Here is a 68,207-nt window from a genome sequence, read left to right on the forward strand (position 1 = left end):
TTTTTTTTCTAGTAATACAAAATCCTAAAATAAAAGCAATTTGCTAGTCTGAAAATCCCACCTTGCTCTAGCATACAATGCAGCTACTGTGTGGCCCTTCTGCATGTTAGGAAAACATCCCTCATGCTCAGATCATCAGGCAGCCTCAACTGTTACGACACATCCATATGAAACATTTCCCATTGAAGATGCCAAAACTTGGGATTGAATTTATTGCATGACCTTGCATAAGGAAGTGTATCACTGGGAACCGTAAGGCATCATGCAACTATCCACCAGCTAATCATTTATTACTCCTTGAAAGATGGTTATAGACTCTAAAGTTATAAAACCAGTTTCAAAAAAGTACATAAAAAATTCTTTCCTTTTTAACATAAGCATTAAATAATTTTGGTTTGTTTTTGTTTTTTTTCTTTCTTTCTTTCTCCCCCCTCCCCTCCCCCCCCCACCTCGTTTATAGTTTGTAAGCTGTTAAAAAGTGCATTCAAAACATACCATACTGGAAAGTTGCTCTGACCCGAAGTGGTGCCAGAGGCTTGTTAAATTAAAAGCTGCAAAGAATGCTGCAAGGGATTAGAAAGCTCACAGGTTGTGGTAAACTCACAAACTTGAACTGTTGTCAGTCCTCACACTTGCAATTTAGCATAGGTGATATCATTAGCTAAAAGTGGGTGGCTTTAATTGATTTGGTTTTATGTAACTAACCAGTCAAATGAATCCAAGTTACACACACTGAGCGATCAGGTCAGGAGCAGGCTGGATGTTCAGAGAGGGCACAGGTGGTCCTGGAGGGGGCTGGCATTAGTCAATGTACTGCGCCAGCCAGCGGAAGCCCTCTCCGTAGCCTTGCCTCTTGAGCACACTGCACATGAACACCTCCAGTGGCCTGGCGTTCAGCTCCTTCAGGGGGACACTGCCCTGCAGAAAGACACAACCATCCCAGGTGACAGCTTCCCTCTGAGCAGGCACAGCTCCTGGCCTGCAGCAGCAACAGTGTGCTCAGCAGCACCAGGGAACGACTGCTCCCCTGCACTCAGCACTGCTGAGCTCACACCCTCGGTCACTTCTGGACTTCTCACTACGAGGACACCGAAGTGCTGGGGCAGGTCCAGAGAAAGGCAATGAGGGTGGTCTGAAGGGTCTGGGGAAGAGGTTTTATAAGGAGTGGCTGAGGGACTCAGGGGTGTCTATCCTGGAGAAAAGGAGGCTGAGGGGAAACCTTCTGGCTCTCTGCAACTCCCTGCCAGGAGGCTGGACCCAGGTGGGTATTGGTCTCTTCTCCCAAGTAACTCTTCTCCCAAGCAACAGGACAGGAATAAATAGCCTCAAGTTGCACCAGAGGAGATTTAGGTTGGATATTAGTAAAAATGTCTTGCTTCAAGAGTGGTCAGACACTGGAACAGGCTGCCCAGGGAGGTGGTGGAATCCCCACCCCGGCAGTGTTCAAAAAGGTGTGGCCATGGCACCAAGAGCACATGCAGGGACAGTGTGTGAACTTGTACTTGGCTTTCAGTCACAGTTCTCTGCTCTGCTTCTAGTTTTGGAGTTCTCAGTGGAACTAAAGCCCCTGAAAACCTGCTTGCTGTTTAAAAACACCGCACAGGAAGGTGAGGTGTTGAAAACAATGGCATTGAATAGCCTGCAGAGCTGCAGCAGAGATGTGCCTCATGTGCACACACCCAGAGAGGCTCCATGATGCATTCTGTATAGGGTTACTATGTACAGAGTGCTCTACAAATTAAACACCATTGATTGTGTGTAGCTGGAGAGAACTGGAGTCAGAGAAATAAGGAAAACAAAAACCAAACACCAATAAAAAGGCAAACAGCAAGAGCAGAGCAGCAGCATTACCTTCCCTGTGGTCTGGCCATATAGCCCAAAGGTCTCTCGTAGCCTCTCTTCACTGATGGCTTCAGGCCTGTCGATCTTGTTACCCAGAATCAGGATAGGCACATTAGCTATGGTTTCATCTGTCATTAGTGACTGCAGAGGGAAGCAGAAAGGAGAGATTAAGGCACCACAAAGGGATGCAGACTGCTGCTACCCATGCCCAGGTGGCAGCAGAGCTCTACTGGATGTGGGAGTTTGAGCTTATTTCTTAGACGTGGAAACTTTCTAAAACCTTACATCAAGTTCTTCTTTTGACTCAAGTAACCTTTCGTGATCTGCACAGTCCACCAAGAACACAATGCCATTGATTGCAGGCAGGTAGTTCTTCCACACTCTGCGAGCTGCAGGGAAGAGGGGAATTAAAAAAAAACAACAGGGAAGGAGCCCAAAATTCAGAGCAATGCACATCAGTCACAAAACAGCACCAGGGGGCTAGGGCTCATTGCTCTGCTGCAGCTCCTGCCAAATCACATTTGGGATTTGTGGTGGAGATTCAGGTGGTGGAGCAGCACCTGTCTGCAGTGCTGTCAGAGCACAGCAGGCACTCACTGCAGCGTGGCTCTGCTGCTGATGTGACACAGCCTGCAGACACCCTGAGCTCCACTCAGCGGAGGGAGGCAATGCATCCTCTTACCTTGAGCGTGTCCACCCAGATCAAAGGTAGTGAAAGTCATGCCAGCAATTGTCAGCTCCTCTGAGGCTGGAAAGACAGAATTGTATTCTCTGTGAGGGTGATGCCCTGCACTGCAGCAGCCTAACTTGCTGCTCTACAGGTTTTGTTTTCTTTGCAGGGTTTTGTTACTCAGGAAGCAAAGCAGAACAATACATTCCCCCCAGTCAGTGACACCTTTGTTCAACCACAGATCATCACTAAGCAGTAAACCCACCTGTGAAGCACTCACACTGCTGAGAGAGCAGAGAGGATCTGCACATTACTTATCCCTCCACAAACAGCAGCCAGCTCTGGCCAGAACATGGCACTTCTTGTACAACACTGCTCAAGGTTTCTCCTCTTCACATCCCTTCCCAAAGTCTCCCTTCTTTACTGGGCTGCAATAATTCACATTTATAAGCTGTGTTGAGGGTTTTTTTTGCCTCCTGTGAGGCTACCAGGGTAACAATTACACAGCAACCCTTGAGCACACATTGACAGTACATCAGTGCTGATTATCCAGCTACCAGAAGCTGCCCCCAGATGCCACAGGACCCAGTTTCCCACAGGTTCTGTGATCTGAACTCTCAGGGCTGCTTGGCACCCACCTCATTTTCAAACATACCACACTCAGCTCTCTGACACAGATTCACAGAATGGGTTGGGTTGGAAGGGACCTCAAAGCTCATCCAGTTCCAAGCCCCTGCCATGGGAAGGGACACCTCCCACCAGCCCAGGTTGCTCAAGGCCTCATCTAACCTGGCCTTGAACACCTCCAGGGAGGGGACATCCACAGCCTCCCTGGGCAACCTGTTCTGGAGTCTCCCCATCCTCAGTGCCAGGACTTTCTTTTTTCCTATCTAGTACTGTTTTGAATCTCACTGAAGCTACCTATGGCCTGCAATCCCAAGCATTCCTTTGTTTCTCCCAGTTACACTGTGATCCTGATCCATGATCAGAAGCTGCTTTTCCTGCAACACTTCCAACCCTTCCCAGCTGCAGAACTTACTGGGGTGCAAGGTGGGGACGTGCTGTCCCAGTCTGTCGTCTTTGAGCATGTGCAGCAGGGTAGTTTTTCCAGCATTGTCCAGGCCAAGGAACACCAGCTTGCCTGACTTCTTGTACAGCCCTGGAACACAGCAGGACCTTGTGAACAATCATTAAGAGCAGGGAGAGGTCATTTCCAGCTCCAGAGATGAACAAAGGGTTACAGAGCAGCCAGGCTCCAGCAGCCAGCTTATCAGTGCCCTTTATCCACCTTCTCCTGCTGGTACAAACCACCTGCCTGCTGCACCACATCCCACCTGCAGCTTACAGGATGCTAAGGAGAAAGGGCAGAGGCACAAAATTGATGTCAGTGTGTCCCTCATGTGAATGCATTTACAGGATCTGAGGAAACCACAGAACAGGACTAGATTTTGCCAGTGCAGCTCTTTCTGCCCCAGCAAAAGAACAGTTCTGCTCACAGGCAGCGAGGAGGGTGTGCAGGCACAGGGCTAACAGCAGACTCTAACTCATGGGCTGTCCTGACCCTGAGCAGAAGGTGTTTTGTTCAGCTGCCTCTTAACGATTCATAGATCCAGACAGTGGCTTGGTAGGAAGGGACCTTAAGGATCATCCAGTTCCAACCCCTTGCCATGGGCAGGGACACCTCCCACCAGCCCAGGTTGCTCAAGGCCTTGTCCAGCCTGGCCTTGAACACCTCCAGGGAGGGGACATCCACAGCCTCCCTGGGCAGCCTGCTCCAGTGTCTCCCCGCCCTCACTGTCAAGAATTTTTTCCTAATCTCCAGTCCCAATCTGCCTTCCTCAAGCTTCAAGCTATCCCTCTCATCCTATCACTACAAGCCCTTGTCAAAAGTCCATCTGGACATTGCAATCCTGAGCAAGCTGCTGTGGGTGCCCCTGCTTTAGCAGGGAAGCTGGACTAGAGGATCTCCAGAGGTCCCTTCCAAGCCCAGCATGCTGAGACTCTAAGACATGGTACTTTGCAATATGCTGAAGTTATTTTATCACCTCACAAAGATGTTGTGAGGCACACAGCCAGAGTTCCCTGTTAAAGCCCAGACATCCCACTGCTCCATCCCTCCCCCTAGCTGCACCTGCTCCTGCTAGCACCACCAGCACTGCAGCTACACACCAGCAGCCTGTGCTGTGCCAGCCTGGTAGCCATCCAAAGGGTACCTGAACAGCTAGCCTGGGTCTCCCTGCACCGGGAGAGCAGTGGGCACTCAGTAACAGCAGCTTCTGGAGCTCTTAGTTTCTGGTTCTTATCTCCTGTGCTCTCCTCAGCCCTGAAGTACCTGCAGGGCTGTCTAGTGCTGCTGCTGCACAGGTGGCTGCTCAGCCAGCCTGCTGATGCTGCAGCACCACAGGGGCAGGTATGGCCCTGGCTGCCAACCTTTACACCGCTGCTGTTTGCTCATCTCTGCCTTTACCTTCCTCTCTGGACTCACGTTCCAGCAGGACACACTTTGTAACTTGCAGGAGTGAATATTTTTGCAGCTTACTTCATTAACCATCTTGATTACTGCAGCTTCTGTAGAGTGTCACAGGATCATGGAATGGTTTGGGTTGGAGTTCCAACCCCCTGCCATGGGCAGGGACACCTCCTGCTAGAGTAGATTGCTTGGAACACTTCCAGGGTTGAAACCTCCACAGCTTCCCTGGGCAACCTGTTCCAGTGCCTCAGCATCCTCACAGGGAAGAATTTCTTCCCAATGTCTAATCTAAATCCAGCTTCTTCCAGTTTGAAGCCGTCACCCCTTGTCCTGTCACTCCATACCTTTGTCAAAAGTCCCTCTCCAGCTCTCCTGTAGCCCTCTTCAAATACTGGAAGGCTGCTCTAAGGTCTTCCCAGAGCCTTCTCTTCTCCATGTTGAAGAACCCAAACTCTCTCAGCCCATCCTCAAGCAGAAGGGTTCCAGCCCTTGGATGACATTTGTGGCTTCCTCTACATTCACTCTAAGAGTCCTCACAACTCTTGCTTCCCAAACTCACCTTCTCCCATGCCCAAACACATTAGACCATAGGCTGGAAGAGAAAGCATTCATGGTTACAAGGAGAGCAGGGGCAGGCAAACACTTTTGGACATTACCTGCTGTCCCAGGTCACACTCACCTTGCAAGCTAAACAAAACTGTCCTACATGACAGCAAAGCAGTATTGTTCTTGCCACTCAGCCTGGCTATCCAGGAGCTTCTGCTCCCAAACCAGGGGCTGCTGCTTTCTCGGAAGCATTTCATACTTCCCAACTGTCTTTCCCAGAAACACAAGATGCAGAAACAGCAATGCTTCAGCTATTTGCTACGGCAAGGCCAGGGCTCACACACCAGGTTCTCTGTGTGCAAAGAGGTACTTCCTAAGGTGACCTCAGCCTGATGCCAGGGCGGCACAGGCAGCTCTGAGGAGTTTCCCCACGTTTTCAGCAGCTGTCCTCAACCCTACATGCACATGAGAACAGGGAGAGAAAGCCTTTCTTCTAGAGGAAGGACACTGACAGTCATTGTCTTCCCAACACCCAGCTCCAGTGTCTTTCACCAACATTAGACTTTGCATGCCCAGCAGTGAGCAAGCAGTCCCAGGGTACAATAGTCCCTGCTGGGTAAGGGAGATAAGAAAGATTAGTCAACTGGGTTAAAATTTCACTGCTTTAAACTTCAGGAGTAGGCCAAGGGTCTGACACTCAGCAAAAAAGTTTAAACTTTCAACTGATAAAAGGCAGGTGGCACAGCCTGCCCTGACTCCATCTCCAGTGCTTTTTATCCCCTTCAATAAACTCTTTTGAACTTGCAGATGACAGAGTAGGAGGCCTAGTCTACAACTCATGTTCCTTTTTAATGTATCCTAATGCTCCTTTTCCTCCTAACTGTTGCTTGGGATTTTATTCCCCTTTGTATTCTTTTATTTCCCCTCCTGTTTTGCACAATCCAGTATCTCCCCTTGGCTTGACACAGACTCCTGAGGCTCTTCAGCAGATGCCAGTGAAGCTTCACACTGCCTTCAGTGACATCAGTCACAGCATAACATGCAGCTGATCATGAGCAAGGGCTTCAATATTCAGCACTTATTTTTTTGTAGGCAGTTCCTTATATTTGAGTTCTCAAGTGATATCCTCACACACGAGAGAACTGAGCTGAAATAGCTGAGTTCAGTCCTTCACAGCAAACAAAAAATCAAGAGGAACTTCACAGAGGGCAACTAAATTACACCAGCACACAGCGTGGTTAGATACATCAAACCCTTCATGCACATGAAAGAAAACGGAACTTTTTCCAAAAGGTTAGCAGATGAATGTAAGATTGAATGGAGAACATGCTGTGGAAATGCTCAATATTGACAAGTGAAAGCTTTGTTTGAATACTGACCAACCCAAATACTGTTGTTTAAGCAGCGGCTAAGCTTGAAGATAACAGAGCTGAGCAGAGGTTTCATGCAAGAACGGCAGGAAGGAACAGAACCCAAACAATAAAACCAACTCACCTAAGAACTGCAACACGCTACTGAACCCACTGTATATCCAGTTAAATATGAAGGACATAGCTGAATCCTACAGCCTGAAACAAAGAGAAAACACATTTACAGCACCAACACTGGGAAATACGTACAGGTAACAACAGTAACCCAGAGTGAAGAATAACCCCCCACTGAGTTCTGGTTTCACAGCTCATTACAAATACCAGTGCAGAAATGGCAAACAGAACCCAGACCTTGTGATGCACCAGCAAAGCCTTCTCTTAGGAAGCACTACGTGGACAAAAGCAAAAAGTTTTATCCCGAGTAGGGATGGTGGAGGTGGGTGATGTTCCACTGACGACCTCAGCCTTGGAGAGGGCAACAGAAGGACATTAGTGCTCCAGCCACCCTTGGGAGCTGCTGGGATTTGAAGCAGAGGTGTTAAGAGGTGAAGAAGTTTTGCGAAGTTAAATCCAGAGAGGTTTGATACCAAAGAAACTCTGCACAGGGCCTGTCTGGCTTGCAATGGAAACAACTCCTCAGCACAAGGCACTGGAACGGCCATTCAAACACCTCCTGTCCTGTCTTGTCTGCACAGGCTGGCATGCATTAAGCCTTCACTGCAAAGCTGGTGTTCACCAAAGGCCTCTGGAACACCATGTTTCCCATCAAATTCCCTTAGATTCAGGAACAGAAGGTTGAGCTGAGAGCAGCCAGAATGACTGCAGCCAACATCCGAGTCATGTCACCCAGCCATGAGCCAGCTTCAGCTGGCCATCACAGGCAGCATGCCCCTTGCTGCCAGGATGAAGCTCTGCTGCTCCACAAACTCCCTGCTTTGTGATGTGGTTAACAAAAAATGAGGTTGTTCTGCTCATCCCTGGGAAAGAAGCAAGTGGACAAGGCTGATGAGTTCAGTTGTTCCTGCCACCAAAGGCAGGTCTGATGGTGAACGAGAAGCCATGGCAGAGGTATTGGGAGAGCTTTGGCACACCTTGAGTGCCCAGGGACAGAGGAGGAACCACCGCTACTGCCAAAGTGATGCTCTGAGGCCCTAGAGTGAAGCCATCGCTAGGTTCACTGCACAGCCACCAGCGACTCATTTTCTTGGCTTTCATCTTCATTTCCTCATGATCTAACGTGAGGATAATCACTCTGAAAGCACCAGGTGGACAATAAATTACTGTCTAGTGAAAACCTCTTGAAAGACTAAAGGGCACTACCCTTAGAAGCATTTAGCCAGCTGATTCCTGCTGAAGCACATCACTCCTGCTGACTGCTGGGGTCTGGCTACCTTCAAGGACCTGCCCTGCCAAGAGCAGCTGGCAGAGGCATCCACACTGCTTGGAGCTGTCCTGTCACCCATTTCCACACCAAAGCGGCACCTCGTGGAGTCACAGGATGACTTTACGGCAGCTCTGGCCCTGGAGCACAGCACAGAATGATCAGAACACAGGTCAGGATCAGCCCAAAATCCAGCACCCATCATGACAATGCCACTGGTGACAGCAAACACCTCCTGCACTACGCAGCAACAGGTACCTCAGTGACAGAAAAGGAAAGAACAACTCGGTTACGTTTGCCTGCACTGAAACAATCTGTTGAGATGACAAAGTGTGACAGCAGCCTTGGTTTCTCCATGACTAACCCTGAAACCCTTATCCACGTTACCCTGAACGGGTGATCAGCTGCAGCAGGAGCACAAATCAGCAGCACTTGCTACAACAGTTACACAACGGCGGTGCTGGGGCTGGCCCTTGCTCGCCTGAAAAGCAAAGGTCAAGAACGAGCAAACACGGCAGAAGACACACGTCAGCAGATTTATTTATTGCTTGAGCAAAATACCAGTGGAGGAAAGCCTCTGTGGGGCTTAGAGAAAAAAGATCGACTCAAGTAACCTGCAAATGAGGGCAAGCAGCACAAGAGAAGCACGGAGATGACTGAGGTGTGAGTAACTTCAGAGTTTAGCTGTAGTAACCTTTTCCATTTAGTGGATAAAACAACAAACATCTTTGCGCATTTTAGAAGAGACTCTAAGGGGCAAGAGTCAAAGGAGAAAAGCACAGGATGACCCTGCAAACAGGGCTGAAGTGCTGTTAACCACCGGGAGAAGTGGTATCAGACAGAGCTATTCGAATGCACCCACATCTGCGGGCAGCACTTAAAGGAAAGACTTTGAAAATGAGGAGAAAAATGTGCAGCTAATGGCAAAGGCACACTGGTAATGTTTGAACAGATATACTGAATCTGCTCTTATCACACAGGAAAAATTAACTTCATCTTTCACAGCAGCATCAAATCATAGCATTAAAAAATCTGTGCTGGCACCAAGGGTTCATGCTGCCAACACCTCCAGGTCACACACACGGAGAGCTGAGGCTGTCCAAGCCACTCAGACTCACATCCTCAGGCTCAGGTCAAAAACACCGAAGAAGCAGAAAAATGCAAACTCTCGCTATCACCATTCCCAATGCCTGGTGAAGACAAAAGCGCTACTATGAGGTTATGTCAGGGGTTCCCTTGGCAGTAAGCAGCTGCAGGCAGACACAAGCTCTTAGTGACAAACGGCATAGGACACAAGACTGACTGCTGGAGTTTTATTTTGTACTAGCTATTTCTTACAGACATTACCAACTTACTCGTGCCTCCTCACCAGAAACATGAAAGTTAATTTACTAGCATCACATCAACAACAGATGACTGTGACTTCAACACACCTTCGACAACCCTGGCCAACATCATTTCATCAGCAAAGTATCACCTGGTAACTCCCATGGAGTACTGTAAGTCATTCCACACCCCAAGGAGATGGGCTTGGTTACTGAAGAACACTTTTAACCATGGGAATGGGGAATTCCCACCCAGTGGGCTTGGAAACATATTGAGCCAGCCTCCTGAAAGGAATGTTCCTTACAGCAAGGCTTAACAAGCACTCACTTATTCCTTTTACATTCTAAAAGCCAAGATTTACTTTCTCCTACTCTCAACCTGCACTTTTGTAGTTAAAAAGTCATCGTTCCACTTCAGACCCAGCAAGAACAGCACTCACAAAGTCTGTGAGCCTTTAGATAACAGAGCACATCACACTTTCAAAGACAGCTTTAAGTCCCTTTATGGAACAATTAGAAACCAGTGCCACCTGCAGTGAACAACTCTTAAGTAGCTGGAAACACACTGTGCTGTGCCTGGGTGGGTACTGGGTGGCAGGAGAGAATCCTCTGTCCAACCCAACTGAACCAACCTCAGTCTGGAAATACAACTGGCAAGTGAGAGCTCAAAGTCTGCTAAGGGTGTACTCACAGTGTTTCAGGTAGGGTCTAAATACAATCACTTCAAGTTATTAGTTCACATATGATCCTTTCAACATCACAAAATGTTACCATGGGCAACAAAAAAAAAATCAAAAGCTAGAAGAAATTTGGTGAATAAACTGTTATCTACTGTCTACAGTACACTATATTCTACGTTATGAGACTATACTTGGATGTAGCACTTAAAAGCTAAGAAAAGGGGCAGAGTTTGATAGTGAGGTAGTGGCAGGGATTTCCCTCAGGATGCTTTAATCGGCTTTGTGATAGCAAGTCACCTCTGAGATTTCAGAAAGAGAAATCATCGCACCTGTCTGTGACTAATCAGGCTGAAAACCAAAGTGATCACACGTTCTTTGGCAGCTAAGTTAAATTTAGTTATATCACATCTTTGGGACACTCTCTGAATTTAGCAAAGATATTAAGGACATATGAAGCAGCAAACTGTTTATCTCTTCAGAGAGCACTGCAACAGGCACGCCTCCCTCACCAAAAGCAGCTGTCAGAGCACATTCCTAAGGTAAGGGCTACGACAGCAAATTGCTAAGTAACAAAACCCCTTGAAAGTCGTAATTTCTTAATCAATACTTTGAATAAACCTTGCCAGAGCAGTACAACGTGTCAGACAGCTGCTTGAGAAGGCTGCAGTGCACTGCAGGTTAACGTAGAACCGCGACAGAGCTCCCCTCAACAACCCAAGCCCACCTGTGAGGCAGGGCCGGGGCTTCAACGGAACTGCCAAACAACCGGGAACGGTTCAGATACCGGGTAGTGACACACGGCCGCTCCCGACTGAAGGGAAGACCAACTGCCTCCACTGCACCCCCCAGCCCCACCTCACGGTGCCTCACCCACAGATCCACGCAGGCCGCAGCCTCTCCGGGCGCACAGGGACCCCCGGCCAGGCCCAGCCACGAGCCAGAGACCATTCCTAGCACGACACGAGGGCTGCCCAAGCACCCTACAGTATTCACCCAGCACCTCCACCGCCCGCCAAGGGACCCCTACGCTCACCTGCCTCCGCCGAGCCCGAGGTGCAGACTCTCCGCTCCACCGACACGCACCTCCGCAGCTTCGCCCCACTCACACCCCCGCGCTGCTTCTTCTGGGTCCGGGCGCTCTGCACCGACACACACCTCGGTGCGACGCTGCGCTCCACCTGACCCTCGGCCGCGGGGCCCTCCCGGTACCGCCTCTCCCCTCCTCGGGCCCACCCGTCGCCCAGCCCCAGGCCCGGCCCGGCCCGGCCCGGCCCAGCCCAGCCCGGCCCCTGCCCCGGCCCGGCCCAGCCCAGCCCGGCCCCTGCCCCGGCCCAGCCCAGCCCGGCCCCTGCCCCGGCCCCTTTAAGGCGCCGGGCCCTGACCACTGCCGCAGCGCCGCTTGCGGAAGTGCCACGTGTCCGCCGTGCGCTTGCGCGCGCCTGGCACTTCCGGTGCGGGGCGGCCCTTCCCCTCCTTCCCGAGGTGGGCCGGGCGCCGCCAGACGGGCGGCACCGCTAAGCTGAGCCGAGTCTGCCGCCATGGCCCAGCCCGCCAGGCCTCCCGCCGCCTATCCCAGCCAGAACGGGGCTGGCCAGCAGCCCTACAGCAACGGTGAGTGTCGGCCCGGGTTGCCCTTGGTGGCTGTAGAGGGCCGCAGGGCCTGGCCGTGGGGAGGTGGCGACACCTGTCCCTCTGCGCTTCACCCGGCCCTGGGCCGCCCTACGCCCCTTCTCCCCGGTGCTGCGGGGGCAGCAGGGCTGGGCCTTGGCCCACGGCTCGGGAGAAGGGGCCGGTGCCCACGGGCAGAGTGGTGATGAGGAGGTATTCCGGATGACGGGAGTAAGGGAGTCCGTGGCCGCGAGTGATCCCGGGGTTTTCGCCGCTCGCCTTTTCAGAGCGGGTGGGGTCTGGGGACAAGTTGTGTCCGGCTCCCCCAGTGCCCTTACTGCATGCCGTGCACCCGGCGGCCGAGGGGAGTTAAGGATAAAAAAAGAAGCGGGTAGCGGTGACCGATTCCTGTCACCCAGTCCGTGCAAGGATATGGGTGCAGTTCCGGGCTGGGGGGCGGCTGGGGTGTGGAAGGTCCCAAGGGTCACCGTCCGTGGGGATCGAGCCGCTGGTGGGAGCGTGTCCTGCTGAAGCGGCGCTGGGCAGCCCGCAGAGCTGTTTATCAAGCAGGTAAACCTGCGTTCTTTTTTTTTTTTTTTCCCCCATGATAAGAGTTTCGGTTTATAAACTGACAAAAGCGCCTTTCAGAAAACCAGTGTTGGCGCTGCCGAGGGAAAGGCTGCGGCCTGAGCCGTGCTGGCTGTCACTGCAGCCCGGATCCTGCCAGTGACACAGCCGGGTCCGCAGCGGGAGCCAGTGACCCTTTGGAACGGAGCTGTAGATGTGGCACTGTGGTTATCGCTGGTGGGGGGAGGACCGGGCTGAGCGCAGGCTCTGGCGCCAGGTCATGAGGTTTATCTTGTCAGTCACCTGAGGTGATCTCGTTCCCTGTGCTGTGATCCAGGGAGGTCTGTAGGATTTCCTTCCCCTTGAAATGCCCCTATTGAGAAACAGAGCAGGGGTGAGGCTGCACATCTTTCAGCCACTGCTGTGGGCTGGGGAGACAGCAGCCCACAGCAAGCCTTGCCTGCTTACCTGTTTTCTCTACAAGTGTGGAAGTCTCTGCTGTTGGAAGTGTTCCCTGATCTCACATAAAGAACGGTAGAATTATTTTGGCTGGAAACAACCTTTAAGACCATCCAGCCCAACCATAAACCCAACACCACACAGCCATCAAAACCACGTCCCCAAGTGCCATGGCCACTCACTTCTTCAACACCTCCAGGGATGGTGACTCCACCACCACCCTGGGCAGCCTGTGCCAATGCCTGACCACTCTTGAAGTGAAGCACCTTTTCCTAATACCCAATCTAAACCTCCTCTGGCACAATCTGAGGCACAAATACAAACCTCATCCTCAGCACTCGGCTCCTTAATTAGATACTTCAGTGTTGTGGTGGTGCTGCTGCATCGTAAGCAGCTCAGCTCTAATGAGGTATTTTGATTTCTCTGCTTTATGGATGAGTAATTAAATGGTTGGACTTGTCTTCCCCCCCCTTCACAGTGAGTTTGTTGCTTTTTCTCAAAGTCATCTGCAAAGTGGCATTTTACAGGCAACCGTTAGAGGGTTGAGAAGGTGGGAAGTGACTGAGAGAGAAACCTCTGCCCTAGAGAGCTCCTGGTCTGGGCAAGGAACCTCAGCTAATGGAGCAGCGGAGTGGGTTGATTTACAGGCTGGCATGGCTTCATGTTTGCTGATTTCCCTGCCGTGGGATTAAGCACATAATGGGAGTTCTGGAGAGGCAGTTGGAGGAGGAGGAATTTCAGGCTGCCTGGCTGTCGGGTGAAAAATCAAGAACCGAAATTGAGCGTTATGCAAATGCAGGGCAATTAAGCAGCCCAGTTGGTGTGGTGTGCTCAAGGCCTGGGCTGCTGGCCTTTGGAATGCATCAGGGTACTGAGGTGTGCAGTGCTCTTGGCTTCACTGAAGATCTGTCGAGACAGTGCTGCCAGCCCGGATGCTCATGGGAAGAGTAAAGCACTTGAGAACAGTCTGGAGGGCTCCAAGAGCACTGCTGTGGTGCTCACTGTGGTCTGAAGCAGGCAGGCTGGCAGCAGAGTGCTGAACTGGTGGAGAGCAGGCAGCTCTCTACTTGTTGCTTTGCTGTTTGCAGGTGACTCCTAGGCTTGCCTGCCGATGAAAGCAGTAAACTGTGCCAGCAGCACCATGTGCTGGCCAGAGCGTTGTTTAGCAGGAGCACTGGGTTGCTTGGCAACAACCTTCCTCTACTTCTTGTGTGATTGTCACACCAGGACCAGCAGTTTGTGTTCACCTAACTCCACCTTGCTAACATGCTTTCCGGTCAATAGTGCAAACAAGGAGGAGAAACAGTTCCTCTGGTGCAGTTTTGCTCTATTACCACATGGCAGGACATAAAGGGAGGCTACCAGGAGGATGGAGACTCCTTTTGTACAAGGAGTGCCATGGAAAAGACAAAGGGTGATGGGGACAAGATACTGCTGGGGACATTCCCATGGCACTCCAGAAGAAAATGTTTTCCCATGAGCACAGCTGGACAAGGGAAGCAGTGGAGTCGCCTGCATTGGACAGTTGGAAGACTCATCCTGACAGGGTGCTGAACCAGCTCATTGCAACTGCCTCATCCCCTAGAAAGGCTGGGGGCAGGTGATCCTTGGGATTCCTTCCAAGCTGGCATTCTGGGACTCTCTTGTGATGTCTTTGCTGGCACTTTGAGATCACAGAGACTTTAGAAGCTCTTGGGTTTGGAAACCAGTGGGTCAGAGTCAGCTGAAGGGGTGCTGGTGATGACTGAGTCCATGGCAGTTAGGTTGGGATGCAGCTGTTCTGTGTCTTTACCCTTACATCTCAGAGGTTGGAGAGGTGGTGGCTGGTGGTAGTGATGTGCTAAATAACTGGCTTGGAGTAGGTGATGCTGAAATCCTGTGTGTCAGAGAATAGGACTTGAATCCTGGCCTCCCATGCTAATATTTTAACTCCTCGTTCTGTACAACCATTATGGCAACCTTCATATGCATTCTGGTGCCCTTCGTGATCTTAGGAGTGACTTTGTGTTCCTGCATAGGTGTCTCTTGCTGTAGGTGGGGGTCTTTCTTGGTGTCTAACTGATCTCTGCTGCCGTGCTGGTGATCTCGCTCTTCAGCCAAGGCTGACCTTCTAGAGAGTTCCTGGACTCGCAGAGAGCCAGCAGCAGTGCCTGGGGAAAGCTGGAGAGCTTGTGTACTTTCTTGAGAGGCCTCAGCAAAGAGGCCAGGTCAAAATGGGTGCCTGGCAGCAACCTAACAGCAAGTCCTGAAAAGGTTCTGTGGAGTGTGGAGCCTTGGAGAGGGTTTGTGCCCCTCCGTGCTGTTGCTTCAGTTTTGTTGGCAGGCTTGTCTTGGGCACAGTAACCCTGCGCAGGCCACGGAGGCTGTGCTCTGGCTGGAATGAAAGCCAAACTCTGGAACATGGTGCTGTAGGGAAACAGAGTTCCAAAGCAAAGTGTCATACAAAATACTGGGACTGGGTTTCACCTCACTCCCATTAATTAATTCTCACACTTCTCCTTCAGGGAGAGTGCAAGGGAGATATCTGAGTTCCTGCCTGGGCTCCAGGGTCGTGCTCAGAGGTGAATACTCCAGTTAGGAATTGCTGTGTGTTTGTTCTGTGGTTTTGGTATGGCTTAGAGTGCTGCTGTTATGTCTCTATGCTGGTGCAGTCAGGGGACCTGGCTCCACCATTCTTAGAGTGAGGCACTGAATGTGCAGCAGAGTTTGTAAATCAGGAGTGGCAGAGTGCAGGGTGGTTTCTGAAGGTGAGGCAGGACCCTTGGCACTTCACCTTGACAGGCTTCTTGTTTAGACACTGCTGAGTCTGGAGAGTCATTAATTGCTGGGATTTATGAGCAGTGCTGTAAGGCCAGTGGGGTATAAGTGGGTTTGCTAACTGCAGGATGAGCAGCAGGCTGAGATTGATGGGTGGAGCAGTGTGGTGTGTGCTTGGTGTGCACAAGGAACAGGCAGTGGGGATGAGATCACTGGCACTGCAGTGCTGCCTGGGCTGTGTGCTTAGCATGGATATGGAGATGTTCACTGAAGATGACCTCTTGGCAGTGGTGTCCAGGGACCGGACAAGGGACAACTGAAAACACAGAAAGTTCCACCCAAGCATAAGGGGAAACTCCTTTGGTGTGAGGGTGCTAAGCCCTGGAGCAGGCTTCCCAGAGAGGTTGTGGAGTTTCCTTCACTGGAGAGATTCCAATCCCCCCAGCCATAGTGGCCCTGGGCAAGCTGCTGTGGGTGCATCGGACTGGGTGGTCTGCAGAGATCCCTTCCAACCCCAGCATGCTGGGATTTTGTGACATAACAGCCAGCTGTCACCATAGCCTAGGGCTGTCCAAGGAGTGGGGAGCTGAAGCAGCCATGCAGTGTTTGTCCTGAGCATTTCAATATACTCTGCACTGAGCTTCAGTTCTTGTGGAAAAACCCCTGAGTGTAGAGTTATTTTAACTTGTGAATGGGAGCTTCCTCCCCCTTTGAGTGTGACTAGAGTGTTTCAGGAGGAAAGCAGCTGTCTTTGTTTTGATGCTAGCTGAAATGCTGTGTCTCCCTTCTGGTGGCAGCTGTTTGCAGTGCCTGCATGGTGAAGGTGCGTCCAGTGCCCAGGGCCTTGCGTGTGCTACTGCAGGTGGCAGTGTGCAAGCCTGAAGTGCTGCTGGGCTGGCAAGTTAGGGCCATTGGTTAACCTGGGCTCAAAAAAATCATCCAAATCTGGAAAATAGCACAGGGTTGCAAAAAGATTCTTCACTCTGGCTCCTGAGGAGGATCTGTTCTGCTTGCAGATGCTTGCCTGTGCCTGTGTTCAAGCTGTGTTTGGCTGGGGGAAAGCACAGCGTAACTGGCATACCACTGGAGAGTGGCTTGGTGGCTGGAAGGAGTCGTGGCTGGCTGTGACTTTCATTCCCTAGTGCCTTCTGCTCAGAAGGATTTCACTTGAAAATATAAGGTCTCCCTTCAGGATGTCCCTGTGGGGGCAGTGCTAGGAACCTGTGTCAGCAGCTGTCCAGGTGGAGCTCTGGGCACGCTGGGAGTCTCACCATGCTCTGTCTCTTCTGCTCCTGTGTGAAACAGACATCTGATGCTGCTCTTGGCAGCCTGGTTTCCTGCTTGGAGAGCTGATAACCTTATTTCAGTTGGTTTTTTTCCTGCGAATGAGTAGAACTTGGTTCAGCTGTGCCAAAAACTGCATGCCAAGCACCAGTGAGCCAGCCAGGTGAATTGTTTTATGGGACCCTTCATTACGTCCTGGTGAGCAGCTGCCTGCTGGCATGAGCAGCATGTGTACTAGAATTAACTGCAGATACTTGCAGAGATTAACTCTGCCACTTGAGAACCAGCACAGTGACCTCAGCTGAAGCTGGCTGTTGGTGTCTCTGTGGGAAGGTGAGGCTGAAGCTGGTGTCACTCACCCAGTTACTGCATGATGGATGCTTCTGCTTTCGGTCTGCTTGCTCCCACTGCTGCGTGGGGCAGCTCTGCTCTCTGGTCACCTTGCTTCCTGGGGCTCCTGAAGGCAGAAGTAGGCTTGTGTGTGGATTTTAGTTCAGGAGGCACTGGGTTGATCAGTGGTGGTGAGGCTGCTGTAGAACAAAACAGAGCGCTAAGTGCAGATAGCAAAATACTCCCCAGTTCATGCCTTCCCAGCAGCCACACGCTGTTCAAAAGCAAAGGGAAGAGAGTCCCAGGAACATCTTTTCTTTTCAGAAGAGCTACACAGTGCTGCCTTTCTAAAGGGTTTGTGTGGTTTTTCTCTTGCAGGTCCTGTTCCAAGCCAGCTGATGCATTCACCAGATGGCGAGGCACATATGCCTCCAGTTCCAGCACCCTATTCGCACCAGGTGCCGGTGAAGGTCCCTCCCCATCAGTCTTCTGGACAGTACAACTATGGTGGCTCTCAGAGTGTTTCTCAGTTAAACAATTATCAAGGACCTGGGCAGACTCTCACCAGACCACCAGTGGCACAACAGACAGGTCCTGCTCCACCGGTGCCGCTGCCTCCCTTGCAGAGTGCAGCTGCTGCATCCTCTGCTGGTGGCTTTGCTCCTGCAGCCAGCCCCGCAGTGCTTTCACACTGGCAGCACAGCCAGCCCACTGCCACGCAGGCACTGGGGGCTCAGGCAAGCCATGTGGCTCATGTGACTGGGACAGGGTCAGCTCAGCACCCCCCCTCCTTGCCAGTAAATGCAAACCCTGCAGGAAGCTATCCCTATGCTACTTCTCCAGGAGGCCCTCGCCTGCAGAACAGCTTTGTGAAGCCAGGTAACCACAACTCTGCCATGCTTTGCCAGTGCCCATTTCTCATGGTTCCTTTTTAGGTAAGCAATACAGAAATGACTCTGCAGCAGCATTGTGCTCGTGGAACAAGGCTGTCAAGGCAGAAAATGTACATCATGAATACAGGGCTGGTTTCTTTGGCTTAGGAATGGAAGTTCCAGGTGCTGCTCAGGTGTTTCAGTTGGCTGAGCAGATACTGACTGGGGTCTTGTTTTGGGAAGCTGTGTGTATGGCTAGCGGGGTTTCTGTCACCTTCACCCTTCCATGCAGTGGCTATTGGAGCAGTCAGGTGGGGGCTTTGGACCTGTCAGTTGAAAACTGTGGTGCTGTGCAGTGACTGTGGCCTTTGGCAGTTTAAAACTCGTCAGCTTCTCTGTAATCACTTGAGTCAGGTTGTGCTCTGAACAGCCTCACTCAGGGCCATGCAAACAACCTGAACACAACCTGAAAACTCATGGAAAGAGACCAGTTGAATGGAAAGCTTCCTTCCTGCAGATGTGTAATTTTAACTATCTAATACTAACTGTCAGCCTCTAGAGAACTCCGAAATTGTGGAATGGGTTGGATCAGAAGGGACTTTGAAGACCAACCAATTCCAAGCCCCTGCCATGGGCAGGGACACCTCCCACCAGCCCAGGTTGCTCAGGGCCTCATTCAACCTGGCCTTGAACACCTTCCTGGGCAACCTGTTCCGGAGTCTCCTCGCCCTTGCTGTCAAGAATTTCTTCCTCCTCTCCATCTAAACCATGAAACACAAAGAATTGCCACTCCCCTCCTGCTGCTGGCCTTCTGGTCCAGGCAGTGGTGAAAAGCTTTCCTGACATTCAGCAGCTCTGGCATAACCTGTGGTGGTCATGGAAACAAAGTCAAAGTGCTGGTGGTTGTTACAGAAGGTTCCCTAACTGAGCATGCTAATAGCAGTCAGGTACAGAGATGTTTGAAGTGTTAAAGCAAATATTGTTTCTCTTGAGGTGCTGTCAGGCTCAGGAGATGTTTTTGTTGAAGCAAGTTCTGTGTTCTCCATATACAAATTAATCTCTCTACAGGATCTGCACCTCCACCAGTGACTCAGCCCTTAACTCCACTCCACCCCCCTTCAAGGCCACCTTTGGGACCTCCACCAGTTGGTGGTCCACCTTTAATTAGGCCACCAGCCCAGGTAGCAGGAGCAGCTAGCCCACAGCCTCTGCTGAATTCAGCTGCAAGTCAAGAAGGTAAGGAGAGTTTTGTCTCTTTTATTGATTTTGAGCATTACAAGTGGCTCCAATATGCAAGCATGAAAGCCAAGCCCATAAACAGTGGATGGAGGAGCTGCTGCCTAGCAAGAGAGCACTGGGTTTGTGTGCTTAGACAGAGCTTGCAGGAAGCTGTCCTCCAGGAGCACTCTCAGTTTCAAGGTTTTTCTTATCTCAGCTGGAATTTGTATCCTGACTGGTATGTGGCCATGTCAGAATTGCTGGTGTTTGCAAGCAGCTCTAGGCTGAGTGTGTCAGTGGAGGAAATTTGGTGTTCCTGTGAATTACCAGTGGCAAAGTTCGTCAGGGGCCTCAGTACCTAAGTTCCAAGGTGCTTTGCAAACTGCAGCTGACATACAGATACTCCTCGGAGGAGGAGGAAGTGTCCCCTGACATTTTATTGCATGGCAAATGCCTAATCAAAGCACTTTAAAAGGCCATTCAATAAGAAGTGTAGAAACTTTTGTTTTCCTTTAAAAAAAAAAAAGGATTGGAGGGGGTTTATTAATGACTTTGAAGTCAGAGCAGCAGCAGCAATGTGTGTGAGGAGAGGCCAACATGTAAGATTAAATCCAGATTTGAGATTCAATTGCATTTGGTTGTGGGACAAAGTAGATCCAAACCATGCTAGCTGCAGTGTTCCCCCAGGGTTGCTTTGTGGGATCTCTTTGCAGTGCTCTCATTAAAACCTCTTGGTCACTTGTGTCCCTGCTGACTGGGATTGTCTTTCTGAACAGGTGATGCTCCTGCCAGCGATGGGGCTGTGCTACCAAACAGCTATGATGCAATAGAAGGTGGTGGCCTCATGGGTAAGGCTTTGGAATTTAAGGTATTTACTACTGAGTGACTTTCTGAAGGCAGGAGTTTGTACAGAAATGTACAAGCAGGTTGTACAGAGTCTGCCTTGAGAGCAGATACAAACTTCATGGCAGCAGACATGTCTGTTCTTGTCAGTGTGGGGAGGCAGCTGAGAGCATTTCCTAAAGCCCACTGCAATTGTCAGCTGGCTACACTTAGAAGCTCAACACCAACCAAAAGCCCTCCTGCTGTGTTAATGCATGGAGCAAGCTGCTGTTCTTCAGCAATGAATTTCAAGTGTTTGTCTCCTCTGCCTTTAGCAAGCCGCCATGCTTCTCCTGCACCCTCCAAGCTGAACAGGGCTGTTGGCTATTCTTACCCTGCCCTGCGTCCAGGCTACCAAAATGCTGCCAGCCCTGGAGCACCAGGAATGCAGTATCCAGATGGAGCAATACATTTCCCCCAGGTAAAGTGTGTCTGGGTTTTACCTCAGTACTACCCAGGGTGTGGATGGGGGAAGAAGAGGGGTAACTGGTGGGTGTTGTGCATCTCTGCTTGGTGTGCCCTTTGTTAAATGTGGGTTTCATGCAGATCTTTGGTGTTGTCTCTCAAATTCTATTGACTCCAGCCTGTCCTGGCCACTAATCACCTAACTGCATCTATGGGTGGCCTGAGCCTACAGCAAGAAGGACTAAGATCTGTGAATCTTCTTCAAGAGAGAAATATTCTTCCCACAACCCTCTTGAAGGCTCCTGTCCCAAACTTGCATGAAGAAATCCAGAGGCTCAACTGTAACCCTGAGTAAGATTATCCATTTGCTATAATTCATCCAAAAAAAAAAAAAAGAGTAGAAATTCCTACCTGGAAACATAACTCTTCATAAAGTTCCTTAGTTTTGTGGATAGAAAGCATTGGAAGCAGGCTTCACTGTGCTGCAATAAAGGCAGTAGGTGCTTTAAACTTGGAAGGGAGGAGAACTGCCTGGGTAGAAAGTGTGAGGAGCAATGTTGTTTGCAAGGCAGCTGTAGATAGGCACAATACAGAAGCTTTAGAGTGTAGCTGTCCATGAGTGTGATTGGGACAAGAGAGCAAGGTAAAGCAAAAAGGCTGAGTGAGCTCTGCTGATGGCACCAGCTCCAACAGTGGAGTCAGTGGAAGGTCAGACAAGAATCTGGCAGCTGGGTGTTGAAGTCATCTCTCTGAGGAGCCCAACCAGACCAGGTCCTCCTGCTTTGCAAGCCTTTTATGATAGGTGAAGGAATTCACAGCATCTTTGAAGCTGGGGAAACAATCATGCTGGACTGGACCTGGGAAAGTTCTGTGCACATCTGCTCTCACATCTCTCCTGAAGTCCCTGCGGTCACTCTGGGGCTGCTGATAGGTTTTTATGAGTAGTTTTAAGACAACTTCTTACACTTCACTGGTTCAGATTTGTACAGAAGGGGCTACCTCAAAACACAATGCCAAAATCACTCTTGGTATATAAGGGTTTGGTGCAGCTTTGAACATTGTGACACTCAGCTGTGCCTAAAGAGCAAGGGCACAAAATGAGAACTCAGATGTGTACTGTGGGTCAAGCTCTGCTAAACCAGAGCAGTTTGACAGAGTTGGAGGAGATCCTTTGTCTGGAAATGGAAATTCACCATCCCCAGCTCTAGCAACAATAAAAAGGATGCTGTGTACTACTGAAGTAATTTTCTTACCTGCAAGCCTCTGAAAATAACCTTTGTCCTCCATGTAGGTTGTTCCGCTGTACCCTGACTAACATTCCTCAAACTCAGGCCTTATTGAATAAAGCCAAACTTCCTTTGGGGCTCCTGCTTCATCCTTTCAAAGACTTATCGGTATGACAAATGTTCCAAACTTTCCATGCTCAAATACAACTCTGCCTGTATTCAAGTCCAGAGCTGGACACTGACTTGTAAAAGAAGGGCAAGTCCAGTGGCTGACCTTGGCCCTGAAAAGCCACCCTGGTAATTGACATTTCCCTGTTCTGTGCAGGTCATTAGAATTGTTATGATTTTTTTTTTTTTACCCCTCCCTGCCATTTTTAAACTTTCAAGCCTCACTTCTTAATCAGCAAAATCACCCAGATCTCAAAAACCTGGAAGCTTAGAGGCAGCACAGTACCTGGACTGTGCCAGAAGGCAACACATGGTGGTGTTAGGTCAGTGGTTGGTGATCTTGGAGGTACCAGCAAAACAGTTCTGTGATTCTTTAAAGCACTTCCATCATCTGAATTGCAGTATGGCTTAGACAGCTTTATCTTGTCACAGACCCCTTGCACTTACTGATTTCTTCCTCCAAACCTGGTACTACTTCTTAACTGAGAATTAACAAAGAGGTTTGGATGTCCTCAGGTAGCCAGGAGACTCTGATTTTAGCAGTGCCTCCTTTAACCTGGTATTTTTCACATTTAAAGTCACTTTTTCAAAGATGTGGGGTTGTTTTTCTGAATTTTGATCTGCATTGGGCACAGGACTTGGTCTTAAACCATCAGTGCAGTATTGAAAGCTTTGCAGCTAAATGTGTTGGAGCTCAGTTCTCACAGTCCTCTTATGAAAGAATGTAGGGGAGCTGTGAGGATGCAGTAAGACTTCTTCCTTCAGCAAGCAGCAGCAGAGGGTGTGGTAGATGAGGAGCTGTGATGCTGTGAACCAGGAATCTCTTCTCTTGCAGCAACTGCCCGTGGTGACGTCGAGCACCATCGTGCGATGCCGCTCCTGCCGGACATACATCAACCCCTTTGTCAGCTTCTTAGACCAGAGGAGGTGGAAATGCAACTTGTGCTACAGGGTGAACGATGGTAGGTCCTGCAGGTGCTCAGTGCTTTAAACTCTTGAGGCTAACCTCTCCCACCTTGCCCTCTGAGGCTGTGATAGTCATGTCTGTGTCAGCCTGAGGAACTGCTGCCAGTGCTGCTGGGGCTGAGGCATGGCAGATGTTTGCTGTGCTGTTTAATGAAGCCCAGGAGGTCTGAGGTGGACTCCCCAGGGGCCCTGACAGGTTACAAAAAGCTGCCCTGCCTAGCAGGGTTGTCCAAGAAGCATTGCCCAGCAGGCACAGAGGGGCTGATGTGTAAATGCAGCACAGCTCATCCTCCTGTGAAGTAACAACCTCCATTTGTCTGCACAGTGCCTGAGGACTTCATGTACAATCCTGTCACAAGAGTTCATGGGGAGCCTCATAAAAGACCTGAAGTCCAGAATGCTACCATTGAGTTTATGGCTCCATCTGAATACATGGTAAGGTTTTAATTACTTGGAGTTGTTCTCTCCCTTTTTGTTTCCAAGGAGAAGTCAGGACAGGCCCTGGCACAGGGGGTTGCTTTCCAGCTCAGCAGACCCTTGCTGTCCCAGGGAAGGTATCTGGGAGCTCTTGGGCAGAGCAGTTCAGATGGTTGATTTCTAACCACTGGAACGTGCAGCTGCTCACAGGCCTTCTGCCAGAAAGCTGCAGCTTGAATAGAGAAGAGACAGAAAGCATTCAGAAGCTTTAACTGTCACCTGTGTGCAGTTCTCACAAAGTTTGCAGTGGCAGTGGAAGGAGCCCAAGATGCTCCCTGGGTGTCATTTTCAGAGTCCATCCCCTCTTTGCCCAGCTCCGGCCGCCCCAGCCACCTGTGTACCTCTTTGTGTTCGACGTCTCACACAACGCTGTGGAGACAGGATACCTGAGCACAGTCTGCCAGGCCCTGCTGGACAACCTGGACTCGTGAGTACCTCACCTCCAGCAGCACCTTTCTCATTCTTCTGAAACTTATGGCACTTCCTGTCTGGAAGAGACCTCCTCCAGCAGGGACTAGCAGTGGCCAGTGCTGTATGAAATCCCACCTAAAGCTGTGGGGTTTTCTTTCCCACCACAGCTGTACTGGGGGTTTCTTCCTTAGGCTGCCTCCTCTCTTTGCTTCCCCAAGGAAGGAACATCCTCCTTAGGAGGAGTTCTGGAACTGTACTTTTGAAGTTTGGAGAAGAGCTTGCTGAAAGGAATGCTCACATCTGATGAGCTGTTCCTGAGATGCAGGCTGGTTGGATACATGCTCCTGGATGCATTGCACCTTGTTTCTTCCTTTTATTCCAGGGTTTGTTCCCATCTTAAAAACATGTCTGGAGTGTTTGCTAGGTGACTGCACCATGAGCTTGTGACTTGGTGGTTGGGTTTTATGTGTAGGTGATGGTGGTGGTTGTTTTTTAATTTTACTTTTTTGTTCTGTTTATTTTTTTACTCCCAAATGGCTCAAGATGCTGCAGTTCAGCTGTTAAATAGCTACTTGGTAAACCTGGGACAGGTACAGTGGATGTTTAAAAAGCAAAGCCTGCAGAAGTGCAATTTCATCTTGCTGAACACCTGTCTTGTTTGCAGGCTTCCTGGGAACACTAGAACGAAAATAGGCTTCATAACATTTGACAGCACAATCCATTTCTACAGCCTTCAGGAAGGCCTCTCTCAGCCCCAGATGCTGATAGTGTCAGATATTGAAGGTATGCAGAAATCCATTCTGTGCTCCCTCTCTGCTGACAGCTGCTGGCTTTGTGACAGAATCTGTGTGGTGGGGAATCTTGAGACCAGATCATTGGTCTCCAGTAATGGCTTTAGAAGTAGCATCTGTTAGTGTCTGTGGAGGTGCTGAGCAATGCTGTGGCTGCTCCTGCCTGAGAACATGAAGGCAGACTTGCTCCTGTGGGGGTTACCTTGTACAGTTACCCAGACCTATGATCCCAAATGCTGATGTCTGGCAAAGTGCTCTGGATGCTGTGGTGACTGCTGTCTAGGGCTTGTTCCTCTGCCTATAGCTTCAGGTGCCGTGAGGCAGGGCAGAAGGAGCACCAGGAAACCTTAGCTGTGTGTTTTCACTTAATCTTCATTATCCTCAGCCCTGCCAGGTTCTACCATGGCATGCTGGCCACAGCTGTGCGTAGGAGTTGAAACAAGGGCTCTGTTAGATGGGTTTGTGCTGATGCTGTATTTGTTCTGTAGCTATAATGGTGGGGAAATACAACTCAGAGGATCACTGAATGGGTTGGGTTGGAAGGGACATTAAAGATCATCCAGTTCCAGGCCCCTGCCATGGGCAGGGACACCTCCCACCAGCCCAGGTTGCTCAAGGCCTCATCCAGCCTGGCCTTGAACACCTCCAGGGAGGGAATATCTACAGCCTTCCTGGACAGCCTGTTCCAAAGTCTTACCACCCTCACTGTAAGGAATCTCAGTTGGGAGAAGTCTGATGTGTTTTCAAAAAATGAATACTTTTTTTCTTCCCATTCCAGATGTCTTTGTACCAATGCCAGAAAACTTACTAGTCAATTTAAATGAAAATAAAGAGGTAAGAATGACTTGAAGGGACTAGTGACATTCCCATAGCTTGGGATAATTTCTTAATGCTCTTTAACACCTGCAGGTTAAATGCCAGATCTGAGGTGGGGAAAAAAGGTATTTGAATTGCTCTGTGACTGTAAGCCTCTGCCAGCCTGGCCCAAGGCAGTGCTTGACTTTTGTTAGGGCTTTTTCTGTACTCCCTTGGCATACACAAGTTTGTGTATGTTCAGCAGTCAGCTCTGTAAAGAAGACTCTGCAGACTCCTACTCCTAACACTGCTGCTTTCTCAATTGCAGCTAATTCAAGATCTATTGAAGACCTTGCCACAGATGTTTACCAAGTCCCTGGAAACTCAGAGTGCTCTGGGGCCTGCCTTACAGGCTGCCTTTAAACTGATGTCCCCCACTGGAGGCAGAATCTCTGTCTTCCAGACACAGCTTCCATCGGTGGGAATGGGAGCGCTGAAGTCTCGGGAAGAGCCAAATCAAAGATCATCTGCAAAGGTCAGCGAAGCCCAGAGGCTGAGGGACTTCTCCTGTCCAGGGGAGTGATTCTGGATTGCCTCTTCTGGGTTGGTTTTGTGCTCCCCTTGCTGAGCTCTAGCCTTCCTGTGTTAACATAGAGCAGCAAACCCCTTGGGCACTAGAAGCACAGACTGAGGTCCTGCTTTGTATTTTAAGATCTGACTGTACTGAGTGGTGAGGAATCAATTATCAGTGTCCCTGAGAAGTAACAATGAATGAGTTCATCTGTTTGGGTCCCCTTGGCTTATTGTAACACTCCCTGTATTTACAGGACATACACCTGACACCATCCACTGACTTCTACAAGAAGCTAGCCTTGGACTGCTCAGGCCAGCAGATTGCAGTGGATTTATTCCTCCTCAGTGGACAATATTCTGACTTGGCTTCTCTAGGTAAGACATAGTAGGGCATTTGGGGCTGTGTAACCCTTGTGCTTCTGGCTGGCAGATGCACAGAACCTACATTAACATTCAGTGCATGAGCCTGATTGGAGTGAATCTAGTATGGCAAGGTGCAAATCTGTCTTTGGCGAGCAGTCACAGGGGCTCCTGATGTAACCTGACTGGTTTCATAGCCTCCCTTTGAGTCAGGGCTCCTGTAATCCTGCTATTAGTGCCTGAAATACTTAATTCCTCTATGCCTTTTAACCATCAGTGTAAACTTCATTAGCATTGTAATGAAGCATTTTAACTCTGCCTTCATTAGAGTAAGCTTCATTAGCATTGAAATTATATTTTTTTTCTTCCACTTGACCAAAACCCCAAGTGCCACAGTACCTGTAGTGTCTTGCCAATGGAAATGATTTCAGCCCTGAGTTCACAGAGGTGCTTGGGCATAGAGTGGTGTTCCACCTGCAGGCCTGGCAGTGTGGCAGAGCCATGTGAAGGTGTGAACAGGGAGTGTTGCTCTCAACTGGTGTTTGTAGAGCACACAGCAGCTGCCTGCGCCCTGCCAACCCTGCTGCTTTGTTGCAGGTTGCATATCCAGGTACTCTGCAGGCAGTGTCTATTACTACCAATCCTACCACCACAAACACAACCCTGTGCAGGTGGAGAAGCTGCAGAAGGAGCTGAAGCGATACCTCACGAGGAAGATTGGCTTTGAAGCTGTCATGAGGATAAGATGCACCAAAGGTCTGGATGTGGCTTCTTTGATTTTTGGGGGAGAGGGTGGAAGGGAAGTGAGCGTTTGCTGTGCCTTGGGAATGTTGTGGTTGGGATTTAGGCTGAGGTGAGTTGAAATGGTTAAAAAAGAAAGATTAGAGCAGTAAATTTCAGTGCCATTATCCTCCTTGAAGGGCTCAGGTTGGAAGGGACCTTAGAGATCAGCTATTCTGACCCCCCCCCCCCCCCTGCCCCACCATGGGCAGGGATGCCTCTCAACTAGATTTGGTTTCTCAAGGCCTCATCCAATCTGGTCTTGGACACCCCCAGGCAGGAGGTATCCACAGCCTCCCTGGGCAGCCTATTCCAAAGTCCCATCACCCTCATACTGAAAAACTTCCTAAGCTCCAGCCTAACCCTGCTCTCCCTCGGCTTATAATGGAGCTTGAATGTCAGTGAAGATGCTACAGATGCCACCTTTAAGCAGCCTGATTCCTGGAAAAGCTTGTACTTTATAGCCTAGATTCGGCTTCCCAATCCCTGCTTCCTGCTGGGCTCTGTGGATTATTTGTGTGGGATGGTGTCCTGAAGATCCTTTGATGCCTTGAGGAAGATCTCAGTGACACCAAGGCATTAGGCAGTGATGGCAGGTGTGGTGCCTGTGCTTCAGGACCTGACCTGGTGCCTATGCTGCAGGTCTCTCCATCCACACCTTCCACGGGAACTTCTTTGTGCGCTCCACAGACCTGCTGTCCCTGCCCAATGTGAACCCTGACGCAGGCTACGCCGTGCAGATGGCTGTGGAGGAGAGCCTCACAGACATGCAGGTGGTCTCCTTCCAGTCTGCTCTCCTCTACACCTCCAGCAAAGGTGAGGCAGGGCTCAGAGCAGTCTGTCTGTGCCCACAGATCAGCTGCAGTGCAGCTGGAGGAACCAGCTCCAGCTGGTTTCTAATACCAAGGTCACAGCTGTGATGTGTCACTCTGTGGTGTCAATGGTCTTGCTTCTTCCAGACCAAGAATTTTCTTGGGAAGCTTAGTTCTGGTCTCAAAATAGGGAGAGGAAACCCAAAGAGAAGTAGCCATTTTTAAAAGCCACTGGAAATGGGCTCATGAACTTGTCTGATGCATTAGATGAAATCTTAATTTATTTTGCTGAATTTCTTTCTCCTGGGTGACCAGTGGCAGCTCCTGAGTTGTGCCAGAAAAGCAAAGCTGTGTTTGCAGGCTGCAGTTTGCTTTTCCTACAGGTGAAAGGAGGATTCGTGTCCACACCATGTGCTTACCTGTTGTGACAACACTGAGTGATGTCTACCTGGGGGCAGATGTCCAGGCCATCACTGGGCTGCTGGCCAACATGGGTAAGCGGCATAGTGCTTGCGTGGGTGTGCATGGATGGTAGCCTTAAAGCTCGGAGCAGTAGCCCTCTGGGGAGCAGCAGAAGCAGGAAGGTTCTCTTGCACAGAGTCATGGAATTGTTTCAGCTGGAAGAGGCCTCTAAGATCATTGATTCTGACCACCAACCCAACACCCCCATGGCCATCAAACCATGTCCCCATGTGCCATGGCCACAGGTTTCTTGAACACCTCAAGGGATGGGGATTCCACCACCTCCTTGGGCAGCCTGTGCCAGTGCCTGACCACTCTTGCAGTCAAGAAATCTTCGTACTACCCAACCTCTCCAAGGGCTTTCTAAGTGCTTTGTAGGTTGCAAACCCAAGAGGTTGTTTTCAGTGCTCGGCTGAGGTGCAGGCTCTGCACAGCTGTGTCTGGGGCCCCATGTGAGCCTCTGGCTGGTTTGCTGAAGCACTGGGCTTGGCTCCCTCTGGGGCACAGTGGAAGCTGCTTGCTGGGATGCACGAAGCACGCATGATGTGAGGAGTTAACAGGGGCTGGCCCCGCTGCAAGGCGGGAAGGTCTCACTGGCTCTGTGCCCTGCAGCTGTGGACCGGTCGGTGTCGGCCACGCTGAGCGACGCCCGAGACGCCCTGGTGAACGCAGTCATCGACTCCCTGGCTGCCTACCGCAGCTCCGTGCTCAGCATCCAGCAGCCTGGCCTCATGGCCCCGCACTCATTGCGCCTCTTCCCCCTCTACGTCCTGGCGCTCCTGAAGCAGGTGAGCCTGCAGCGGAGGCCCTGCAGCAGGGTGGCTCTGGCTGTCGTCCCCCTGACGCAAAGCAGCCTGCTTTTGGTGTACAAAGCAGCGTCTGGCTTCTCTCCATTGCTTCTGGGGGGCTCCACCTTCAGGAGGGAATTGATGTAAGCTGTTTAGCAGATGCTGCCCTGTGCCACTGGAGTACTGAGCTGCTTCACTCCAGTATTTTACAGAATGCTTTGGGCTGGAAAGGACCCGGAAGATCATCCCATTCCAACCCCCTTGACCATGGGCAGGGATACCTCCTACTAGCCTCATCCAGCCTGGCTTTGAACATTTCCAGGCTTGGAGCCTCCACAGCTTCTCTGGTAACCTGTTCCAGTGCCTCACCACCCTCATGGGGAAGAACTTCCTCCTAATGCCTGAATTTATTCTTTTAAATAGCATTTTTGAGGCACATGTTAGAAGGGACCTATCTCCAGATGCTTCCATCTCAGCTGCAGTGCTCCCTAGGAAGGATTGATGGTGCAAGGCCACCCTTAATCCTAGAGGCCAGAGATGGGAATAAGGAGGTTTATGTGATTTGTGTGTGAAACACTGAGGAGAGCTATGGAAAAGCAAAATACCATGTTGTGAGGAATGCTTAGGCCTTAAGCTGAACTCAGCACTCTTTGCATCTCACCTGGCTGCCTTCCACTGCCTGCTTGCCTGCAGAAAGCCTTTCAGACCGGCACCAACGCACGGCTGGACGACCGCATCTTTGCCATGTGCCAGGTGAAGAACCAGCCCCTCGTGTACCTCATGCTGATGACACATCCCAGCCTCTACAGAGTTGACACCCTCACAGATAAGGTGAATGTCTGCACTGCTCTCTTCAAGCCCAGGGATCTGTAGGAACTTTGTTCAGAATGTCTCAGGTTTTCCACACCAAAGCTGCACAGCTGAAATGGGCAACGCCTTTTGAGATCCTCCAGTCCAGCCCTTCCCTAACTCTGCTGAGGCTGGGGCTAACCCATGGCCCTCAGCACCATACCTCTAGGGATTGGGGATTCAGCCACCTTCCTGGGGACCCTGTTCCAGTCTTTGAGAACCCTTCAGGGAAGAAGTTTCTTCTCTAATATCCAACCTAAACCTTCCCTGGGGCAACTCGAGGCCATTTCCTTGTTGTATTTCTTGCTCCTAGGGAGAAGAGACCAACTCCCACCTGGCTCCAGCCTCCTTTCAGGGAGCTGCAGAGAGCCAGAAGGTCTCCCCTCAGCTTCCTTTTTTCCAGACCAAACAACCCCAGCTCCCTCAGGTGCTCTCACCAGCCCTGTTCTCCAAACCCTTCAGACCTCTTCTCTGGACCTACTCCAGCACCTCAATGTCCTTGTAATAAGAGTCCCAAAGCTAAACCCAGTACTCAAGGTGTGGCTTCACCAGTCCATAACAAATCTGATACTCCAGTTGAGAAGCAATTAAGATTAAGATGAAGTGCACTCTTTCTACATAACACATGGGAAGATTTATTGGTAAATTGCAAAATGTGACTTGAAATGGAGGACAAAGGGCCCAGCTTCAGCATTCAGTGTGACACATCCTGTACTTGTTCAACCTTCTGCTCCTCTGCTTGTCTCAGGACATCAAGCTGTCAGCCACTGTTTTTCTGGGTTTTTTTAGGGGGCTTTTAACATCAATGACAGAACTATACCTCAGCCACCCCTCCTGCAGCTGTCAGTGGAGAAGCTGAGCAGGGATGGTGCTTACCTTATGGATGCTGGCTCTGTAAGTTGGGGGTGCTGTTGACCCACTTTGTGTGGGGACTGCTGGAGTGTGGTTTTGTGTTGGGTTCATGGTGCTGTCACTGGGTGTCTTTCAGGTAATGTTTCTGTGGATTGGGAAGAACTGTGGGCAGAGCTTTATCAGCCAAGTCCTTGGAGTCCCAAATTATGGCTCAATCCCACAGAACATGGTAAGTGCTTGCTCTGCTGTACCCAGCTGTACAGTGCCACCAGAATATCCTGAGAACTCAAATGGCGCTACTCACATGTTAGCCCTCCAGGGGTGACTCACTATAAAGCTAGAGCTGGGGAAAGGAACCATTTCTGTTGCTCATCTTGGAGTTTCTCCAGGCTAAAACCTCCTTGATCTTCCCATGAAAAGCAGAGTATGAAGCAGCTGGGGCCGGTGCAGCGCCTCAGCAGTGAGAGCAGACTGAACTCTTGTGCAGAGCAAGCAGAGTGGGTTGTGGGACATCCTTTGGCTCCCGCAGCAAGCCAGGCATCCATCACAGCTCCAGCATGGCTGTTCTGGCAGCACCTCAGTGCACTTGGCTGTTTGAAACCCTCTCAAAGCAGACTAGAACTAAGTACAAACCACTGCTTTGTACCTGCTGAGGACAGAGTTGGGCTGTTTGCAGTGTTCCTGGTTTTAGTGACCATACCTGTGCTAATGATACCTTCTGCCTTGCAGACACAGCTCCCAGAACTTGAAACTGCAGAGTCCATCAGAACAACAGCTTTCATTGCCTGGCTGAGGGAACAGAGACCTTTCTTCCCTATACTCTATGTAATAAAGTAAGTGGCTTTAGAGACCTCTTAACACAGATTTGGGTATCACACACTGAACTTCCTTAATGACAGCTTCCTCAGGGGTGCCTGCTGTGCCAAACATATTTGACAGCAGGGATGACTTGTGAGAAGCTGTCTGCAATTAGAATTTTCCACAGCCCACAGGAGATTAAAGGTCACAGATCAGTCTTTGGTTAGTGTCAGATAAGTTAAGTGAATGCTGATCAGTGCAGTTGTTAGGATTAAGCACCCCTGGTGACTGAGATCCTCTTCTGATGTCCTTAAGCTCTTGAAGTGTCTTCCCACTTGATGTGTAACTATGAATGCCTTGCACTGTGGGTCTTGTTGCATGCTGCTTCCACTCAAATCCTTGTATTTCCATTTTTAAGGGATGACAGTCCATTGAAATCAAGTTTTCTGCAAAATATGATTGAAGACAGAACAGAATCAGCCTTATCATACTATGAATTCCTCCTTCATATACAGCAGCAAGTGAACAAATGAAGCCCTGGCCTTTTGCTCACTTGTGGAAGGGAAGTGTTTGCAGTAAAGAACGCTTGTGCTTGTGATACCTTCATTAGATCTGTGGCCTGAGGCAGGGGATGAGAAGTTCTCACTGTGATTTCAACCAACTAAAGCAAATAAAGGACCACATCTGAGAATCAAATGTGCAACTACATAGTATTGTACCTTAACCAAGAAATCAAACTGTTGGAACTGGTTGAGCACCTTTAACTTGCTGCAGATCATGTTTTTACTGTAAGTACTTGCAGCATGAAGTCCCTTTCCAGAGGCAATACTGAAAAGGTGAAATACATTTTGTAAAATAAAGAGTTCTCTGTTGTTCAAAACTGTATATTTCTGTAACTCTTGGCATTTATTTTTAACTTTTTTTTTTTTTTGCTGCTAGATATAAAACCTCACAATACTGATCATGATTGCAAGGAAATTCTTTCTAAGTGTGCCCTGTGATGGCAGAGAGCAGCTCCATGTTCAGCTGCAGGTTGCAATGGAGCAGCTGCTCATTGTGAAATGAACAAATCCTTCAGGCCTAGCCCCAGTGCTTGGGCTGGGCTGTGGCTGAGGGCACTGCAGGTAAGGTGCCCCAGGCAGGCCGGCTGAGTGTTACAGCTTTTGCTGTCAGTATTCTCATTGCAACACAGCAGGGAGGAGGTGGCCCTGCAGAGGCTCCTGGGTGGGTGACAGGCTTTGTTTTTCTCAGTGAAAGGAACAGGTTAATATCAGTGAATGGTGTGGGAGAGAAAGCCAGGGAAGGTTTATCTCAGATGTTTGGGGTTGTGTCTAGCAGGCTTCAGACTCTTGTTTACATGAACTGAACATGAGGCCCCTAACATCCACTGTGTTTCTGAAGTGAATTCATGTGGCAGCACTTCAGACCTCATGTCTGGAGGCAGCCCTGACTCTGCTGCAGTTAAAATTGGAAAAGAAAGGACTTTTTTCAAAGACAAAACTGCTCCTTCTATGTTTGAAAATTGGGTGATGGTTTGAGACATGCTTGAAGCTTTCAGAATCAATTTTGGTTTTACTGCAACTGTGTAATGAGCCTTAGGTCCCGAGCCAGTGTGCACTCAATACAAGCTTTAAATATCCTCTCAGATCCCTGACAGAGCTACAGGTGGCAGATGAAGTGAAAATTCCTAGACGTGTGTATGCTTCCCATCCCTGGCACCATTGCAGGCCAGGCTCTCTGGTGCTCTGAGCAACCTGCTCTAGGTGCAGCTGTCCCTACTGACTGCCCAGGGGAGTTGGACTGGCTGAGCTTCAAAGGTCCCTTCCCACCCAAAGCATTTTTGTGACAAGCATTTAAATCATTTTGTAGAAGTGTTTTGGTCATTGTTCTGCTTTGGAAATTAAGCTATCAATGTAAAGAGTATTTAAATTGCTCCATCCCTGTGCCCATGCAAGTGCTTCCCATGGAAAACTCTTGGTCTTGTGGAGCCTGCTTCCTGGGGCAAGCATTTTGAGCAGATAAAACACTGGTGTCAGGTATCTTGATGTTGGGGTAGTTAAAGGATACAACTCAAAGGGCATGACAGGGTCCTCATTTGCTACCCTTTCAGACTGTGGCTGTAGGGGGTTGCAGGAGCTGCCTTGCTCCAGAGGAGGAGTTTCTCTGAGGATGTTGCTCTTGCTGCTTCAGCACAAGCAGCTGGAGTTCAGAACAATGTCCAAAATAGCATGAGAAGTCTCTTACAGAAGCAGCTGCCACTTCCCTGTCTGCTGTGTCCTGGGCAGACAGCAGTGTGGTAGTTCCTGGAACAGCTTTGCAGAGAATTGCACTTTCTGCTCAGAGTGGAGGGAGGTTTGAAGTTTGCTTCCAGGGGAAAGGGGACTCTTGAATGGGAGCTGTACACATGCTCAGATTATGACTTAGAACTTGTGTTTGGGGTCTACTGTCACTCAGGTGCTGAAAATCATCCTCATACCTAGCAGCCCACCCAAAGCCTCTTGCTTACTCTGGCTGTGTTTTGCTGCTCTGTCCATTAGTGTTCATCTAAAACAGAACTGTGGGAGGTGGTTTCACTGCTTTATGTGCTCCAGGATAGTAGCTGAAGATCTCAGGCTCTGTGGAGATTAACAGCTGTGAATTAGAGTCCCCAGGGTTTGCAGAGCAAAGCATTACACAAGAATCAGATGAACCCTTTGGAGTTCACTGGGGAAGAAGTTCTCCACTGGATGTTGGTAGTTTGTTCCCTCTTGGAGGGGAAGGGCCTTCTGATGCCCCTTGGATTGCTGCTGTGAGGGCAATACAGGAGAGCTCAACACAGAAGCTGCCTACACTGTGTCACTTTTAGCTACAACTGCCAAAGCAAGGCACTGAAAAAAGGTGAACTGCACAACCAGGCAGGAGTGGCTCTGGTACTAGGTCTCTGTCCCTTCAGATGTTCTGTATTTTTCTAGTTAAAGACTTTTTGGGGGGCTAAGCTATTTCTGCATTTGGCACATTAGTGGTCAGCCAACATTGTTACCATCTGCTTTGCTTTGCTTTCATTATCATTTTTAATTGACTATATTTGAGCCCAAGCCCTCACAGACTGTGTTGCAATAACTAGAAGGATTCACTTTCCCTCAGCATTAATTTCCTAACAGAACTCAATCCAAGCTGCAGAGTGGCTATTCAGTAAGGGACCATGAAATGTGATTTTTTTTTTTTTTTTTAAGGTTCTGTTTGCTCTTCCAGATAAGATCCTTACAGTAAATTTGATTTTGTAAAGTAGTGTATGATATTGTAATATGAAATCTTTGGTTTTCTGAACTCAAACCATTTGATCTTCAGGATGAAGTTACAAATCTTGCCCCTCCTGAATCTGAGGCAGGATTTCCTTGGCGTCCTTTTTACAGTTTGTAACTTTTGCTGTTTTATTCCTGTAAAGAGTCATTTGTAACACATGCAAAGGCTTATTTTATCTGTGCTAATTTATCAGATTTGGCTACTCAATAAAATCAATTGAAAGAACTGAAGCAAGTCCCTCAGTCCTTCCCTGCAAAACCAGAACCATGTCTTTGATTCATGGAGGGAAATACATGGCAGGGAGAAGTTCTCCTTTTAGCCAGAACAGTTCTTAGGTGATACAGCCTGAGAAAATTTGTGCTAAGCAGCTCCAGCTGACTCAGACTTCTGTCACTGGTGTTTTCTGTCCCTCCAGAGTATCTCTGGCAGTCATTTTTGTTACTCCTGCCCTGGGCTTTGCTCTTCCAGTGAGCTCACAGCAGTGCTGCACCTCCTGTGTGCCACCTGCTAGGTGCTCTCCAGAGCCAGCTGCCACTGGCAGGGATTCAGCCTTCAGCAGTGTTCCCAGGATGGTGATCAGGTTTATTGTAGCTGATCCTGTGTCTTCATTCCACATCCTGTTCCTTCAATGCCTTTCTCTAAAAGTCATTTCCACCCTAGGCCAGGCACGTTTCTTATGAGCTGCCACCACTGCTGCTCCTGGTTCATCACACCCAAGTTACTCCATAAGCTCATCACTTTGACCTCTGGGTTTAGAGGGTTTAATAGAGAATTTATTATTCTCTGAGCCACTTCACAGAAGCAGGAATTGTACTTGTCAGCATAAAGAGTTTGTCCTGCTGCTGCTTGATTTCACCTCTTTGGCTGTGGCAGCAGGCAGCCATCCTACGCCTGAAGATTTGTTTACTTGTCTTTGAACTCCACATTCGGGATCTTGAAGCCAAGTCCTGCTTCTAAACAAAGTTCCTATGGCACAGTCTGTGAGTTAAGGAGTGCGAGTGGCTCATTGTTGAGAATGTTAAAGGTAATTAATTGGAAGTGTTGATAGAAAGTATCCACATTGCTGTCTTCAGGTGGTGTGGCCTTCAGGTGTTTTTGCTGTGTTAGCTGTGTCAATGTTTAGCTACAGGAAGAACACTGTGGTCCAGTTTTACCTCTTTATTTCACATAAGAAATGTAATGCAATTTTTATTGCACAGAAATAGGAATATCCCCTCAATTTTATCTGGCTAGAGAGAACCAAAGATACTCCCTATTTTATAGTGTTACAGTAATTCTGGATCCATTAGAGCACCCTGTTCCCCTGGGATTTGTCTTTGATACACAGTCATCCCTGCAGCTGCTTACTATTTGAACAGCAGTGCCCGGACAGTACACTGGGAATACCATTTGGGAAGCTGACCTGAACTGCCCAGCAGTCCCCTAGGAGGCACTTCCCTATGTTGTGTATCCCTTTCATCCACACATTAAAACATAAACATGTTTGCTGGCACCCCAGTGATCAGCACATTCTGCTCCCTCAGTTGGAGCGTGCCCAGAAATGACAAAGGAACTTCCCCAATGCAGCAACATGGCAGCACTCAAAGGTGTTCCAGCTAAAAACCTCAAAGCTTGGCCCTGTGCTCTCCCTCAGCATGGATCCGTCCTGCCCGAGGAGCACAGCAGGGCTTGTGCCTTATCCTTCAAACATTGCTGGAAATCAAACAGCTTTGTCAGCTGAGCTTTGTGAGTACCTCTGATGTGCTGCTGCTTTGGAAGGGTGACCCTTTGACCTTGTTTTTGCAGCTACAGCGTTGGGTAAATACTGCATTATGGTTACAAATGTGAACGTTCTTGCATTCTAATGCTTATGTTTCCACATGGAACACTGTTTTCCTCTCTCTGTAGAATAAGTGAAGTGTTACCACAGACTCACAGACTAATTTGGGTTGGAAAGGAATTTAAAGACCATCCAGTTCCAACCCCCTGCCATAGGCAGGGACAGCTCCTTCAAGACCAGGTTGCTGAAGGCCCTATCCAGCCTGGCTTTCAACACTGCCAGGCCTGGAGCCTCCACAACTTCCCGGAGCAGCCTGTTCCAGTGTCTCGCCAGCCTCGCGGGGAAGAATTTCTAGTACCAGCCTGAACTCATTTCCATAGTGCCCTGGTAAGCAGGTTTCCCTCACCGAGCGCAGGGTGGATTTGCCAGGTTGACCGAATCTGGAATTTCAGGCAAACTAACGCAGGAGCTGGTCCCAGGCGGAGCATGCGGTCACGTCGCTGCTGGTTGGCTTTTCCTGCAGCCATACCAAGCCCCTTACCCTGAAGCTGTAGGGCAGCTCTGCCCGCGGCCATCGCCCCTCTTTCCCTTCCCGTGCCTCCGCTGCGCCATCATCGCTGTGATGCCACCTCCTGCCTCAAAGCGGCGGCGCTTGCTTCAGCCGGCGGGCGGCGGCCGGCGCGGGCGCCTGCGCGCCGAGGTGGGGCGGCCCTCTTGTGCGGCGGTGAGGTAGCGCCGCGGCCCTTTCTGTCGGGGATGGAGGACGGCGACGGCGTGGGAGCGAACGCTGCGCCCTCGGGGCTCCCCGCCGGGCTCTCGGCCTCTCAGCGCCGAGCCGAGCTGCGGCGGAGGAAGCTGCTGATGAACTCGGAGGAGCGAATCAATCGCATCATGGGCTTCCACCGCCCCGCGGCGGGCAAGGGTGAGGCCCGTGCTGGGTGGCGGCGGGGCTGCCGCAGCGGTGTAAGGACTCCCGGCTGCGGGGCTGGCTGTGGCTTCCTGCTGTTGTAGCCGCTCCCCATAATCTCCTCATAGGCCATGAGTAGCCGTGGGTCGGCCCCTGAGTGCGGGCTTTCTCTTCAGTGATGCGCTAAGTAAGGCGCGACCTTCCGTGGGCCTCGGGAGACCTGCGGGTAAAATCCTTCTGTCATCAGGAAGGTGTCGAGGCGGGGTGCTGGGCCCGTTCCTGTCCTCACCGCCAGGTCACAGGCTGTAATTGCGCTTCGGTAGTTTCTCGAGAAGCAGTGAGCCTCCCCCACGGTTTAATTCAGTGACTGCTCGCTGTCAAAGCTGTGTTTTTCTGTCAGCGTTTTCTTACAGCTGCACAGTAAGCAGTCGTTGGATGTTAGTGCTCGACACGCAGAGTTTTTGTGCGCATTCGTGGGAGGGTCCATTATATTTCTGTACTGTGAGGAGGCTGACTGAGATTTGTTTGCAAGGATGCCCATAAGCTGTGAATCATTCTGCTTTAATGCTGACATATTGGCTCTTCTTCAATGGTAGGACCAGACCTGCTCTGCATGTTTCTTGATCTGGTTTGTGTTCCTGGTATCACCTCTTGCCATAAGATGGGGTCCTCAGGTTTAGTACAGCAGGTTTAACACTGCTTTGCCTCTGATGGGAGAGAACAAGACAGAGAACACTTCTATTGCCAGCTCACTTGTCACTCTGTGATGCTTCTGTGTGGTTTGCTGTAAATCTTTGTCTTTTTTTATGTTGGTTCATGTATTTTGAACATGTTTCCTCCTGTACATGCAGTGGAGTTGCTTAAGGAAGTCCAATGTTCTCACCTCTGTTGTTGCCTGACAGCTTCACCTGACCCATGCTGCACAACTTGCTGCCCTGTGTCTGTGCCCTGCAGTGCAAAGGATGTGGTTCATGGAGGGTTCTTTGTAGGCTGGTGGAAGGGAGCCTGGAGTGTGCTGAATCCAGCTGTGTTAAAACATAATTTAGGTGAAGCTGATGAGTGTTTTAGCCTGGTCCGCGCTGTGCCTTTTCCCTTTCTGTTATCATCGTTTGTGGTGTAACTTCAGTCTGGGTGCAAACCTTTCCTCTGATACAGAAGCAGGGTGTGTACAGCTGAACTCCTTGCTTTTTCAAAGGGATAGGCTGTATCCAGGGATGTCAGATGAGAACCCTTTCAGGGAAGAAGTTTCTTGTAATATTCAACCTAAACCTTCCCTGGTGCAACTTGAGGCTGCTTGTTACTAGGGAGAAGAGACCAACCCCCACTTGACTCCAGCCTCCTTTCAGGGAGTTGCAGAGAACAATGAGGTCTTCCCTCAGCCTCCCTTTCTCCAGACTAAACAATCCCAGGTCCCTCAGCTGCTCTTCCCCAGCCCTATTCTCCAGACCCTTCCCCAACTTCGTTGTCCCTTTCTGTATCACTCTGGCTCCTCAGTGTCTTTCCTGTAGTGAGGGCCCCAAAACTGAACCCAGTACTCATTGTGTGGCCTCACCAGTGCTGACTGCCGGGGACAGACATCAGCCCAGGACCCCAGCCCAGTATGTTGTTCCCCATCCTGGGTATGCACAACTCTGGATTTTCCTCTCTGCTCTAGGTGATGAAAGTCACACGGAATCCAAGCTGCAGCTGGAACAGGAGAAATCAAACTCCCTTCCCATCCCTTCCGTTTCCAAGCGAATTGTGCTTGGGGATTCTGTCTGCCCCGGGGCAGGGCCAGCCGAGCATGCAGGCAGCATGCTAGACCTCAGAGGGGAGAAGGACTTGTTCAGTAAAGCTCCGGAGCTGGGCAGTGAGGGGCCAGGTGAGCTCCGGCACCGCGGCAGAGGGGACCTGCCGCCTGAAGCGGCCCCGCGGCCCCCTAGCCACGGGTTGGAGCAGTACTTGTCCAGGTTCGATGAGGCCCTGAAGCTGAGGAACCAGCTGATGCACGAGAAGCCGAGCCAGGAGAACGGGAATGCTGCAGAGGAGTTCGACTCGTTCCGAGTTTTCCGGCTGGTGGGATGCGCCCTGCTGGCCATCGCCGTCAGGGCGTTCGTCTGTAAGTACCTGGTGAGTTCAGGGACGCACACAGGCCGTGTGCTGACAGGGAAGGACCTTTGTCTAGGCCTGAAGTCTGTCAGAAGCAACTGAGGTTGGGCTTCAGGCACCCCTGACGCTTCCAGCAGCTGTATAAAGCCTGAACAAAATCTCTGTAGACTCTTGGAGGTGGATCTGTGCTGCTCAGCACACCTGCTTTTCTTTGATGATTTGGAAAGCATTGTGTTGGCTTTGCTCGCTCTTACTTTAACCAAGCTAATTTTTCACATTTTCTGTTCCCTCAGTCAATATTTGCACCATTTCTTACTCTACAACTTGCTTACATGGGGCTCTCCAAGTACTTTCCAAAGGTAAATGTTTTTTGTTTTCTTTTTTCCCCAAATCAGATAAATTTGAAATGTTCTAAACTTGAAACTTGTGCTTAGTCTGTGCTGGTTTAGGCCCAATGCACGTGGAGTAGCCATCCCTTGGCTTAAGCTGCAGATACCAAATGTTGATGGTTCATACTAGTTTTTAGTCTGCCCGGATTTAGTCCAAACTTAAGTTGCTGTGATAATGTGAACTGGCAGCTTGCTTAGCTTGTAGCCTGGTGGAAGGCATCTGCCCAGGAGAGCTCTTTCATGTCTTTGGGAAGCTTTTGCTTTCCCTCTAGATCTTGCCCTTTTGTGGTTGCTGTTTGTTCTGTCAGCAGCTGTTCTGCATGAGATACCTGGATGCAATTTGGGAGGGTGTTTAAACAATGAGATGACCTTGGGGTTTCAAGGGCTCTGCATCCTATTGCTAGTCTCAGTCTGAATGGCAGCTTGAAATGAGGCATTTATTTCTGTGGGAAACTTGCTGCTTATTAGCCAAATTTGCCCTGTCACTTGCTGTGGAGATTTACACCAGCTAATTGTGGTGAAGGGTTTGTTTGGCTGGCGATTGTGTCAGTGCAAAGCAGATCTGAGGGATGCTCCTTTCACGGATGAAAGGGGAAGTTTACATTTTAAAAGGAATAATAGATCACCTGTAGCAAAGCAGAATAAATCAGCAGTTGTTTTGTAGCTACCATGGAAGACAAAACTTCATGGTAGTAATTTTAAACTGAGGTGTCACAGTGCAGAGCAGTAGAATTAGCCTTAGACTGGCACTAGGTCTTTTTGATCTTGTTTTTGCTGCCTTTAAAATCAGCTCTCCAGAGCTGGTTCATCTCCATGAATTGCTGGTGCTGTGGTTACACCCAGAGGAGAGCAATCACCTTGCCAGCCTTCAGTTTTCTCTTGTGAAATCTAGAAGGGTTCTTGACAGCTTAATTTAGGTTGGATTAAATCAAGATATCCAGCAAGTATCGTCAAATGACCAACATTTTCAGCCATTATCACCTTTTCCTGTGTCTCTGACTCAGGATTTCTCATCTTAAGCACAGAATGGCTTTGAAAAGGGCTTTTGGGCACTTCAGAAGATAAAATTGCCAGATGGAGTCATACTAAAAAGAGGAAGAAACAGTTGATTTTCCATTCTAGAGCAAAACTAACCTTTTTGCTATGCAGTGTGATGAGGTGAATCCTGTGCCATCACTGGACATGCCTGGCTTGGCTTTTTAAACCCAGTCTGCCCCTGTCTGGGTCTCTTCCTACTCCCACTGCACAGCCCCACTTTGTAGCCTGCTATAAGAGCCAGTGTGAAGTAGCCACAGTGTCTGTGATGAATTTGATCTGCTGCTAGCCAGCCTCTCACTCAGCTCCCCTAGATCCTTCACAGCTTGAATCTATAGCTGGGAGGAGTGTTGTGGATCCTGGAGCATGCCTGGGATCAGTCCAAAGCTACTGCTCCTGCCAATGTGTCCAGAATGTGCCTGGCTATGCGTGTGTGACATGGGCACCTGTGTGACCTGTAAAGCAGGACTGGATTATACCAAAGGGTGAACCTAATGCTGCTGTTTGGGTTTTCTCCCTCAGTGTGAGAAGAAGGTGAAAACCACAGTGCTGACTGCTGCTCTGCTGCTGTCTGGAATCCCTGCAGAGGTGATCAGTCGCTCCATGGACACCTACAGCAAAATGGGAGATGTTTTCACAGATCTCTGTGTTTACTTCTTCACTTTTATCTTTTGCCATGAACTGGTTCTGGTTTTTGGTTCTCAAGCACCCTGATGGCTGTAGAGCTCAATGCAGTAGTTACACTAAAGCTTTCTGGACCATATTCCTTTAATGTCTGGCTGTGCAGACGGGTTAAACCTTTGTTAAAATCCTTTGCCTGATCGAATGCTTGAGAGGAGCCTTGAATCGAGGCATGTTGGGAAAGGGTGAGCAGGGTCCCAGGCTCAGTTGTGTTGGTTCTGTTTATTTAAATGCTGTGTCTATCTATTACAAATGTGAAGACTAAGATGTGTCAGTGGATGACTTGTTTGGTTTAGTTAGGTGATGCTGTCTCAGCCTCCTTCATAAACATTCTCCAAGCTGTTCTCTTCAGTGAGAGCAAAGAGAATTCCTTTCAGCAGCACCAGCTGTGTCTCTGGCCATAGCTCCAGTGTGACTGTAGCTGACAGGAACTGCTCATTCTGTGGTGTTCCCCTTTCTTAAGAAAGCTCTCAATAAAAGAAATCCCTTTATCCTGTTATGCAGATTCAGAATGTGAAACCAAGCTGCTGCTTCAGGAGAAGGCTGGTGAAACATGGCACTCTGTTCTGCATTACTTGTTGTGCTTGTGATTGATTCCACTCCATGATTATAGTGCAAAGCAGCTACGCAGAACTCAGCAAACAAGCCCTGTGGCTTCTGAATGTCATTGATTAGGAAGTAGGAAGAAACAACATGGTTAATCTCACTTGCTGGGGAGTTTCCAGCAGCCTGAGCCAAGTGGAGCTCTCCTGTGAGCTACACACATCAACAATTCTAATGCCTTTTTGTTATGTAGCAGCATGGGGGGAAAGTTGTGTGTGTTGGCACCCAGCCTGCTGTATCAAATTTTTCCTCTGGCATATGTAAAGCTTCAAGGGAACTAGGAGTTTTTCTGTCTCCATGCATGGTGGCAAAGCAGACTACTATGGCATTAACGATTGCTGTTGTCTCTTCATTGCCAGACACTTTCATGGAAACAGGATCTAACTGCAGAGGGAGGAGCTCTGCTCCTGCTGTGGAGTGCTCCATCACTCTCTGAGCAGAGCTGTTGGTGTATTTTGGTGTGCTTAAGGAATTGCCCAGTGAAACCACAGTAGCCATTCCTGTTTACATCTCCTGTGCTGCAAGTGACAGTGAAACAGAAAGGAGTGGCTTGGAGTTGACTCTTGCTTGAAGACACCCAGAGACGTGGGAGATGTCCCATCCCTGGAGCCATTGCAGCTCAGGTTGTTCAGGGCTCTGAGCAACCTGCTGTAAGTGTGGCTGTCCCTGCTGAGTGCAGAGGGTTGGACTGGATGAGCTCTAAAAGTCCCTTCCAACCCACCCAGTGCATGCTCTAAGTATGGAGAGAGAAGGACCTTTGGCATCCTGTGGCTGTCCAGGCAGGGAGGTGCAGTCAGACACAGATGAATCCTGTTGCTGGATGGAGTCACAAGCCTGTGACTGCTCTTGCTGTCAGTCTCCTAGGAATTCTGCACCTGGGAGGGAGGAATTGTCATTGCAAATAGCTTAAATGCTCTCAGACTGTGAAGTGGCCACTGAAATTATGTTTGGTGTTACCTTCACCTTGCAGCTTTCTGTTTGGAATCTGGACCATCAGGTGATCTACGCCAAAGCCTCTTTTTAGCACAGAGAAACTTTTCTCTTGGTGTTTGTCTGCAGTCTTTTTCTGCAGGGGGGGAGCAGAAGTGTTTGGTGATGCCTGTTTAAAGCAAAGAGCTTCATGCTGAATATTTCTGTTAAAGCTTCTTGCTATGATTCCAATGCTGTATTTCTGCCTCCCAGGTTGGATACCTGCTTGTTTGTGGCATGAAAGCAGGGAGCTTATGTTTTTATTTGACAGTTTTTTGTGTTTGTACTGATTATTTCATCATGTTATTTTAACAGCTATCATATTAGAGGTGTCCAGGGCTGGGCTGCAGAAGATTCTAACTTAGGTCTCTTAGCACCAATATTTATTCAGAAGCTCTGGGTGTGTTTATATTAGGCATGAATTTCAGCAAAATGAACTGGCTACATTTAAATTAAGGTTGAGTTATGTAAAGAATGAGTTTGCTGGAGACCTACACTTGTTCTGACTCTATTTATATCCCCAGATATCATACAAATAAATTATATAAATAGTGTATGCTAACATCTGCAAAAATCAAAGAAATGTTAATCTTCAGAATTAAAATTTTCATCCTACAGCCAAATATTAGGAAAAGAGCTGACCCAGCTGCTGTACATCCATTCAGCTCCTTGCACCATCCTGTGCAAGGAAGGATGAAGTGGTTGTTCTTCTCAGGTGGTGGAAGAAATCCTTAAGAGACCTATCCTGGAACTCTTCAGCCTGTAAAAACATGGGTTTTGTCCAATGACCTCAGGCTGGGCTGGAGGAACCCTCCCTGCCCCTGGGTGAGCAGACGCAGTGCCAGGAGGGGCTTAAGATAAAGGACTCACCTTCCCTGGAAAAACTAATCCCTTTTATTCCATTTTTAACTTACCTCTGTTCATGGACAGAATTCTGTTGAATGTTTATTGCCAAGCTGATTGTTTTCTATTAAAAGTCTGTTTGTTACTCCCTTCATTGCAGTTTGTCCTGGCTCCTGGAGGGGTGGACAGCTTGCACCGGGCAGCCCGCCTGGAGCGGGCAGCTAGGACAGGCCTGGGGCCTTTGCGGGGGACGGTGGCGATGGGCGGGATGGTGTGCAGCTGCCCGTTCGCGGGGCTCTGTACTCGCTTGCACAGTGCGACCTCCGGCCGCTAGGCGGTGCCGTATCCGGAGGGCAGGCCGGAAGCGGGAGGCGGCAGCTTCCCGCCGCGCATCTCGTCCCGGGCGCTGGGGCGCGGAATGGCCGCCGCCGTCTAGCGCAGGGACCGCGCCGCTACCGCCGCCATGGGTCGGGAGTCCAGGTGAGGGCAGTGGGGACGCCATTGCTGCTGTGGCCAACCTGGTCTGCACCGGAGCTCGCAGCTCGTTCGGGCAGTGGTGCGAGTGGTTGTGTGAGGAGAACAAAGGGCAGCGGCGGGCCGCCACGGCAGGCCCCGGGGCCGGGCCCGGCCCAGGAGCGAGGAACTGGCTTTGAGGGCAGGGCTGGGGGCTCGGGGCTCAGCGCCGGGCTTTAGGGCCCCGGTGGGCGGCGTGGCGAGAAGGGTGTGCACTCCGCGGGAACCGCCCGGCTCCCCTCTGCCGCTCTGCGGAGCCGCCGTGAAACCGGGCCCGGAGGCGCGGTCAGGCTCTGCGAGGGGGACGCGGGGTATAAGCTCTTGGTTGCGGTCGCAGCGTTGGGCTCGGAGTGCCGGGGCTAACGGGTACGAACCCCCGAGCCTCGCTGAGCCCCGCGGGCCGTTGCCGCCTTGTTTTATAGTAGCAGTGGCACAATGGGCTTTTTTTTACCCGAATTAGATATTTTTGCTTGTCCGTTTGACAAGTGTGTAATGGGAACCAGTTTGCAGGAAGGATTCCTGCTGTTAGAGTGGGCTGCTGGTGTGCTCACAGCAGGGCTGTGAAAGCAGGACAGTGGTCTGGCCAGGCCCTGCCTCTGATTTGAGCACCATCGGCTGACGAGGTGCTCACAAGTTCTGGGGACTGTCCGGAGTGCAGCACATTCAGATGAATAACCGCTTCGGAAGTGCCCACCCGCGGCTAGGCTGCTGCGGCTGAGCTGCCAGCTGTGCCGGTGCCAGCCGTGCCGGTGCCAGCCGTGCCGGTGCTCAGCGCCCTGTGCCTCTGCTGCAGGCACTACCGGAAGCGCTCTGCATCGCGGGGCCGCTCGGGCAGTCGCTCCCGCAGCCGCTCGCCGTCTGACAAGAGAGGCAAGCGTGAGGACCGGCGCTCCAGGAGCAGGGAACGCGACCGCCGGCGCGACAGGTCCCGCAGCAGGGACAAGAGGAGGTCTCGGTCCCGCGACAGGAAGCGCCAAAGGTAGGCCTGAGTCTTGCGCTCCGCTGGGCAAGGAGTCTGCCGTGCTGTGGGTGTTGTGCACCCGCAGCTAGCTACTGTCCTGCGGTCAGTGGCTGCTGGCTGCTGCACTTCGCAGGCTCCCAGCAGCTTTCTGCTGCAGTCTGTTTCTCAGCAGCAGGCTGCGTGGTGCTATGCCTAGCTGCTAAACCAGCACCCTGCTGTCTGTGCCAGGCGTTCCCGCAGCAGGGAGAGGGAGCGGAGCCGAGAGAGGAGAAGGTCCCGGAGCCGAGAGAGGAGGCGCTCCAGGAGCAGGAGCAGAGGCAGAAGGTCTCGATCTTCCAGTCCCAGCAAGAACAGGAAAGCAGAGAACAGGTACTGTGCTCTCTGACAGCAGCCATGTGGCATGGTGCCAGCACACCACGTATTTCACTGGGAGTGATGCTTGACTTCTTCCATCTTGACTTTAGAGCTGTGTCAAGACTTGCTGCAAACTGTTCTTTTTAACCCATTTCAGTGGAGTTTTCAGCTGCAGTTGCAAGCAGCAGAGAATCTTGCTGAACTGTAGGAGTGAGGAGTCTGTCAGCTGGGACAGCAAGCTGTGCAAAGCATAGGCAGGTCTGTGACAAGCTAGGCACTGTGAGGAGCTGGAATCACAAGGTCTTCAGGAGTAAGCCCAATGAAAATGGCTTAATGAGATTTAACTGGCTGAATTTAGCATTCATTGTCAAAGGGAGTGCGTGCTTGGTTTGGATGCATTTGGGTTGTTCCTTTTTGGAAGCAAGTAAGGGTAGTGCAGGCTGTGAAAGTCTGCATGTTCCACTTGAGTTACAGGAGCAGCTTTCCCCAGGGAGAGCTGTTTTTATGTCTTCCAGCCAGTGCTGTAGGCTTGGGGACATTCCGACTTCCTTGGCAAGATGCTAGATCACTTCACCTTTCTGTAGAAACTCAACAGACAGGAAGTGTTTAGCATCTCTTGTGCCTGCTGTCTTTAAGGAGGTGTAAAATAAGCTGCAGAACCACTAGAGTATCAGTTGTAAGTGTTCTGAAAGGAAGCCTGCAACTTCCCCTGGAAAGAAATGAGAAGAGCAGAGCCAAAGCTCATGAGTCATTGGATTGCAGTAGATTCCTCAGTTCTGGTAGTTAAAGGAACGGTTTCCATGACATGGAAAGATTCTCTGGGAGGCAGAGCACTTCTTAAGGTATTTGGGAGCATAAACCTCTGCAGAATGTTCATAGCTCTGTTTCTGCCCAACACATCTGCGTCCTCCCCTGAGAGAAGCTGCCATGCTCTGAGAACTCTTTGATCTTGCCTTTCAGATCAAGATCTAAAGAAAAGACAGAAGGAGTGGAAGTTTCCAAAGAAAAGAAAAAAGACAAAGATGACAAAGAAGAAGAGAAGGAGAAAGATGCTACCACAAACACCGTGGCCACGGAGGTAGAGCTTTTCACACTTAAGAGATTTAAGAACTTATACCAGGAACGAAGTTAGCCATAGATTACTGCATTGCCAAAAGAAAACCTGCTCTCAGGGCTGCAGGGGAGTGTTCTCTTCAGTACCACAGACTCCTGTCATGGGATGTGCTTCTACCTCTTGGCATGAGAAACATTCTCCTCACAGATTTCAAACTGCTTAGACCAAACCATAGGTGCAGGATCTCTGGTTTTTCACATGGTAGCTATCAGCAGAGGAGCTGAAAATATTTGTGGCCTCTGGACCCACACTGGAATCCAAGTGCAAGGGGAGAGGGAAGCTCGGTTTGCCTAGGTGAAGAGTGCCCAAACTGGCAGGGTCAGCTATCTTGTGAACTTGCAGGTTACTGGGCAGCTGCACTGCCAGTAAGGCTCCTCAGGCATACACCAGCCACAGGCCTTTGTACTGGAAGGGCTTTTGGAAGTAGAGAGTAACAGAATCCTTTCATGGATCAGTGACTAAAATGAGATGAAACTCACTAATGTGAGTTACTTATTTCTCCCTAGTGAATAAAGGAAAGTTTAATTTGCTATGATCTCAGTTATGAGAAGCAGAGTAGCAGCTGCATTGCTGACTTGCAAATGCATAGTTGATGTCAGTACTTTTCCCACTCCTATAAGTTTGTGTCTGTCCAGTGTTGCCTAGCATGCTCACCCCACAGCCAGAGTTGTGTGAAGAAGCACAGGCCAAAGGCTATTTATTTTCCCTCTTTGCTTGCTTTTTCTTGTAGAATTTTGATCAGAACAAGCTAGAAGAAGAAATGAGAAAACGGAAGGAAAGAGTGGAGAAATGGAGGGAAGAGCAACGCAAGAAGGCCATGGAAAACATAGGAGAACTGAAAAAAGAAATTGAGGAAATGAAACAAGGGAAAAAATGGAGTTTAGAAGATGATGATGGTATTTAACTTTATATAAAGCAGTTAAAATACTTCCTACTGGTATTTGTACGGCATTATCTTGAAAGCATTTAATGAACTGTTCAATAACAAAGCCTTAATCTGCTCATGGCTTCACATGGCTTAGGATCCAGTTGAGAGCAAGGAACTGGAAAGATTTATAATGCCTCTCTGATTCCCATCTCTCTTGTTCGGATTAGATGATGAAGAGGAAACGGCAGAAGGAGAAAAAGAAGGCAATGAGGTTGAGGATGAAGAGTTAGATCCTCTGGATGCTTATATGGAAGAAGTGAAAGAAGAGGTGAAGAAGTTCAATATGAGGAGTGTGAAAGGTGGAGGTGGGAGTGAAAAGGTAAAATCCTATACTGAGATTTCTTGTCTTTTAACAACAGCTTTGTGTTTTAGTGTCAGAATGGCTTGGGAAAAAGGGGGAAAGTGAAAAAAAGCCTAATATAAGTTAGATGTACTTAGTGCCTGTGTGCCTGAACTGCAGTTTCCCAGCGTTATAGCAAGAGTGACTCTGATCACGTTTCACTGAAGGAGGTGGAAAGCCCCCAAGCACACTGCCTGCAGCAGTGGCACATTCAGTGTGGTTTATGTGCTGTGGTTTCTGCTCTCTGTGACTGCAGTAATTCTCCTGACTGCTTTGTAGAAAACCGGACCAACTGTGACCAAAGTAGTGACGGTGGTGACGACCAAAAAGGCAGCTGTGGAGTCAGAAAAGAAGAAAGGGGAGCTCATGGAGAATGACCAAGATGCAATGGAGGTAATGGAGGTGCCTTGTCTCCGAGGGGTGATCCCCAGTATCAAACAGGCTGGGGAGTGATGAGATTGAGAGTGGCCCTGCAGAGCAGGACCTGGGGTGCTGGTGGGTAACAAGGTGCACTCGCAGTCCAGAACCAGCCATGGGTGTGGTGGTGTCTAGAGTGAGCGCTTGGAGTAACAGCCTGGCCCAAGTTGTGGACTAGATCCCCTGCTGCCACTGCAGCTCCACTGGGTCATGCTGAGCTCTGTTGTTGGTAGTACTTAGTAGTACTTAACTAGTTTCAAGCTGAGTTGGGTGCATGTCAGAACTGTGACTGCAGTGGGACACGAATCCATGGTGTAGTGGCTGGATCTTGTTTGCTAGTCTTTTACAGTTCCTGTGTCTTTTACAGTTCCTTTCCTTTACAAATCCAGTGATGATTTCTGAATGAAGGCTGCTAGTTAGTACTCAGAAAGTCATAACAGTGACACATAACACAGTGGAAGTTAAGGTTTGGGAGAAACGTGACAGAACTTAGCACTCTTAAACAGAGAGCAGCTTTGCAGTGTCTGTCCCAATAGGGTCTAGCAGGGTAAGGAGTAGCTCTTGCTTCTGAAAAAAATTCCTCTGTAAATGAAAGCCCAGAGCTCTTGGAGTACCACTCACTAAGATGCACACAAATTGTGATCTCTGCAGTATTCCTCAGAAGAGGAAGAAGTTGATCTTCAGACTGCCCTGACTGGCTATCAGACCAAGCAGAGAAAGCTGCTGGAACCAGTGGATCATGGGAAGATAGAATATGAACCTTTCAGGAAAAACTTCTATGTAGAAGTGCCAGAACTGGCCAAAATGACTCAGGAAGGTAAGGCGAAGTACAGCCAGAACACCTTGGGTACTGATAAAGAGGAGTGATACTGTTTTGCAAAGAAAACAGCAGATTCTTTTGGAATGTAAAGAGCATTGGGAGCGGCTTGGTGTGGAAAACCACTGAATTGGTTAGATCACTGTTACTGAGAACTTCACCTAATGATCTGTAAGGCTTTCATTGAAAAATATTTCTGAATCCTTTCCACCTGCCTCCTGCATTTATGTGTAACAAGCTAAAAGCTGTTTTTCTGGTGGTGAAAAACTGGAGTATTTCACATTCAGGGACAGATGGAGAACATTTGGATCAAGGTATCAGAGAAACCTCAAGTTTGACTCTGTTGACTCTGTTTCAGAGGTGAATGTGTACAGACTGGAGCTGGAGGGAATTACAGTCAAGGGAAAAGGTTGCCCCAAACCCATAAAAACCTGGGTCCAATGTGGTATTTCCATGAAGATTCTCACTGCCCTCAAAAAGTAAGCAAGCACTTGAGGAACTGTACTGTGTCTGATTTTGTCACTCAGCTCTATCATCAGTTTATTAGGTCACCCTTCTTTGGGTTGCATAGTGCAGCATGCTCTTGTTTGTGGGTGCTGCCTGTGTAGGCACAGAGTGTTCATCGCTCAGCATTGAGCTGTTGTTATGAACTGTTCTTGCTGACATTTGTGTCATGCTTTTGCTGCTCTCTCAAACCCTATTTCTTCCCTCTCTTCAAGACATGGCTATGAGAAGCCCACCCCCATTCAGACCCAGGCTATCCCAGCCATTATGAATGGACGTGATCTGATTGGCATTGCTAAAACAGGAAGTGGGAAAACCATTGCGTTTCTGCTGCCCATGTTCAGACACATTATGGATCAGAGAGCGTTGGAGGAAGGAGAAGGTCCCATAGGTACAAAATGCTATATAAATAAATAAAGGCTGAGGCAGATGGGTCTTTAGAAGGGTCTTCAGTTCTTCTCTTGATTCTAGAGGAGAAGGCTCTGCCTACTGAGTGGTTTTGTTTTACTGGATGGATGATGAGCAAGCTGTGTGGTGGTGTTTGTGATCACTGTGCTGTCTACCCTTGTTCCGAGAGCACTTGCTCTTGGGAGACTGTATTCCTTGGACCAGATTGCCACCTCCTCCTCCTCCTCTCTTCATTTTCTTTGTCTTCAAATAACATGTTATGGTTGTAAAGATATTGGCAGGGGTTGACTTTTGTTAGATAAGCAGCATCTCTTGCATGGCAATCCGCCGTGACAGTTCTTTGCTTTCCAGCTGTCATCATGACACCGACTCGTGAGCTGGCTTTGCAGATCACCAAGGAGTGCAAGAAATTCTCTAAGACGCTTGGACTTCGAGTGGTCTGTGTCTATGGAGGGACAGGAATCAGTGAACAGGTACCACTGGTCACATTACTCTTGTACTCTATTAGTTGCTGTTAGCTTGGCAGAGAATTGAGTTCCATTCTCTTTTCCCTGAGTCCAGCTGACGGCTGACAGCCCGTGATGGAGCATGGCTTCTTTAGTGCCAGTTGTGCTTGGTGTAGAATGGGACATTCCTTCTGGGCCTGTAACTATATAGAAGCCATCCCCATTGTAACTACTTAAACCAGTTTGCCAGAGGTTACTCTCTGAAAGCAAAGCTTTACATGAACAACTGCCATGAGTGGAACTGCTGTGTTACAGCCTGTGAGGTTTTCTTTCTGGCCAGGTGGTAGGTGCTTAAACGAGAAAACCTCCAAAACCATAAACCACTGCAACAGTTTGTTTCCTGTGTTTTACAATCAGATAGCTGAACTCAAAAGAGGTGCTGAGATTATTGTTTGCACGCCTGGGCGTATGATTGACATGTTAGCAGCTAACAATGGTGAGTAGAAGACCTTTTCCTCTGGAGAAGTTTTTTGCTCTCTGTTGTGTAATTCTAACAAATTCAGAAGATCATGTCTTTTGATAAATGGTCTTATGGAATTTTCTTAGATCTCTTCAGGCTGCACTCTCTAGCTGTTGAGAATATACAGCGCTAAGAGCAGGTTTAATCAGATTGGTTTGACTGCTTGGGGAAGGCTAGGAAATGCTACATTCTTGAATGAATGTTTGAATGAATGAATTCTTCAACATTCTTAAAGAGTCTCTGAGAATATCATTGTTGAACTTAAAATGTGCTGGCCCAAGTTCTTTAACTTCCAGTCATGTAGCTAATTCCAGTATTTAGATGCCTTGTCTGCCCACTGATCCTTTATTGCTCTTAGTGCAGCTCAGCAGTTACCTGCTTTTGTGTAAGAGCCTCTGACTCTGCCTTTCTCTGTTGGTTTTAAAAACCAAACAGACAAAGAAGCCCTCCCTAAGTAACTGTTGGAAAGAACTGACCTTACCTCAGATCCTCAGAGTGATGCAACAGAGCCACTGCAGCTTGAAGAGGTTTTTTCCTAGTGTAACCATTGCATGCTTATTAGATAAAGTTTTATTATTAAATTATTCCACATCAAAACCTCTACTAAACTGTTGACATTATTTAACTTCTGTGGAAAAAGTACCTTCAAGACATATAGAACTGGGCTTCAAGACTTAACTCGTCAAAGGTAGGTACATTAATGCTGTTCCCAAGTAATTTTACAGTTATCATTTGGGGATGAAAGTGTTAAGATACTGAATAGATCAGTAGAGTCTCAGAAGTCCTTGTTTTGTTCCTTAAGTATGAATTCTGTAATGCAGCACCAGGTCTCTCCAAAACAGTGTGAGGATTAAGCTCCAATTTGCTGAAGCTGAAAGGGCCAAATTCTGCTGTAGTTCTCCAGGCACGAGCCTGAGTGACACTTGTAGAGAACGTGTGTTTGGCAGTGTCACTGCACAGCTGCTTGGAGCAGAATATGTTCACATTTACACCAGTGGAGAATAGGATGCTTAAATCCCTGAGGTAGTCCTTCTCCTGAAGGGGAATCTTGTGGCTGTTTGGGAAGGGTGCTAATTATCCTGTCCATCTGAAGTTCCAAGTGTTGACAAATACACAACTTGCTTACTTTGTTTCCAGCTGTCCCGGAGTTTGGGGTGGTTCTTATTTTCTGTTCAGTGTCAGAGGGTAGACTGGAATGTTGCTGTTGCAAAGAGTGCCTGCTCTGTCGTGTGCATTTGATTAGCAGTCAGCTAGAGTCAGCATGATTAGCCTCAAACAGCTGTTCCTGGCTGCAGGGCAGTGTTACAGACTGTGTGTTTGAGAGCAGTTTGAGGCTGCAGCAGTTAGCACTGGACTTTGCCTTCCACACATGCGCTGTAATCTCTAATATGTTTTTTCCTAGGTGACGCTGTCAGATAATGGCTGATGTGGCTCCTTGCTTCCTCTCAGTCTTAGTTTTATGATGTGTTTTGGCGAGGGCAGTTTTCTGAATTTTACAGGTTCTTCTGGCCCTATGATGGTATGCAAGAGAAGAGTTTGACACAATAAAGGGCCTTGTGCATACTTACTTATTTCCCACAATCTTCTAGATGTGCTTAAAATCAGAACTTTCAAATTCACCTTGAGTGAATTTCTGTAAAAGTAATGAGTGTCTTTAGACACCTGTGAGACTAGATAACCTTAAAAAAAAGCTATCCTGAGGGAGAACAATTCCCCTTTGGTTCTGTTTCCGATGTGCTTTCTCCTCTCCTTTCACAGGCCGGGTGACAAATCTCCGCAGGGTCACCTATGTTGTCCTGGATGAAGCAGACAGAATGTTTGACATGGGCTTTGAGCCTCAGGTAAGCAGTGACACCAGTGGTGCTGCCACCAGTGGCATTTTTCCACTGAGAAAATCATGCAGTTCTGTGGTTTTGTTACCCTGCCAGTGAATGCTCGAAAGGATGTGCTGCATATGGACAGCACTTTAAGCTGGCTCTGTAATTTTTCATTATCCTCACTGGCTTTGTTCTCAACAGCTTGTTCAGTCTAGGATTCTAGAACTGCGATTCACTGTAGCCCAGTGCAATTCCTTGATGCAGGAATTACTTTAGTAGTCATAGCCTGCCTATAAATGTCTGCTGGCAATGTGCAGGAGACAGGAACCAAATGCTGGCAGAGTTGGTGACAGATTCCTTGCTGGCAGCTGAGGACACCCAGGACTCTCTCAGGTGTCACCAGGCTACGCTGTCATCCAAACTGAGGATAATTCCTTTGTTTCATTTCCTGAGCCACTGGGTTTCTGCTGGGCTGTGGCTGGGTTGCCTGTTGGCACTGGAGTCCAGGGAGCACAGGTAGTGCGGTCGGGCAGCTGCGCCTGGCGGTGGGCGCAGCAGGGCTGCAGCAGGCGGTGCTCTGTGCAGGTGATGCGCATCGTGGACAACGTGCGGCCCGACCGCCAGACCGTCATGTTCTCCGCCACCTTCCCCCGCGCCATGGAGGCCCTGGCGCGCAGGATCCTTAGCAAGCCCATCGAGGTGCAGGTCGGGGGCAGGAGTGTTGTGTGTTCTGACGTGGAGCAGCATGTGGTGAGTGGCACACCTCCCCCTCCCTTGTCCTCTCAGCAGCTGGCAAAAGATCACTTCTGGCCAGACCGAATGTAAATAGCATAAACCCATGGAATGGGCTGGGCTGGAAGGGGCCTTTGAAGGTCATTGGTTAGTGACCTGATGAAAAGATGATCTCAGAATAAACCAGCTCCCTGACCTTCAAGGACAGTGTGGTCACATCTATGAAGAACCTGGGTGTGCACTGCTAAGCTGACCAGCAGCTTTGCCACTGCCTCTGGAAACAGCCTAGAAAAGTCATCACCTGTTCCTGAGTTTTGTTTAATGCGCCCTGAAGGCGTTTAATGACTCAAGATAAAACTCTTCCTGCTGACACTCTTCCTGCTTTGCCTTTCTCTGTCTCTTCCAGATTGTCATAGAAGAAGAGAACAAGTTTCTGAAGCTGCTGGAGCTGCTGGGGCACTATCAGGAGAAAGGATCAGTGATCATATTTGTAGATAAACAAGAACACGCTGATGGGTTGTTAAAAGATTTAATGAGAGCCTCTTACCCCTGCTTGTCTCTTCATGGAGGTAAGCTGCAGCCTTCAGGATTTATATTAGCAGCTCCAAACTGGAGTTGGTGTTCAGCAGTTGCAGAGACAAATCAGTTCCTGGAGAGTTCTCATTGTTATTTCTTCTGAGCAGGTTTTGCTTTCTAATTGGGAAAGAGCTTTGTCTCATAATTTGCAAGAGAGATGATAGTTTCCGGGGACTGCTCTTCACTGTTCCCTGGGAGATGCATTGGAGTACCAAACCTTGTCTCTGTCAGCAGGACTGTTGGGAGTTAATACCCCATAGGGAATATCACTGCCTGGTGCTGTAGGGTAGTGCCTGCCATCGGGGGAGCATTAGATCACCTTTTGATCTGAGGTTCCACAAGAGTAGCTGACGTTTCACTTTCTGCCATCAAGCAGTGATAAAACAGCAGTGGGTTAGTAGCGGGAGAAGGAATCTCTTTACAGTATTGCCCATTCCACAGTACCTTCAACTTTCTGTACATAATGCTCTTAAAAATACAGTAACCCATCAGTAAAAAAAATCCACTGTTCATTTAGTGCAACGGGAGAAGAGGGAAGAATATTCCTGTCCTTCTGAGACTTCTGCTGCCTGGGGAGAACAGACAGAGCCTTATGATTAGGCTCAGCTGAACATAGAAAATCTTGTTAAAGAAACTTTTGAGGATCTCCATGTGGAACAGCATCTTTTTACAGGGGGAAAACTCAAAGTGTTGTTATTCTGGATAACAGACTGAGAGATTTGTTACTCTGGCTGATACGTTTTGCCTGTGGAAGTATGAATATATTGAAATTTAATTTGCTTAGGTTTGGGGTTGTTTGAAGTTGGAGGCTGACTTGACCTGGGCACAAATACTTTTGGCTCCAAGCAGAGCTCTGTAATGAACTGTTTTGTCTGGTTTCTTGTAGGCATCGATCAGTATGACAGGGACAGCATCATCAATGACTTCAAAAATGGAATTTGCAAACTTCTGGTGGCCACATCCGTAGCAGCCAGGGGCCTGGATGTGAAGCAGTTGATGCTGGTGGTCAATTACAGCTGTCCCAACCACTATGAGGATTATGTGCACCGAGCAGGCCGGACTGGACGAGCAGGCAATAAAGTAAGTGAGAGCAGCTGCCTGCTGGGGGTACCAAAGGTTCTTATTTCCTGCCTCACTGAGGGGTTCACAGGGAATAGCTGCAGAGGAAGAGCCTTTTCCTTTAGAGTGCAGCTCAAGCTTCTAAGGAGAACCGGTATAAATGTGCTCTGCAGTTTAGCACTGTAACCCTTGAAAGGTACATGATCCTTTGATGGGGGAATGTTCTTCTAAAGCCCAGCTGTACCTCAAAGTCTGTCTGGTTTTCACTGTTGGAAATGTGTACACTTAGAAGATTTTATTTACTTCAAACTGGAAGGAGCTGGATTTAGATTAGACATGAGGAAGAAATTCTTCCCCATGAAGATGGTGAGGCACTGGAACAGGCTGCCCAGAGAAGCTTTGGAGGCTCCAATTCTGGCAGTGTACAAAGCCAGGTTGGATGGGGCCTTGAGCAATCTGGTCTGGAAGGAGGTGCCCCTGCTCATGGCAGGGGGCTGGAACTAAATGACCTTGAAGGTCTCTTCTAACTCAAACCATTCTTTGATTCCATTTCCCAAACTCTTAAGAGATGACAAGAGTGAAAGGAAAGATGTCAGCTCCTACTATCTGTGGTTGGTTACCTCTACATCGGCTTCCTGGGACATCACCTCCCTCATTTGACATCCCTGCTGAAAAAACTGGGGCATAAATGTCATAGTTACAGCTGTGGAGCACAGCAACAGCAGCTGTGCCAGGGAGCTTCAGGAAATGTAGAGCTGAAGTGTCTGCAGAGATCATTCTTTGGTTCTTATCTTTTGAACTTCCTCTGACCAGGGCTATGCCTACACATTCATTACTGAGGATCAGGCACGCTACGCTGGGGATATCATTAAAGCTTTGGAACTGTCTGGGAACCCAATTCCTCCTGATTTGGAGAAGCTCTGGGCTGACTTCAAAGACCAGCAGAAAGCTGTAAGTAATCCTTTCTTCTGTCATGGGCCTTGCTCTGGCTTTAAGGGGTGTGCACAGAGGCCTGGGTGTATGGTACCTGCATATGAAGCATCACTGACTGCCCTGAGGGCCCATAGCTGTGCTTAGGTTGTGTGCCAGTGTTTCCAGGACTGGCATCCTGGAAGGCTTGTACAGGGCTGGCCCTCAGCATTTCAGTGTTGTCATGTGAGAGAGAAAGGCCTGCTGTGGAAGAGGCACTCTGGCTCCTAGCAAAACTCAGTATGAAAGATGCAGTTCTTTCCCAGGATTTGTATTGTCATTTCTAGAGCTCTTGCCTCCAGAGCACCTTGCTTGTGCTGACAAGAGTGACTTTGGAGATTTCCCAGTATAAAAACTGCAGGGTTCTTGGGGTATTTTGTGGGCTGGTTTTGCCTTTGTTTTGCTTTGTTTGGGGGTTTTATTATTATTTTTGCTGCATTTAAAATGTGTACTTACAGAAAATCCCAACAGTCGGTTGCTTCTGTCTGCTTTTTTATGACACTTGATTGTAAAATACAGTTTAAATTTGAAGAGCTTCCTAAGTTTGCTAGGTTTTGCCTTTTTAAAAATGTCATTTCAAAATTGTGTGATTTTATAGCTATTTTATGACTATCAGAATTGTGGTTTTGAACTCCTTAAGTATGAAAATACATGTTGGTTTTTTTTCAGGAAGGAAAGCTGATCAAAAAAAGCAGTGGATTCTCTGGGAAAGGTTTTAAATTTGATGAAACAGAACAGGCTTTGGCTAATGAAAGAAAAAAGCTCCAGAAAGCAGCTCTTGGCTTGCAAGATTCAGATGATGAAGATACAGCTGTTGATGTAAGCTTCTGCAAATTAAGATTTAAGTCGCTGAAGTTCCCGGGCTGTTTGGGTTCTCCTCAGTCAGTTCCATAAGCCATTGCAGAATGCCTGGATTGTCTGTTGACCCTTGTCCTGCACTGCTGCCTAGAGGAGTTACATTCTGTGAGTGGGTCAGTGTGTGTTCTTTGATCGAAATCATCCAAGGATGCTAGAAATGTTGTACAGGTGTGCAGACAAAGCTCTCTGAAGACACCGGAGGTCTCTTTCTGACTCTGGTTTTGGATACTTGCAGTCTGTGGTTATGGAAGGTCCCAGAAATTCTGTGTAGTATTACTCTTGTGTAATGAAGCAGAACCATTGCCCACATTACAAACACTGCACTGCTTGGAGTGTTTTATAGAGATTCAAATCAGTGTTTTCTATTTCTGAATCTTCATTAGATTCCTTTCCAATGTGTCTTAGTCTCCTTTTTGTCTCCTTGAAAGTAGAGAGTGTGCCAGCCTTTCCCTCATTGTGTGATCCTCGTTCCCTTTGTGGAGCTACAGTTCTGAGCAGGTTTCTGCCATTTACCCAAGATCTGCTTCCTTAGGAGTATGCCAACTAAAGGCTCTTGAGCGCTTGCTTCCTTTAGGATAGGATTATATGGAGGTAGATGCAGCAATCTAATAATTGTTTCTGCCTTTAGATTGATGAACAGATCGAGAGCATGTTCAACTCCAAGAAAAGAGTGAAAGACATGGCAGCACCAGGCACATCAAATGCCCCCACACCATCAGCTGGCAATGCAGAGAAGCTGGAGATTGCTAAACGACTGGCACTGAGAATCAATGCCCAGAAGAACCTTGGAGCAGAGGCACAAGTCTTGGTCCCCTTCCACTTTAAGGTCAGATTTTACAGAGCAGTTGTTCTGTTTGATGAAGGTGGTTCAGAGTGGTCTGTGGCTGCTAGTTCACCGAGTGTTTCTACATACTAATGCCAAGCTGCCTTGCTTAGCCCCTTTGTGGTGGGCTGGCTCAGTGATAAATTGTAGGATCTGTATCTGGTGAATGTGACTTAATCCAGAACTGGGAATGCTTGGTCTGCCCTGGCAGACGGTTAATTCCTTACTGATAAAATGGTAGGCAGGTGTGTCAGCCTTAGCAGAGTTGCTGGAGATCTCCCCATGCTGAAGCACGTGATACACAACCTGTTAGATGAGGTTAATGAGGTCTGGAATGCCCAATGGTGGTTTTGAGCTGAAGCTGGAAAAGGTCATCGCGATGCTTTCTAGGATGGGGTAAGGGGAGTTACTGAGAGGCAGGAAAGTTTGGAGGATGCATTGATATGGACAATGGTATTATACAGAAAGCTTTGCTGGAACCCTGGTTGGTGTGTATAGGGCTTCTTTGGCTACTTTGTTCTCACCATGGACCTGTGCCTTACAGGATGTGATGCAGCAGGCTACCAATGCTATCCTGAGAGGAGGCACCATCCAAGCTCCTACTGTGTCTGCCAAGACCATTGCAGAGCAGCTGGCTGAAAAAATCAATGCTAAGCTCAATTATGTGCCCATAGAGAAGCAGGAGGAAGAAAAGCAGGATGGAGGACAAAATGAATCCTTTAAGAGATACGAGGAAGAACTGGAGATCAATGACTTCCCACAGGCAAGTAACCATTTTGCATTAACCAAGTGTCAGTGGCAACTATTGAGCAAAGCTTCCACTGGGATCATACCAATAAAAGATGTTGTCTGTGCTCCTTCTCATAGCTAGTTGGAGTGACAACAGGATCTGTGATTGCTCCTCAGCTTAGAGATGCACGATGCTTTGGACGTACTCCTGAGACTATCAGCAAAACAGGCATTTCTGTCACACACAAATCTCTTCAGCGTGTGCTGCTGGCTTCTCTCATGTCATAATGAAGTAATTTTGAGGCTCTTGAGGAGATTTGGGACACTTTTTACAGGGTTCTGAAAAACAACTGGCAGTGGTTATTCCTTAGGCTTTGTTAATGACGATTTTAAGGTTTACCCTTTTTTTGTCTGTAACCAACAAAGTGTGCAGAAATAAAGAGCATTTCTTTTGGTCAAGGAAGTACTTGCAGCCATGAGCAGTGTGCTTGCCTGTGAAGTCTGTGCCTGCACAAAACCTGCTAAACTTGGCTGCTGCTTCAGAAAATCACAAGCAGGTTCTAAACTTTCCTTGCAGCAGGATGGAAGGTCTGTGGAGTTCTTGCTTCAGGAACACTGTGCAGCCATTCTCTTCTCTCCTTCCATCACTTCAGCTATTTCATTAGGAACTGTCTCAACTGGCAAGGTGCAGTTCCCAAGCAGAATTCCAGGACCCATTTCTCCCAGTGCAGCATTCTTGTTTTGTCTCCAATGTCACCTACCCTTGAAACTGCCATTTTGTGTGTTGCTTTTCTCTTTGCTGATCCTCCCACACCCTTTCCCTTGCAGACTGCCAGATGGAAAGTTACCTCCAAAGAAGCACTGCAGAGGATCAGTGAATATTCTGAAGCTGCCATTACAATCAGAGGAACTTATTTCCCTCCAGGCAAAGAACCCAAGGAAGGAGAAAGAAAGATTTATCTGGCTATAGAAAGTAAGTTTTCTGTACAGAAAATTACTCCATTACAGATCTGAGTCTGGTTTTGTAACTGGCCATGGGATGCCTGCAGTCAGATGTCTGGATGCTCAGTTACAGACACAGAGCCATAGAATTGTTCTGATTGGAAAAGGCCTCTAAAATCATTGAGTCCAGCCACTGAGCCCACACCTCCATGGCTGCTAAACCATGTCCCACAGTGCCATGGCCACACCTTTCTTGAACACCTCCAGGGACAGTGACTCTACCACCTCCCTTGGCGGCCTGTTCCAGTGCCTCACCACTCTTGCAGGAAAGAGATTTTTCCTAATACCCAATCTAGCCCATGAAGTAACATGCTTCAGCTACTTTGCAAATGAACAGAATTACTAAAGAAACTCTCTCCTTTTGATAAACTTTGTCAGGTGATCCATGGGGATCAGAGATGCTCCTCCTCAGAAGCCTGGCCTGCCAGTGCAGACATGTAGAGAGTCAGTTTGGAGGAGAGGGAAAGAAAAGAGAAAAAAAAATCAAAACAAGCACAAATGTGTCTGTGGCAGTGTGAAATAAGGGAGAGCATGGAACTACATGGGTGTGGGCTGTTAAAGGTATAAGAAATGACATCAGCTACAACAAGACAAACTTTGCAAGTCTCACAATGGTAGAGTTTTTGTCCAAGAAACCTCTGATCCTCAGTACTGCTGAACAGTGTCATTTCTGACTGCCTGGTTCAAGTCCCTTCCTTCCTCAGTCCAGCTGTGGCTAGCTGTGCAGCACTGGAGTGTCCTTCAGCAGACAGCTGAGCATGTGCAGCACTGCTGCTGAGAGCAGCCAGCAGTGGTTGTTTGTAGGCCTTACATCCAGGTGGTGTTGAAGATGCTGCTCTTTTGTCTTTAGGTGCCAATGAACTGGCTGTACAGAAAGCAAAGGCAGAAATCACACGACTTATAAAAGAGGAGCTCATCAGATTGGTGAGTGAGATACCCAGGACACAGAGCGAAAGTGCTTGATGAGATAATTTCTACAGCTGCTCACACTCTGGCATATGGTTTTATTAATAATGAGGACTGGGACCTATAGATCTCCAAAACACTGAGGAGCAGCCTAGAAAATCCATTCCTGTGTTCAGTCATCCAGACACAGGACTGCTGTCAGCCAGCAGATGGAGATAACACATTAGCAGAGCTTTCTGAGGGAAGGTCCCAATGAAGTCCTGAATTTCAACACCATCAGGCAGGAGAGAGGAGAATCCTTCCACTCATTTGAATACTTGATAGGTGTTGAGAGCTGTAGCTTTACAGCAGAGCCAGCTCATAACCAGCTGTGGTCAACACACTGCTTTAAATAAGGCATTGTCTTGAGAAACTGTGGTTTGGGTTCCCTGGTTGGACAAACCTTGGCTTTCTCTGGGATAACCTTCAGAGAATTGTTTTGCTTGGAAGAGACCTTTGAATCATCCAGTCTAACTGCTAAACCAGCACTGCCAGGGCACCTCTAAACCGTGGCCCTCAGCGCCACATCTCCACAGCTTTGCAACCCCTCCAGGGGTGGGGACTCCACCACTGCCTTGGGCAGCCTGGGCCAGGGTTCAACAACCGTTTTGGGAAGAAATTGTTTTTAAGGTCCAAAATCAACCTCTCTTGGCACAACTTGAGGCCATTTCCTCTTGTTCTATCACTTGTTCCTTGGGAGAAGAGACCAACCCCCACTTGGCTCCAGCCTTCTTTCAGGGAGCTGTAGAGAGAAGTGAGGTCTCCCTCAGCCTCCTCTTCTCCAGGCTGAACACCCCTGGTTTCCTCAGCTGCTCCTCACCAGCCCTGTTCTGCAGACCCTTCCCCAGCTTTGTTGCCCTTCTCTGGACCTGCTCCAGCCCCTTGGTGTCCTTTTTCTAGTGAGGGGCCCAAACCTGATCCCACTCTTTGAGGTGCAGTGTATGTGAGGCACATTCAGTGATTCTACTGCTGCTTTGCTGTGGTGTGACTTTGTTGTTGTCAGGGTTTACAGCAGTTCATTTCTCCATTCCCACTTGCAACTGATTCAATCTCTCCTTTCTTTGCAGCAAAACTCTTACCAACCCACCAACAAAGGCAGATACAAAGTGCTCTGAGAGTGGAGTTGCCTGTCTGCAGTGGCTGGTGCGTGCCCCTGGGTGGCTCCTGCTGTTTGTGCTGTTTACACTGCTGCGTGGACATTCACAACTTTCTTCTTTTCTCTCGTGGACATTTTTTAACAGAAACTTTGCTGAAACATCTTAATTCTCTCCACTCAAGTGATCAGTCTTAAAGCAGCCTTGGGTTGGTCAGGCATGATTTAATTTAAAAGTGCAGTTTCTATACTTTTCACCCTCAAGAACACAAAATAAAGCAGATTTTAATTTTTCTGACAGCCTGTACCATTCAGTAAATGAAACCACCTTGGGCTTTGTGTTGGAAGTTGCAGCTGCTCCATGCTGTGGGGATGTGGTCATGCCATAGCAGTTTGTACTGGAGCAGTGATCAGATTTTCTGATCCAGAGCATCTCTGGCTGGTCCCACATGCACTTGTTCCCTCTACTAGTGTTCCTCTAAGGTCAGAGAGCCTTTTAGAGTGATCAGAGTAGAGAATTTTACCCAGGAATGCTTGAGGTCTACTTTTAAGATCTTCTTATCCTTTTCATGTCCTAGTTTGTCTTTTCTCATCCAGGCAATGAGTAACTCCTGGGTTTTTTTGTAAAGTGAAATGTTTTGTAGTATGAAAATAGTTTTCCTGTTTGGTTGGTTGTTTTTTTTTCTGAACCTCAGAATTTTAGGATTTGATTTTTTTCCCCTCTCTCTCTGACAGAGAAATGAATCAAAGCCTGTTTAGTTTAAAAGGAAATTATCAGGAAAACAAAATAGAAGAAAGTTCTTTTATAATAAAACCTGACTTTGTCACTTTTTATAGTGTTCTTCTCTGTACATTGAATGTGATTCCCCTCAGGGCTGTGTTGTTGTTACTGCTAGGAATGGCTTTGAGTCCCAATCAGTAATGCTATTGATGGATGAATGCCACAGGTCCTGACTGGCACTGCAGTCAGTAAGCTGCTGGGCCAGGCAAGCCTTTTCTTTCTGAAGTCTCAGCCCTAACCATTAACATTCACAAGGGACACTTAACCACTCCTGGGCATTTCATTTTCATGTGTCCTCCCCTGGAGCAGTAGCAGTTTGACCTGTCTCGTTCCAGCAGCTGCACAACTTCCCAGATGATGACTGCCAAAAGGACTTGTGGAGAAAGCTTTTCCTCCCTGCCATGCTGAGGAGAAAGGTGTCCTGTGGAACCAGCTGTGTATGCACTGCTGCAACCCTGGAGAGGGAGGTCCTGCAGCCTGCACCATGGCTCTGGACATCCGCAGCTCCTGTTCTCAACTGCAAGTGATCTCAGTGACTGTGACTCTGCTGTCAGTGTGCCTGCAGTACAGGAGAGGAGAGATTGTACCAACGCTGACAGCACACATGCAGGGTAAGAACAGCCAATGCTTGCCAGTATTAATCCTTTGAGTGAAACAAAGGGAAGCAGCACATGCAGGGACACTGCTCAGAATGTAAAATCTCAAAGCCCTGTGGTTCCCTTTACTTCCAGTTTCCTCCTGCTAAGCTCTGGATTTTGATGTGTTTCATATCACTTGGTGGTTGGATTGTCTGACTTTCTGACAGTGTTCCCCAGAAGGGTGGCAGAGGTTGGGTGCCAGTTTGGACAACCTGACACCTGCTGAGGATCCTTGTGTCAGAGTGCTCAGCTATCTTTTTGGTGTCTCTTCAGAAGGGCATGGTGGAGGCACCTCTGGGGTTTCCAGCTGGGATTTTCACTGCTGGGTGTCAGAGATGCCACAGTGGATAACCTTTGCCCTCCAGGGGTTTTCAAATGCAATGGAATATTCCTGGGTTTAAATTCCAGTGAAAATAAAAATAATTTCAGTGTGTATTTTTCATAAACTGTTTTTCTGAATAGCTCATCTTTCCCATTTCACAGACTCAGAGGGGTTGGAAGGGACCTCTGGAGATCAGCCAGTCCAATCCCCTGTCAGAGCAGGCTCACCTAGAGCAGGCTGCACAGGACGGCACCCAAGCAGGTTTTTAATGACTCCACCACTTCCATTGCTTCTGCAGTTCTCTCCTGACAGTTAACCTCACACTTTCCCCAGCAAGATGATGTGTGCAGTCATTAGTGCTTGTGTTTCTCTGCTTGAAATGCAATAGCTGGGTAGAAGTTGTGCAGGTGGAGTAGCTGGCTATGCAGTGAGCACCACAGCCTGCACTTGGGATCTCCCTAAAATAAGGAATGCTGGAGTCCTAGGGAGAGAGTGTGCATGTTCATTATTGCAGTCCTGCAGCTATGTCTGCAGGGCTGAGGGGCACTTGTGGCAGGGTTAGACAGGTCTGAGTGTGTGAGAAGGGAGCCTGAGGTGCCAGAACTGGCTTCTGATCTGCCATGGACACCTCCCAGTCATGGTGTGCTGCTGAGCACCCCTGCTAAGAGTGTCTTCTCTAAACTTCCTGAATGCCCTCTGCCAGGCCAGGGAGGTGGTTCTCAGCACAAAGGGTGCTGTAAGCCCAGCCCTTGCCACGAGCCTGCTCACAGGCAGACCTTAGGGTCCTGTGCGGTGCCTTCCCTCCATCCCAGGGCCAGGCCCGCTGCACGCTCAGCCTCCTCACGTGATGCTCCAGGAATGCACTTTCCTTTGGTTATTTTTCTTGACCCAGATCTTTTCCAAATATGGTCTCAGTTTAAACAAGTTTGTGTTCCTAGAGCCCAGGCATCTGCAGGGACAGTTCTGGCTTCCAGCTCGCTGTAGCTGTATGGGGGGAGCACTGGCAGGGAGCAGCCTCAGAATGTGAAGCTAAAAGGTGAGCAGCTAGACTCCAGTTTGTCCCAAAATGTACATTTTGTACAATGTTTACACAGGACCAGGCAGGCAGATTTGTTTCCATCAATGTAGCTGCACTGGAAACAACTGTTTTTAAATAAATGCCCATTAGTCTGAGGGATTGCCACCCAAACACTGCTGCTCAGCTGAACCAGATTTAAATATTTCTCTTCAGTCAAACTGAGATACAAAATTGTCAAGCTGACCAGCACAAGGGAGCTGAATTAATTAGTGTCTCCAAAATAAGTTGTTCTAATGAGCTAATAAATTACTAATGACCCACTGTGGAGTAAGTACATTAGTCTGAAGTTTATGCTCTGGCTGCCCTCAGTGCGAAGTTCATCCTCACAAAGATGTTTCTCAGAACAAAAAATACCACAGGGCAGCTGCTCTGGAAAACCTTACACTCAACCAAAATCCTTACATCTCAACTAAAACCTGCACTTCCTCTGCCTGGGCAAGTGAATGTGTAGAAATAATGACAGCTCAACGGGGGAGCTGGTGGCAGTGCTGGTCCTGAGCTCTCCTGGTGTGCTCATCATGCTGTGGAGCTGAGGGCTGCTGACAAGCAGCAGGAATTGTGCTTCTAGGTCTTTTTGCTCCTTGAAAAGTTGGACCCACCAGTGACATCTGCAGGAGGGATAAGGAGAATGGGACTTTGCTGTCTGGCTGTAGGAAGGGACAACATTTCATTGTATCTTTCACCTCACAGATAATTCATGTAATAGTTGTTGCTGCTAGTGAGAGCAGAGAACAGGCCTTCAGAGGAAGGAAAGGAGGAGGTGAATTCCCAAGTTGAGGAAGGGCCTGCTTCAGGCCCTGGGCAGCCTTCACAATACGAGACAGACACACATCAATTTATCATTTGTTTGGTTCCTGGCTTCATTAGCACAGCCAGCAGGTGAGGAAACCAGACTCTGTTGCTACCAGACTAATACTTGAGTGCTGCAGGCAGTGGAGCTTGGTCTGCCTGGAGCATAATGCAGGGCAGACACACAGATCCTCACCTAGACCCTCACAGAGACCCTCACCCAGCCTGGGAACAATGCAGGGCAGACACACAGACCCTCACCCAGACCCTCACAGAGACCCTCATCCAGCCTGGAGCACAATGCAGGCCAGACACAGACCCTCTCAGGGGTACAGTGAGCTCCAAAGTCAAAGGTTTAGGTCTTGCTCTGCTGGCAATAGCCTGATTTTTGTTTCACAGCTCCTGGGGATGGAACCTTTCACTGCTTCACACGACAAGTTCCCTCCACTCTACTAAATGACCACTTCTGTGTTCTGTTGAGGTCATGATTTCCTCAGAGTAACTGCAGAGCCTGCTCCCAGCCTGTCTTCCATCCCTCTCCAGACTAAGACACTGAAAGGAAAATCAATATACCAAAGAGGTATCAACTCTGCCATTGTTTTTTTGGTGTGTGTGGCAGCATTTACAGCAAGAGTTAAAAACAGCAGAAAGATGAGGCTTGTAAATAAACTGAATCATTGCTAAATTAAGCTAAATAAATGCTGCTTTTCCCTGCTGCTTTCTTATATTGGAAGGGAGGATTCCTGCATGCATTAAGAAGCACTGGCAAAAAAAGGAAGCATCGTCTTGGCAGGATGCTTCACAGCAATTTTCGGCCTGAAGAGCTCCAAGTATTGTAAAAATTGAGTATCACAGGCCCGGAGTACAGCAGTCAGCTCTGCAAACAACAGCAGGAGAGGAAAATATTTAGAAAAAGAGAATTAGCCATTTGTAAAAGCTGCAGGGTTTTTTTGTTTGTTTGGTTGGTTGGTTGGTTTTTTTTTGTTTGTTTGGTTTTTTGTTTTTTGCCTGGTCTTTCTTGCTTTTGTTTTTCAAGTCCCTCAGAACATAGAATAGAATAGAATCAAGAAGGCTGGAAGAGACCTCAAAGATCATTGAGTCCAACCTGTCACCCTAAACCTCATGACTATCTAAACCATGGCACCAAGTGCCACGTCCAATCCCCTCTTGAACACCTCCAGGGATGGTGACTCCACCACCTCCCTGGGCAGCCCATTCCAATGGCCAACCACTCTCTCTATGAAGAACTTTCTCCTCACCTCCAGCCTAAACCTCCCCTGGCGCAGCCTGAGACTGTGTCCTCTTGTTCTGGTGCTGGTTGCCTGGGAGAAGAGACCAACACCCCCCCCCCCCCCCCCCCCCCGGCCACAACTTCCCCTCAAGTAGCTGCAGACAGCAATGAGGTCACCCCTGAGCCTCCTCCTCTCCAGGCTAAACAGTCCCAGCTCTCTCAGGTCAGTCCTTTGGGGACGTTGTGCTCATTTCAGTCCCTGTATACATGGTGTACGCTGAAGGTGTATGTGGCTGCGAGGCATGGCCCAGGGGTGCTCATCACCCAGGGGTGGTCCGAGGGCAGGGAGGTTCTAATCAGTGTACATTTGGTACAGATGCTTTCACAGTCAGTAACAGCCGTGGAGGAAAGCATCACTTGGGCACAGCCCTCCACAAATCAGGCTGCCACAGGTCACACTGGCCTCAGCGACAAAAGAGTAGGTTGTTCAAGTGCTGGGCACTCCACGTTCCCGTTTCTATGAAATTGCTGGTCCATAAAGCCTTGGTTATAGTGAAGTGCCATCACAATACTGAACTGTTATGAACACAGATGGATGAAACGGGGCAAAGCATTTCATACAAAGGTGGTGCTGCGAGCTGCCAGCCTGTAACGGTTCATGGGCTCACACTGGAATGGCTGCTGACTCAGCAGTGCCAGAAATCTAATAGATCAGTGCAGTCCTACAGCTTAGCTCTTCTCTAGTGGATTGTGATGTGAATGCCTTGGGGATGGCCATCACACTGCTGCATGCCAAGCGAAGTAATGGGGACACCAGGAGTCCTGAACTGGCTGTCATCCATGTGCTTAACCACTTACAGGATTTAAAATACACAGGACAATTTCTACGGTTTATTTTGCCATTTTATTGCATGGTGATTTACCCCTAGGAGACAGATGTAAAGCTGAACGCGAGCAACGCTGCTCTCATAGCCAAGAACACGAATGGTGGCTCAGTACAAACACCTCCCATCGGGGACCAGGCTGATGGGGATCACTCCCCTATGCCCAACGCCACAGCAAGCCATCCCAGCTATCCTCCATGCCGGCCCTCCCTATCCTGTGCAGGAGAGC

The 68,207-nt window shown here is 48.8% G+C and overlaps 4 protein-coding genes across 5 annotated transcripts; 3 read left to right on the plus strand and 1 right to left on the minus strand.

The window, feature by feature from the left end:
- Positions 1-454: 454 nt before the first annotated feature.
- Positions 455-11,404, minus strand: SAR1B (secretion associated Ras related GTPase 1B). Its single transcript, XM_054389051.1, has 7 exons — positions 11,318-11,404; positions 7,023-7,096; positions 3,552-3,671; positions 2,525-2,590; positions 2,128-2,231; positions 1,852-1,983; positions 455-918 (listed from the first exon to the last, which is right to left on the minus strand). Exons 2-7 carry the CDS (start codon positions 7,078-7,080, stop codon positions 802-804), a joined length of 597 nt encoding a protein of 198 aa, XP_054245026.1. The 5' UTR covers positions 7,081-7,096; positions 11,318-11,404; the 3' UTR covers positions 455-801.
- Positions 11,405-11,807: 403 nt separating this feature from the next.
- SEC24A (SEC24 homolog A, COPII coat complex component) lies at positions 11,808-32,609 on the plus strand. Its single transcript, XM_054389451.1, has 23 exons — positions 11,808-11,895; positions 17,668-18,168; positions 19,230-19,397; positions 20,156-20,227; positions 20,537-20,682; positions 20,845-21,017; positions 21,958-22,060; positions 22,896-23,022; positions 23,352-23,461; positions 23,818-23,930; positions 24,579-24,697; positions 25,484-25,539; positions 25,829-26,035; positions 26,328-26,448; positions 27,031-27,189; positions 27,856-28,029; positions 28,409-28,519; positions 29,100-29,275; positions 29,969-30,106; positions 30,914-31,018; positions 31,113-31,205; positions 31,706-31,809; positions 32,193-32,609. The coding sequence occupies exons 1-23, from the start codon at positions 11,823-11,825 to the stop codon at positions 32,305-32,307; spliced, it is 3,264 nt and encodes a 1,087-aa protein (XP_054245426.1). The 5' UTR covers positions 11,808-11,822; the 3' UTR covers positions 32,308-32,609.
- Positions 32,610-37,571: 4,962 nt separating this feature from the next.
- CAMLG (calcium modulating ligand) lies at positions 37,572-42,248 on the plus strand. Its single transcript, XM_054389080.1, has 4 exons — positions 37,572-37,737; positions 39,377-39,831; positions 40,104-40,169; positions 41,757-42,248. The coding sequence occupies exons 1-4, from the start codon at positions 37,572-37,574 to the stop codon at positions 41,946-41,948; spliced, it is 879 nt and encodes a 292-aa protein (XP_054245055.1). The 3' UTR covers positions 41,949-42,248.
- A 2,545-nt stretch (positions 42,249-44,793) lies between these two features.
- On the plus strand, positions 44,794-62,934 carry DDX46 (DEAD-box helicase 46). Of its 2 annotated transcripts, none has more exons than XM_054389409.1 (23): positions 44,794-44,810; positions 45,637-45,822; positions 46,033-46,173; positions 47,119-47,224; positions 48,003-48,168; positions 48,368-48,519; positions 48,820-48,933; positions 49,609-49,774; positions 50,133-50,253; positions 50,494-50,669; positions 51,038-51,159; positions 51,550-51,628; positions 53,411-53,493; positions 54,055-54,219; positions 54,608-54,770; positions 55,664-55,857; positions 56,650-56,787; positions 57,475-57,624; positions 58,292-58,471; positions 59,031-59,249; positions 60,044-60,188; positions 61,068-61,141; positions 62,230-62,934. In XM_054389409.1, exons 1-23 carry the CDS (start codon positions 44,794-44,796, stop codon positions 62,275-62,277), a joined length of 3,105 nt encoding a protein of 1,034 aa, XP_054245384.1. In that variant the 3' UTR covers positions 62,278-62,934. The 2 variants fall into 2 exon arrangements, with proteins under 2 accessions (XP_054245384.1, XP_054245385.1); XM_054389410.1 differs by having other exon boundaries at positions 58,292-58,465.
- The last annotated feature ends 5,273 nt before the right edge of the window (positions 62,935-68,207 follow it).

This window comes from Indicator indicator, chromosome 18 (genome assembly GCF_027791375.1).
Source record: "Indicator indicator isolate 239-I01 chromosome 18, UM_Iind_1.1, whole genome shotgun sequence".
Lineage (NCBI taxonomy): Eukaryota > Metazoa > Chordata > Aves > Piciformes > Indicatoridae > Indicator > Indicator indicator.

Excerpts from the sequence above, each read along its gene's own strand:
- SAR1B (XM_054389051.1), bottom strand. The coding sequence starts at position 7,080 with ATGTCCTTCATATTTAACTGGATATACAGTGGGTTCAGTAGCGTGTTG. Across the intron at positions 2,591-3,551 it reads CGTCCCCACCTTGCACCCCA|CCTCAGAGGAGCTGACAATT; the intron begins GTAAGTTCTGCA and ends CTGTCTTTCCAG. Across the intron at positions 1,984-2,127 it reads AGTCAAAAGAAGAACTTGAT|TCACTAATGACAGATGAAAC; the intron begins GTAAGGTTTTAG and ends TTCCCTCTGCAG.
- SEC24A (XM_054389451.1), top strand. The coding sequence starts at position 11,823 with ATGGCCCAGCCCGCCAGGCCTCCCGCCGCCTATCCCAGCCAGAACGGG. Across the intron at positions 23,023-23,351 it reads GTGCTACAGGGTGAACGATG|TGCCTGAGGACTTCATGTAC; the intron begins GTAGGTCCTGCA and ends TTGTCTGCACAG. Across the intron at positions 27,190-27,855 it reads GAGGATAAGATGCACCAAAG|GTCTCTCCATCCACACCTTC; the intron begins GTCTGGATGTGG and ends CCTATGCTGCAG.
- CAMLG (XM_054389080.1), top strand. The coding sequence starts at position 37,572 with ATGGAGGACGGCGACGGCGTGGGAGCGAACGCTGCGCCCTCGGGGCTC. Across the intron at positions 37,738-39,376 it reads CCGCCCCGCGGCGGGCAAGG|GTGATGAAAGTCACACGGAA; the intron begins GTGAGGCCCGTG and ends TCTCTGCTCTAG. Across the intron at positions 39,832-40,103 it reads CGTTCGTCTGTAAGTACCTG|TCAATATTTGCACCATTTCT; the intron begins GTGAGTTCAGGG and ends CTGTTCCCTCAG.
- DDX46 (XM_054389409.1), top strand. Across the intron at positions 46,174-47,118 it reads AACAGGAAAGCAGAGAACAG|ATCAAGATCTAAAGAAAAGA; the intron begins GTACTGTGCTCT and ends CTTGCCTTTCAG. Across the intron at positions 48,520-48,819 it reads GTGGAGGTGGGAGTGAAAAG|AAAACCGGACCAACTGTGAC; the intron begins GTAAAATCCTAT and ends ACTGCTTTGTAG.